At 35.8% G+C, this 72,089-nt stretch overlaps 8 protein-coding genes across 9 annotated transcripts; all 8 read right to left on the minus strand.

The window, feature by feature from the left end:
• Window positions 1-7,608: 7,608 nt before the first annotated feature.
• LOC131858939 (UDP-glycosyltransferase 83A1-like) lies at window positions 7,609-9,107 on the minus strand. Its single transcript, XM_059212433.1, has 3 exons — window positions 8,624-9,107; window positions 8,085-8,524; window positions 7,609-7,917 (listed from the first exon to the last, which is right to left on the minus strand). Exons 1-3 carry the CDS (start codon window positions 9,105-9,107, stop codon window positions 7,609-7,611), a joined length of 1,233 nt encoding a protein of 410 aa, XP_059068416.1.
• A 5,804-nt stretch (window positions 9,108-14,911) lies between these two features.
• Window positions 14,912-16,230, minus strand: LOC131858940 (UDP-glycosyltransferase 74E1-like). Its single transcript, XM_059212434.1, has 2 exons — window positions 16,138-16,230; window positions 14,912-15,826 (listed from the first exon to the last, which is right to left on the minus strand). Exons 1-2 carry the CDS (start codon window positions 16,228-16,230, stop codon window positions 14,912-14,914), a joined length of 1,008 nt encoding a protein of 335 aa, XP_059068417.1.
• A 25,591-nt stretch (window positions 16,231-41,821) lies between these two features.
• Window positions 41,822-44,725, minus strand: LOC131859585 (UDP-glycosyltransferase 74E1-like). Of its 2 annotated transcripts, XM_059213517.1 has the most exons (3): window positions 44,636-44,725; window positions 43,143-44,163; window positions 41,822-43,043 (listed from the first exon to the last, which is right to left on the minus strand). In XM_059213517.1, exon 3 carries the CDS (start codon window positions 42,949-42,951, stop codon window positions 42,127-42,129), a length of 825 nt encoding a protein of 274 aa, XP_059069500.1. In that variant the 5' UTR covers window positions 42,952-43,043; window positions 43,143-44,163; window positions 44,636-44,725; the 3' UTR covers window positions 41,822-42,126. The 2 variants fall into 2 exon arrangements, with proteins under 2 accessions (XP_059069500.1, XP_059069499.1); XM_059213516.1 differs by having other exon boundaries at window positions 43,143-44,716.
• Window positions 43,132-43,626, minus strand: LOC131858941 (UDP-glycosyltransferase 85A2-like). The gene has a single exon (XM_059212435.1). It carries the CDS (start codon window positions 43,624-43,626, stop codon window positions 43,132-43,134), a length of 495 nt encoding a protein of 164 aa, XP_059068418.1.
• A 4,098-nt stretch (window positions 44,726-48,823) lies between the features above and the next one.
• Window positions 48,824-50,677, minus strand: LOC131859586 (UDP-glycosyltransferase 83A1-like). Its single transcript, XM_059213518.1, has 2 exons — window positions 50,124-50,677; window positions 48,824-50,023 (listed from the first exon to the last, which is right to left on the minus strand). Exons 1-2 carry the CDS (start codon window positions 50,608-50,610, stop codon window positions 49,110-49,112), a joined length of 1,401 nt encoding a protein of 466 aa, XP_059069501.1. The 5' UTR covers window positions 50,611-50,677; the 3' UTR covers window positions 48,824-49,109.
• Window positions 50,678-53,847: 3,170 nt separating this feature from the next.
• LOC131048230 (UDP-glycosyltransferase 83A1-like) lies at window positions 53,848-55,344 on the minus strand. The gene is made up of 3 exons (XM_059212436.1): window positions 54,861-55,344; window positions 54,572-54,761; window positions 53,848-54,400 (listed from the first exon to the last, which is right to left on the minus strand). Exons 1-3 carry the CDS (start codon window positions 55,342-55,344, stop codon window positions 53,848-53,850), a joined length of 1,227 nt encoding a protein of 408 aa, XP_059068419.1.
• Window positions 55,345-60,717: 5,373 nt separating this feature from the next.
• LOC131858942 (UDP-glycosyltransferase 85A2-like) lies at window positions 60,718-61,756 on the minus strand. Its single transcript, XM_059212437.1, has 2 exons — window positions 61,273-61,756; window positions 60,718-61,172 (listed from the first exon to the last, which is right to left on the minus strand). The coding sequence occupies exons 1-2, from the start codon at window positions 61,754-61,756 to the stop codon at window positions 60,718-60,720; spliced, it is 939 nt and encodes a 312-aa protein (XP_059068420.1).
• A 3,902-nt stretch (window positions 61,757-65,658) lies between these two features.
• Window positions 65,659-67,154, minus strand: LOC131858943 (UDP-glycosyltransferase 83A1-like). Its single transcript, XM_059212438.1, has 3 exons — window positions 66,671-67,154; window positions 66,073-66,570; window positions 65,659-65,918 (listed from the first exon to the last, which is right to left on the minus strand). Exons 1-3 carry the CDS (start codon window positions 67,152-67,154, stop codon window positions 65,659-65,661), a joined length of 1,242 nt encoding a protein of 413 aa, XP_059068421.1.
• Window positions 67,155-72,089: the final 4,935 nt, after the last annotated feature.

Below are 72,089 nucleotides of genomic sequence, written 5' to 3' on the forward strand. Positions count from 1 at the left end.
ACCCCGATACAAGCATCACTAGACATTAGCGAGCCAAGCACTATGAGAGAAGATCATCTTGATATGTAGATCAATGAATAAAGAACTAGTATTGAGGAATGATAGCCCCTAGAACGAAGTCAAGCTAGACACGATGGTAAAATAATTAACATCGGTTTACTAACAAAACAATACAATGCCCTATCACACGATTATTATTATGGAATCCAGTTAAGTTTTGAAAAGGCACGAATAAGGAAAGGAAGAGATAAAACGATTTCAAGAGACAAGAGACGTGTGTCTTGTGACACTTCCTTAGCATATATAATAAGCACCCAATACATGTTGGAGGAGGGTGGTAGATCTAATTCTGATCCTCTTCAAATCTGTTCTGTGAAAAGCCGATTACCAAACCATAGTCCGTGTGCAAACCTAAAGAAACAAACATAGATTGTATTAAGGGAGGGCAGAGATTAAGGAATATACTTTAGATACAGCAACGTCCTAAAGAACATATAAGGCACTATCTTATTTATAGTCATTCTAAACATGATAATGCGTCGTATGTAATCAAATATAAATTTCATACACAACATCATCTTGAAGGATAAACCAAGGACATTATATACAGTATTTTTGTATGCAATACATATCTATTGTCATGGGGCTAGCTTTACCCATGTGGCACCAACGATCTTTTAGGTACTTGTCTGTGAGATCCAAGCACTTCCAAGAACTCGGACTACGCTTGTAAGCACTCCCAAGCTCCAGAACTTGCATACACACACACTTGCACAACACGTACAAACTTGCACAATAGAATCCTTACACAATGAACACAATGTTGGGGCAATAAGATAGCTTTATTGATCTGAAGAAATGGCCCCTGGCCCGGTCTACAAACAATTCCAACTATGTCATTGGTCACTACCCCGAGTACTTCCCAAGCACCTGATTACAAGTTCCTGCCCCTGGATCTGCGTCCACTCTTGAAACACTAGTACAGATACCACTGCACCTCGCCCCTGGCTGTAGCTTCTCACGTATACTCCAAATCCACAAAGACCCTGTCTCCTTCGAAACTCAACCTGGCACACCATTGACTCTCTCGTGAGCCTGCGATGACTTACCCAATACACGACCCAGGCCCCCTACCTGAACGAGGACTCCAAGTCTCACTACTTCTCCGCTGCTGCTTCTACTTCACCCCTGCTCTGCAATCGCTCTGAACACCTTTGCTCATTGGAATGTTGTTTTGGTCCTCCTTGGATTTCTCCACCATGAACCTTCACCTGGGAAAGTAAAGCACACTGTAGAAACATTCTCTCATGAACGACAGGGTACTCTGCTTCCCCCTATATAAGTTTTTCGTCCAGTTCTCACACAACTGTAGCTTGGCATTAACCATTTGTCAATCACCACAACTTCCACCTGCTGAGAATCGGAAGGGACTTATCACCCCAGAAGCCTACTGATCTCCCCGAGACAGTAGCCCCTTACATCCTCCCCCACTTAAAATAGGCGATGTCCTGGACGTCAGCAATACAGTCTCAGACTCGTGTTGTAGAGGCCCCCAACTTGTTTACACTTAGAAGGGGAGGCTGGAGTTCTGTTCCAAGAACTCCAAAACCTTGGCTTCATATTTCTAGAGGTTCTCAGCCTTCTCCTAAGTCACCTCTTCTCGGGACTGACCCTGCCAATGAACTAAGAACTCTCTCCACTTCTTGTTTCCAAATCCTCACTCCTTTACAGCGATCACTTCCTCCATATCTAGTCCCGACCTGACCTTGACAAATGCTAGTCCTCGGGTTGGTATGTTCCTGCTATTGTCCTCTTTATCCTGACGATACAGACAGAGTTGGCTGACATGGAAAACATTGTGGACTTTAAGATGCGCTGGCAACTTCATCTTGTATGCAACTTTCCCAATCCGCCCTGCGATTGTGAATGGTCTGTCAAATCTACGACCAAGTGATGCACTCAACCCCTTGGGTGCCTTAAACTGAACTAGGTCTATCTTGAGAAAGACCTTGTCACCAACTTTGAACTCCACATTGCTCCTCCTTGAGTCTACATAATGCTTCGTTCTTTCTGCGGCCTTGACCAAGTTATGCCTCGCATGATCCACTCGATCTTTCCACTCCTTCAACCTATCTTTTGCATCCGGACAATCCCAGACATATCCACTCAAAACCGTATGAGGAGTCAGTGGCTATTGTCCTATAGCCAATTCAAAAGGTGAATAGTGACTCGATGCACTCTTCTACATGTTGTAGCTAAACTACACCGGGTCCAACAACTTTGGCCAGTTGGATTGGTCTGACCAAACAAAGTGCCTAAGATAGTCCTCCAAAATCCCATTGATCCTCTCGGTCTGACCATCTATCTCCGGGTGATGACTCGTTGACATGAGCAGTTTTGTCCCAATTAGCTTGAACATCTCCTTCGAGAAATTGTTGGTAAAGCGAGCATCCCTATGACTAATGATACTCAGTGGAGCACCCCAATACTTCACAGCATTTCTGAAGAAGTAGTCGGTAACATCCTCGGCTTTGCATGGTGCCTCATACAGCACAAAAAAAACATACTTCGAGAACCTATCAACCACGACCATGATACTACTATACCCATCCACTTTTGGCAACTCTGTGATGAAGTCCATACTCACGCTTGCCCACGGTCTCACTGGTACGAGTAAGGGCTGCAACAATCCTCCCGAAGGCTTTGTTACCGCCTTGTCTTGTTGACATATGAGACAGCTCTTGACATACTCATCCACATCTTTCCTCATGTTCTGCCAGTAGAAGCCTCTCTCAACCAATGCAAGGGTTCTTCTTTGTCCTGGATGACCTGCCCACAGACTATCATGACATTCATTGAGAACTTCCCTCCTCACATTCTTCCACTTCGGAAGGTAAACTCGATCCTGGGTGAACAACAACAACCCATCCTTGATGCTGAATTTCCGAGTCCTACCCTACTTTTCCTATTTGTACAGCTCCGCTGCCTGTAGATCCATCAGATAACCCTCCTTGATAGACTCCAACACCTCGCTAGATAGTTCCACTTGGCTAGCCCCGGGCTGTGCCTCCTGGTCCCCTTCAATAGTAGTTAACTGTCCCTTCCTTCTTAGAGAATTTGCTACAACATTCTTCTTTCCTGGGTTGTAGAGAATCTCAAAATCAAACTCTACTAAGAACTCTTGCCACCTGGCTTGCTTTGGAGTTAGCTTCACCCAAGTCTTAAAATACGTTGAGGAAACATGTTCTATCTTCACCACAAACTGCGTTCCCAAGAGATAGCGCCTCCAAGTTTGAAGATAATGAACGATCCCGGTCATTTCCTTCTCATGGGTAGGGTAATTCCTCTCCCTATCCTACAACTTTCTCGACTCATAAGCCACTGGATGTCCATCTTGCATCAACACCCCTCCGACTGCAAAGTCTGAAGCATCGCTTTGAACCTCGAATGGCCTCGTGAAATCAGGTAATGCCAACACTGGCGTCGACGTGAGTCTCTCCTTGCGTGTCTCAAAGGTCGTCTGACACTTGTCTGACCACTTCCACTTTCGGTCCTTCTTTAGAAGCTCTGTTAAGGGTGCAACACACCTAGAAAACCCTTCAACAAACCTCTTGTAGTAATTCGCCAAACCAAGAAATGACCTCACTTCATGAATATTTTGCAAGGGTTCCCAATCCCATATTGCTCTTAGTTTCTTTGGATCTGGACGAATGAAACCTTTTCCAATAATATGCCCCAAGAAGTGCACCTCTTCCTGAGCAAATGCACATTTCTCCTTCTTGACAAAAATTTTGTTCTCCCGGAGCAATTGAAATACTTCTGCCAAGTGTTGCTTGTGCTCCTCCATGTTCTTGTTGTAAACTAGTATATCATCCAGATACACCACCACAGACTTATCCAACAGAGGTTGGAACACATCGTTCATGAGTGTACAAAATGTTGTGGGTACATTGCATAGCCCAAACGACATCATCATGAACTCGTATGACCCATACCTGGTCACACATGCAACCTTCTCGTCGTCTCCCACTGCAATCCTCACTTGATAGTAGCCCTGCTTAAGATCAAGCTTTCTGAAGACCTTTGCCCTAGACAATCGGTCAAAACAATGAGCAATAAGAGGAAGGGGATACTCATTTTTGATGGTCAACTTCTTCAGGGCCCTGAAATCAATACATAACCTCAATGTTCCATCTTTCTTCTTCTGGAACAACACGGGCACCCCATACGAAGAATGGGATGGCTTGATGTAACCCGCCTCAAGCAGCTCCTCCAACTGCCTCTTCAATTCTACCATCTCTGGACCAAATAACCTATATGGAGCCTGTGTTGGTGGCTTCGCCCCTGGTACCATTTCAATCTTGTGATCTACAGTTCTCCTCTCTGGGAGTTGAGCGGGTAGCTTGACTGGCATTGTGTCCTCAAACTCCAGAATGACTTCCTCTACTTTAGGTGGAATGGGTGTCTCCTACACATCCTCAAGTTCATCCCAACCTCCAAGTAGCCTTGCTAGAAACATTGGTTCCTTACCATGGTTCTTGGTTGCCTTTTTCATTCCCAATGCTGAAATCATCGGAGCCTTCCCAGACCGTTGCTTCTCTGTCATCTTCACCAAGCATGTCTGCTTCGGATCTAAAAACACCAAAGAATCCAAGTGAGGTATCACCGCAACCTTGCCAATCTTCAAGAACTCCTGACCCAAAATCAACTCAAAATCATCCATTTCGATCACTATCAAATCCATGTGACCCTGCCACAAGCCGACTTTCAGTGGTATGTCCCAGACAATACCATGTATCTTTTTGAATGGGGAATTCACCGCCTTGAAAGAGCATGCATTAGCTTGCACCTTCAACCCCAAATCTCGAGCTCTCTTGGCTGAGATAAAGTTGTGAGTGGCTTGTATATACATCATAGCCACTGTGTACTTCCCACTCATCTGGGCCTCCACGTAACACAATTTGTTTCAGTTCTCAAGTTCGACAGTCGTAGCCCTAGGCTGCTCGGTGGTATTGACTCACCCAAACACTGGATCACACCCATCACTGCAATCTGACCATCTTGGTCTACTACCATCTATGTAGAGTTCAACCTCTGCCACTATGGACATTCTCTCGCACAATGCTATGAACCTCCATAGATGAAACACCCACGCCCTCTCCTGTCATTCTTTGACTCGACGTCTTTTGAACCTTTGCTAGAACCTTTACCATTTGAGGACTTTCATGTCCCACTCTGTTTTTCTGCTAGAGGAGTCCTCCTTTCCCTTAGACTTTCCATCATCCTTGGGTTGGAACTGCTTCTTGTCTTTTCTCGGCGGATTGGATCCACCCGCAGCACTTGATGCCTTCAGCAAATCCTTGTAGTCAACCAGTCAATCTGTGACTGAAATGGCATCCTCGACATTTGGAACCTTCAGCTTCTGAAGATCGTTCTGAGCCCACGGTGCCAGACCTTTCAAGAAGTGATACAACTTAAGGTCTTGATCCATATTTGGAAATTCCAACATAAGTACCCGGAAAGGTTTGATGTAATCTTGGATTTTCCCTGTTTGCCTTAGGTCTGAAAGCTATTTGAAGGAGGTCCAACCTGCATTCTCTGGATTGAATTGCTCCTTGAGTGCGTCCTGCACCTCATTCCATGTGTCTACCTTGACTATCGGCCTACCAGCCTCCATGTCCTGAAGTCTGGCCCTCCACCAAAGCTTAGCTGCTTCATTGAGGAATCATGTGGTCGTCTCCACCTTTTCTTCATCCGTCAATCCCCTCATGGATTTCAGGTACCTTCCCATGTCAAAGAAGAAATTCTCCATGATCTTATCATCTCGATCACCCTCATATATTTTAGGTGGTGTCACTCTTGCTCCCTTGGTAATCCCTTCTTGAGAAACACAACTCTTGACAAACTCGATCTCTAGGAGAGCCTTCTTCAACTCGCCTTCAAGCCTAACTCGTTCTTGTTGTTCCTGTCCATATAGGATTTGGAGATCCTTGATATCTCCTTCAGCTAAGTCCAATCGTCCTTCTACAGTCTCCATGCACCTTGGCAACACCTCATCTTCCAAAGACTCCAAACGGTTGGTCACCTCAACAAGCCTTTCCTTTGTCTTGGACCTCTCAGTGACGTGAGCATGGGGTGAGCCCTGCTCTCCTTCTGACTCCCTGTCAGCGTCCCCACCCTTGGCCATAACTGCTGAAAAACTTAACCCTCTTAGTGTGCTAGCATGGGGGTATCAAAAACCTTGTGCTCTCAACTATCATGGGGCTAGATTTACCCGTGCAGCACCGACGATCTTTTAGGTACTTGTCTGTGAGATCCAAGCACTTCCAAGAACTCAAACTATGCCTGTAAGCACTCCCAAGCTCTAGAACCTCCACACACACACTTGCACAACACGTACAAACTTGCACAGCGAAATAGCTTTATTGATTTGAAGAAATGGCCCCTAGCCCTGTCTACAAACAATTCCAACTATGTTGTTGGTCACTACCCCGAGTACTTCCCAAGCACCCGATTACAAGTTCTCACCCCTGGATCTGCATCCACTCTTGAAACACCGGTACAGATACCACTGCACCTCGCCCCTGGCTGTAGCTTCTCACGTAGACTCCAAATCCAGAAAGACTCTGTCTCCTTTGGAACTCAACCTGGCACACCACTGACTCTCTCGTGAGCCCACGACGACTTACCCTGTACACAACCCAGGCCCCCTCCCTGAACGGGGACTCCAAGTCTCACTACTTCTCTGCTACTGCTTCTACTTCACCTCTGTTTTGCAATCGCTTTGAACACCTTTGCTCATTGGAATGCTATTTTGGTCCTCCTTGGATTTCTCCACCATGAACCTTCGCCTGGGAAAGTAAAGCACACTGTAGAAACGTTCTCTCGTGAATGGCGGGGTACTCTGCTTCCCCCTATATAAGTTTTTCATCCAGTTCTCACACAACTGTAGCTTGGCATTAACCATTTGTCAATCACCACAACTTCCACCTGCTGAGAATCGGAAGGGACTTATCACCCCAGAAGCCTACTGATCTGCCCGAGACAGCAACCCTTTACATCTATATTCAGACTATGTACATCTGATTACAACGCGTTTCATAATTTAGTTATCTTAGAACAATTATAATCTCATTAAATTGCATAAGAGAGAAAGTTTTAAAGACATTACAAATTATTGAATTGAATTAAAAAGAATACACAATTTAACAAATTTGAAATTGAAAATTTCTCAATGCTTTGTCTTTACATTATATTATTAACAAAATATAAAAAATTTAAATTATATTACTAACATTCTTTATAGAAAACTCAAGCCAACAACAATACCAAAGACACATCTATAATACAATAGCATCATCATAATTGATGAAAGATCGTAGCATTAACACCTTTCACCACCTTTCACTATCTAGATGAAGAGTTAGCCAAATGAAAACATGATTACTACCTAAGTAAGGCCCATTTCTTAACAAAATAGCCTTTAGCACAACATTGTTTGATTTTAAAACAGATTGCTGAACAAGAAAGAATGTGTTGTAACCACATAGATGACCCAAGGGACGACCTGATCAGAAAGCAAACAAAACAATCGATCCAGAAAGCAAGTTATTCATTCGGTGGTCGCTTCATGGCCGTGACAAATAGATTAAAGTTATTCCACGAGGAGCCCCCCTCCTCGATTACATCCCTAGCAATTATCTTCAACTTTCTGGACTCCTCTCTTATCTCCAGGCCTTGTTTCGATTCCAGCAAAATCTCTACACTTTTCACAAACTCCCCCTTCTCTAGAATTCCTTGACTATTCGCATTTAATGGCAAACCCAATTTCCACGCATCCACAACATACATGCGGTTAAGAAACTGGTCTGCGACATAAGGCCAACAAAGCATGGGCACGCCCATGGTGATGCTTTCCTGCACAGAGTTCCACCCACAGTGAGTCACAAAACAGGCTATGGAAGGATGACATAACACCTCTAACTGTGGCGCCCACGAAACTATGTAACCCCTATCTCTTACTCGCTCCAAGAAATCAGCGGGTAAAACAGGTTTGCTTCCTCTCATTATAGATTGGAGCGCACAACCCACAGAAATGGCCTCTGGGTGGCCTCGACTCCCAGAGCAAGTTCTTCCACTTGCTTTTCGCTCAGAACTGTAGAACTTCCGAAAGATATGTAGATCACAGAGCGGGCACACTGTTTATCTAACCATTGTAAGCATTCCGTCTCATCTTTCCAGAAACTTGGTTGGACCTTAGTGCTCGTCGTGCATTTGAGAAACTCAGGAGCAATTAGAGGGCCTATTGGATACACGCCCACTTCTTTGGACAATGTTTCGACTACTGGAGCTTCAATCTCTAAGAAAGAATTGAAGAGCATCCATTTAGTGTGCTTGATTTCCTCTGCCATGCGAATCCCTTTCCGAAACATGTATTCGCCTGCCCAGTACCGATGAAGCTCTCCAGGATGCAGCGGCGGCATGGAGGGAAGATATTGAATTGTTTTATCTTCCTTCGGAATTCCTTCACACAAAACTCACAAAGATGAAAAAGGTTTTTAAATATCGTTTGCATCATGAAATAAAAAGTAAAATCGATTGACAGGGTATGATTATATGTTACCATCTGAAGGAAGGATGCCATGCGAGACCCAATTGGCAGTAATGTGGAGAATGGCGAAGAGTGAAACGTAACCAGTGTGAAAAAAGGCGAGGGAAACTTTATGGAGCATGGCTACCGGCTGTAAGCCAAAGCACATCCAGACGTTCGCAATTATACAGGTGACCTTGTTTTCTTCTTCCTTGGCGTTTATTTCCTGAACAACTTGATCGATTACAGAAGGCCCCATGCCCTTTTCCAACAACTCCATAGCGTTTGCAAGACGTTCTGGAGTATCCATAGCTGGGAATTGGAAGGGAACGGATATCATTCTGATGTTATCACGCAAGGAATTTAGAGTGTTGGCTTTGAGCATACGGTTATGATTGCTGTCGGAGTTGAGGAAAGTGACAAGGAATCCATGAGAGACGAGCTTCCAGGCGAGCTGCATCATGGGATTAATGTGACCTTGTGCAGGAAAAGGAACGAGAAGCGCGTGAGGAGCCATGGCTGAGATTAGCTCCTTACGCCTCTCCAGAGCAGCACAGATTTAAGATTATTCTTAGTAAAGACGCCAAAATATAATGGGTAAAACATCGTTTTGAGAAGGGACCCTCGCCTGACAACTTTTGTCTGTTAGGCAATATCATATAGGGATTGTATTTATCTAGCTTTCCGGATCTCCAGTATCATGCATAGTGAAAATCGCGTTACGCCGAGGGCGGGCCTTAAACAGCACATTCCGTTCCCGTGAGGGTTTAAATATATAGATTAAATATCTAATTTAAAATTTGGAAGGTCTATTCAAGATTTCTTGTTCATTTAACATTGTCTGCTTATTATTTTAATAGTTATATTTTATGATAAAAGTATTCTAATATAGTTGTATAGCTATCAGATATAGTACGGATTGAATGTCTTAGGGTTTTTTAATTCCACTTCTTAGTATAATCATTATATTTTCTCTTTATTTTATGGAATATGTTTGGATTTTTAGATATGATAATTAGGTTTTGAAGATATAACATAAGCACTATAGGAGAGTCACAAATGTTGTTACTATCAAATACTAAATGCTCATAGGATGTGAAGTATGGGGAGGATGAACACTATGAATGTTGTCATTCAAATGATTCTTTTACTAGAAGTACCCTTCTTTGCAAGTATTCTTAGTTTACATTTATCAAACATAGTTGAATGCTCTGAAATCCCTTACATGCCCCTTGTCTAAGAGGAGAATCTCTCACTCTATTTGTAATATCATTTATTCAATCTCACTAATTAGAGCTATTAATATACTCTTTGGTATTATTATAATGCAACTATGAAGATTAAGAGATGAGTTCATAACATCGCTATCTAGAAATACCTAAAAAGGAATGATATTTCCTACTATACTTGGTGGCATATGATAGAAATCATTACCACCAAAAAGACTATTAGAGGGAGCTAATTACAAATCCAAACCATACAATATCCAAGGACCAAGATTAAGGAGACAAGGGGGTAAGTAATCTAAACAAGTTTCATATTTTCCTCTCTCACAACCAAAGAGAAGTGAAGCCAAAAATAACCAATGGTGAAGAATAAGCATCTAAAAGAATAGATAGCTCTAAAGAACAAAAGAATGAAACTATAGAAGAAACTATATAAATCAACTTCAAATAAAGATAACAAGAGAAGTAACACAAGAGATAAGAAAACCTCCAACATTTAATAGAGACAACCATAAATAAATAAAAGGAACATCCAAAAAGAAAAGAACTTCTTTACTCGCCCTTCAAATTTTCCAATAAAAAGAAGAATCCAAGTTGAATATCATCAATCAAACGAAGCAATGTATAAAAGTAATGCTTGAGAAAATCTAATAAAAAGGAGGAAACAATGGACTCACAAGATTTTGGTATTTTTCAAGGTACTAAATAGGATAATTGGAATCAGCATAAACCCAAACAAGAGAGGAAATATCTTCAATAATTGCCTTATCAAACTCAAAAAAAGATTGAATTGATGGAAAAAGAGACTCTATTAGAGTATTGATTTTTTTCAAGTGCTTGCTAGAATATCTAAATATTGCAAAGGATCCAAAATATTAGAAAAGGTAAGATGAAAAAGGGCATGAAATCAAGACACAAGTACCTATCTAAAGGACACTCTCTCATCAAAATATTTAAATCATCAAACTAGAACAAAATAGACATAACATAATTCTTGATAACTGAAGCCAACTCCATATTGTTATCCAAAATACATTCAAGGAATTCGAAAATCATCAAAAATAATGAAAGAGTACTAATCAGAGTGATAGTAATCATTGTAATAGAAAAAGTAACCATCATAGAAAATAAAATCACTCTTGTTTTATAAAATTTTGATTTCATAAGTAAAAAGGAAATTTATCAAATCCTCTCCCAATATAGGTTATTCACTAAAATATATTTGGATGCTTGAATTGGAAACCCAATCCACCAACTAATTTCCTTAGAAATTGCACTGATTCTAACACTTGACAATTATCCAAAATCTCAAGATCTTTTTCATGAAGTTAATTGAGGCTCCAATGTTCTACTTTATAATATTTTAAACTCTTAATGATAAAATTAGGATCTCCTTCAATATTATTGTTTGAGAATTGATTAGGAAACCAATTTGTAGATCAAGAATCACATACCTTTCATTTTAGTCACATTATTAATACTGTATATAATAAATTGTGTACCCATGAAAATGAACATACATTTAACAATGGCCTCTGCACTAACAAGAAAATATTATTAACTATCCCCTTTGTATAATATTGATGGTGAGCTCTGTTAGGGTTTCCAGCAGTGGCACTGATGCAAGCAATTTGAAGGATGGAGGCGAGAAAGATGTGGATGGTGAGGATGGAGTATGTAGTCTAGCCAAGTTTGTTGAGCTTTGGGTCTTCATCCTCTTCTCTATAGTTTTGGAGTGGGCTTTGGTTGTGTCTCCTATCATGTTGAAAACTTTGTTTGGCCTTTGTTTGAAGGCTTTTGGACCTTCCCCTAGTGCCTTTCGTGAGGTATTTTCCCTATTGCAAGCGATTTTTCCTTCATGTGGCAATTGAATATGCTTGGAGGTTGTTGTTTGTGCCCCATTCTTGGATGTCTCACTGGCTGATCCTTCTACTTTTTGGAAGGGACTCATCCTTGTGGTGGTCCCTCCTTTTAACCGATAGTGAGTTTCATGTGGTGCCCCTAATATTTATTGGCCTTTCTCTACCTTCTTGCATTGGGCTAAGGTTGGGAGGCCTTGTGTCCTCTACCTTTGGGCGAGTTCCCTATTTCTCCTATGGTGTATTTTTTTCCCCTATTTTGGGGTTTGTCTCAGTGAGCTCATCTATTCAAACTCTTTCTCTTCTTTAAGTGCTTCAATTTTGCCCCCTCCTAGGGTTTCGTCTCTGGTGGCTTATGGTGTTTTCTACTTAGAAGGTGTTTATGCCCCTTTGGCTATGTTTGAGGTGGGTCCTCGGTTTATCTCCTTCTAGTTGAGATTTTGGGCATTCATTGGAGTTGCAGGTCTCCATGGTTTGGGTGTTTCCACCTCTATGAGACTAATTTTCAAGGCTTATATCCTTTTAGGTATGGTTCCTAGTAGTGATGTTAGTTCTATTCTCCTCGACGGCCCTATGGAGGTGGGTTTAGCTAAGGATTTCCTCCATGTTGCTTCCATCGTTGGTTTAGAAGATTTTTCTATGTTCTTTTTCACTAGTATGCCTATTGAGGTGGTGGGTAGTAGCAAGGGATCTCGTTCTCTCCTACCTTTGCATGGTGGTCCCTTGGAGGGTTTGACTGAAGCAAGCCACTATAAAAGAAAAAATTCTCATTTTAATATGACTAGGTCTGGATCCAAACATGCGGAAGTACTTGGATGGAGACACTCTCTAACTATGTCTAACATTTCTCAGCTATCTAACATTTCTCAACTAATTTTTAGAGAGAGATATACAAAACCTCTTGATCCAAAATTTGGAACTTATTGTTGATTCAAAAACCATTCAATTGGATGCCCAATACACATGTCAACAAATTTCTCAAAATTACTTTTTAGCATAAAATTATTGAAAAATCTTTATATAAAAGTGACATTTACAATATTTAATATATTTTCAACTCATTTAATGAATAACCAATATAAAATTGATGTGATTTGTCAAAGGGTGTGGTTTTGAGCTCAATGGATAATGTTATATAGGATCTCCATCTTTCAAGAAAAGTGTCTATTTGATTCACTAGAAATGTATTTTTCCACATGTAATCTCTTCAAATAAAGAATTTTCACATGGATGGATTCATTAGGTCCCTTCTTGTTAATATCTTTGAACTTTAAATCTCTCCTAGATCCATAGTTGAACCCTTAAGTGATCAAATATTCTTCAATTACTTCAACGTATCATAGGATTTGGTACACAACTCCAAATTTATAAGAAATGTAGTATTTTTCCCATATAATAATTCAAAAGGGCTTCTACCTATATTCTTTTTAGAGTTAATTATGTCAATCTAGACTAGAACCTTAAATTTATCTACTCTACTATTATTTTGCTCTAAGGTCCTAATGATAATCTAATATCAAAGTTTTCTTATCATATTTAGTTTTTCCATTTCCTTGAGGGTGATAAGGAGATCAATAAGTAATGTTGATCCCATGTTTTTTGGAATATAATTCTTTCATATGCTCTAAAACACATAACATTACTAGAAATGATTATTTGAGGCACCCTAAACCTAGGAGTAACATCAGTTAGTAAGAAATGCATTATAAGTTTTGCATTATTTTTCTTTGTAGTAATTCATATAACACGTTTGATAAAATAATTTTGGCTACAAGTATTCATTTTAAAATATTGCTAGGTTTATTAGTGATTTTTTGTAATAAAATCAATGGCCTACTATTGGAATGGACCCTTAGTTCAAGTTATTTTTAGTCAAGTATTTATATATTTCATATTTCTTGTAAACCTTTGGCATCTATTACACCTTACCATCTTGGTCACATATTTAAACAAAGTGGTGCACACATATCCTACTCCCAAAACTAATGGCTAGTATCCTTGGCCATAAAAATATCTTTCTCATGCTAGTAATAGTGCTTGTTTTAGAGCATCTTTGATTACTAAAAAGTATTGTGTATACTTCATTGGCTATTCAAATGGCATGTGCCAATGCTAGGAGGAAGCTAAAGATAGTTCCTTTGAGCTTGAAAGGGTGAAAGAAGAGCCTCTGAAAGGTTAAATTATGGAAAGTATTCACATGCAATGTACCCTAGTCCCTAGTGATAGGTATAACGTTATTTCACAAATGATCTGATTGAATCAAGGAATGTTATTTAAGATCTAATCAAGATTCAATCACAAGGTAAGAGGTACAATTTGTCAAAAGAATACAAAAGAAGTAATACTATTTTAGTTAAGATATTTTAGCGCATACATTTTTCACAACATTTTTTCTTATCAAATTTTAAGATAATTCTCATAACTAATTTCTTTCTAATAATACATTTAATTTTCTTAATAATTTGAATTATTAATGTTTAATTCCCAAACCCTATACTTTTATCCCTATAAGTTTTTTTAGGTTTAATTTTTTTGAGTGCATTATCTTAATTTTTATATCTCATTATCTACTTCTATTAGTTTTTCCTATAGATGCTTTATAAGAATATCTTTCTTGACATTTTTTGGTTCATTATTTAACCTTTTTTAGCAACCATATTCACCATTGCTTTCACTCTAACATTCCCTTTATAGATCTAATTGCTATATTTTATTATAATATTTTTAGAAAATGGATGATTGATCATATTATAATTTGGTAATTTGGTGAATTCTATATTTCTACATCTTGTATAATTTTTTTCGGCTTTTTTTTTTTTTTTTTTAAATTATATTATCAACACTCTACATACAAAACTCAACCCAACAGCAATGCTGAAACACATTTATATTTTTAATTGATAAAATAAAAACATGAACTTTGATGAAAATACATAGCATTTACACCCTTCACTTTCTACATGAAGAGTTGGCAAAATGAAAACATGGTTACTAAGTAAGGTCCATTTTTAACAAAATAGCCTTTATCACATCATTTTTCTTGTATTCTATGATAGGTTGCTGAACAAGAGTGTCTTGTAACAACATGGATGACATAACCTATGTGGAAGTACGACACAAGGGACACCTTATCACCTATGTGGGAGTACGACACGAGACACCTTAACAGGATAAAAGTATTGCTTCATGCAAGAAAAGGAGCCAAGTGAAACAAAACAATCGCTTCAGAAAGCAATTCATTCATTTTGTTGTCGCTTCATGGCTGTGACAAATAGATTAAAGTTATTCCATGAGGAGCCCCCGTCCTTGATTGCATCCCGAGCAATTATCTTCAATTTTCTCGCTTCCTCTCTGATCTCCACGCCTTGTTCCGATTCCAGTAAAATCTCTACACCTTTCACAAACTCCCCCTGCTCTATAATTCTTTGGCTATTCGCATGCAATGGCAGACACAATTTCCACACATCCACAACATACGTGCGGTTAACAAACTGGTCTGCATGGTAAGGCCAACAAAGCATGGACACGCCCATGGTGATGCTTTCCTGCACGGAATTCCATCCACAGTGAGTCACAAAACAAGCTATGGAGGGATGAGATAACACCTCTAATTGTGGCACCCATGAAACTATGCAACCCCTATCTCTCACTCGCTCCAAGAAACCAGCAGGTAAAATAGCTTTGCTTGCTTTCACTAGATCAGAACGTACAATCCATAGAAACGGTCTCTGTGTGGCCTCCACTCCCAGAGCAAGTTCTTCCAATTGCTTTTCACTCAGAACTACCAAACTTCGAAAAGATATGTAGATCACAGAGTGAGCACACTGTTTATCTAACCACTGTAAGCATTCTGTGTCATTTTTCCAGAAGCTTGGAAGGACCTTCGTGACCGTCCTGCTATGGAAAAACTCAGGAGGAATTAGAGGACCTATTGGATAAATGCCCACATCTTTGGACAACGTTTTGTCTACTGGAGCTTCAATCTCTAAGAAAGAATTGAAGAGGACCCATTTGATGTGCTTGACATCCTCTGCCATGCGAATCCCTTTCCGAATCATGTATTTCCGCTGCCCACGACCACGGAAGATCTCCAGAACGCAGCGCCGGCATGGAGGGGAGATATTTTGTTTTTTTATTTTTCTTTGGAATTCCTTCACATAAAACCCACAAAGATAAAGAGGTTTATAAATATCGTTCGCATCATGAAATAAATAATAAAATCGATTGAAAGAGTAATGATTAAATGTTACCATCAGAATGAAGGATGCCAAGCGAGACCAGATGGGCACTAAAGTAGCGAATGGCAAAGAGTGAAACAAGAGCTATGTGAAAAGCGGCGAGAGGAAGGTTATGGAGCGTGGCTACCGGTTGTAAGCCAAAGCACATCCAGACGTCTGCAAATATACAGGTGATCTTGTTTTCTTCTTCCCTGGCGTTTATTTCCTGAATGACTATCAATTACGGAAGGCCCCGTGTCCTTTGCCAACGCCTCAATTCCATTTTCAACGCCTTCCAGAGTATCCATAGGTGGAAATTCAAAGGGAACGGATATCATTCGGATGTTATCAAAGAAGGAATTTGGAGTGTTGGCTGTGAGTATGCGGTTATGGTTGGTGTGGGAGTTGAGGAAAGTGAGGAGGAATCCATGGGAGACGAGCTTCCAAAGTTGCATCATAGGATTAATGTGACCCTGAAAAGGAAAAGGGATGAGAAGAGTGTTTGTTAGTTTGTTAGCTTGGACAGCTGTTTGTCTATTTGCTGAATAATTAGTAAATAATTGTTTGCTAACAAATGTAGTTAGAGTTCAAACAATTCTAATTAATTATTTGACTCTTTTTAGAAACTTCTAGCAACCAATTTGGTTAGGGTTGTTTAGTTGTTTTTAATCTGAGCCATTGAGTGAGAATTAATCTCGGCTGTTGGTTTTCCAATGAAAGTAGTATATAAGGGGGTTAGGGGGCATTTGGAAAACGATGAATGAATGAATGAATTGTGTGAAGAATTTGTAGTGTTAGCAAGTAGTCTTGTAGTGTTAGCAAGGGCGCAATGATAGTGTTAGGATAGTAGCGGGGTGGAATCTCAGCAGAAGAAATTGGGAGGTCGTCGAAGCTCTGCCAATAACAGGCAAACAGTATTTGTATCTCTTGATTTGTTGTAGTTAATATATATTCCTCATCTGCAGTACTGGTTTTCCCTTTGGGGTTTTTCCAAGGACAATTGTTCAAAAATATTGTGTTCATTGTGTTGCGCATTCATATGAGTTTGTGAAATTACAGTTGTGTCATTTTCCAGTATTTTTTACTTAAATAATCTATCAAAGATAGGAGGATAATAATCAGTAATTGTAATAGATTTTTCACATGGTATCAGAGCTAAGTTAAGGGTAGAAGAGATTTACCCTAGGCAAAGGAAACTAAGGGTTTATAAAACCTAGTTTAACCTCTTTAGAATTTTTATTTGCTTTAACCTTTGAGATGGCCTCAGTTGGTTTAAGAGATCAAGACAGATTGGATGGAGCCTCTAATTTTGGTGTCTGGAAAGCCTCTAATTTTGGTGTCTGGAAAGCCAGAATTTCTTTATTGCTAGAAGAGAATGGTATCAAGGAATATGTTACCACTGTTGTGACTATACCTACAGATGCAACACGGCTTGCAGCATACAAGAAGGATGATTCCAAGGCGAGGAGGCTAATCCTTGATGGTGTCAAGGACCATATTATTCCACATATTGCTGAGTTAGATACTACAAAGAAGATGTGGGATGTCATTCTAAATCTGTACCAGAATGCTACCACTAATCAGAAGCTGATTCTCAGAGAAAAGCTGAGGAATACCCGAATGAATAAGGGAGAAGACGTGACGAGTTACCTCACCAGACTCAGACTTGTCAAGGATGAGTTAGCAGCTATTGGAGATAAACCAAGTGATGATGAGCTAGTACGAATAGCCCTAAATGGGTTTTCTAAGCAGTGGGATGTCTTTGTTCAAGTTGTGATTGGATGAGACACCTTACCAAGTTGGGATCGACTTTGGAGTGACTTCACTCAGGAGGAGCTTAGACTAAGCCTTGTCAATGGAGCCAACAATAAGAGTCATAAAAGTGAGGCAGAACAGGAGAACATTGCCCTAGCGGGTAAAGGAAAAGCAAAGAAGGGGTCCAGCAAAGGATCAAATCCTCAAAGTGAGAAGAAGAAGAAAGACTTGTTGAAGATCAAGTGCTACGGCTGTCACGAGTTTGGCCACTATGTCAACGATAGCCCAGAAAGGAAGAAGAATGACAAGAAAGGCAAGAAGCAAGTTGCAGCTTCAGCAAGTGCAGATGAGCTCTCGAATAGAATGGAAGATGAGTTTGCACTCATAGCGTGTATGGTTAGCTCAACCTCACAGAGTGTTTGGTACATAGATAGTGGGGCGTCATTTCATATGACAGGAGTTAGAGAATACTTCTCCAGTTATAAGGAGGAGAGCACCAGAATCCAGATCTCTATGGGAAACATGTCCAAACTCAACTCAGTTGGGAAAGGGACTGTTCAGTTTCAGAGGGAGAATGGTAAGATGATTCCTCTTCATGATGTGTTGCATGTTCCAGGCTTAGGGATGAATTTGATTTCTATATCTATCCTTCGGGACAAAGGGTACAATGTACTCTTTAGAGGGGCAAATGTATTGATTAAGCATAAGGATTGGAAATCACCCATAGCTATTGGAGTTAGGAGTGGTCGACTTTATAGGTTGCAGTTTGATACTCCTAAGGTACTCATGAGCAACAGTAATCCTAGAGATCTTGGAGAGCTATGGCATAGGAGGATGGGCCATATACATCATGGAGCACTTAAATTGCTTCATGAGATTGTGACAGGTGTTCCAGAGGTGAGCACAGAGCATGACGATGTATGTAAGGGATGTGTGTTGGGGAAGTTTGTGAAAGCAACTTTTCCAAGGAGTGACACTAGATCCAAGGGTGTTCTTGATCTAGTACATTCAGATGTATGTGGACCAATGTTGACGAAATCTCTCAGAGGGTATGAGTACTTTAGTACTTTTATTGATGATTTCTCCAGCAAGACCTGGATATACTTCTTGAAGACCAAGGATGAGGTTTTCAGTCGCTTCCAAGAGTTCAAGGCTCTTGTGGAGAACTTGACAGGAAGGAAGATAAAGGTTCTTCGGTCAGACAATGGAGGCGAGTACAAAGGGAATGAATTCCAAGAGTTTTGTACCAGGGAAGGAATCAAAAGAGAGTGGACTATTCCTTACAACCCACAACAGAATGGGGTTGCTGAGAGGAAGAATCGATCCATATCGGAGGTAGCAAGGGCTATGCTACATGATCAGGACCTACCCCATTACTTATGGGCAGAAGCATGTAGTACGGCAGTATACATACAAAACAGGGTTCCACATAAGGTGCTAGGGAAGATGACACCAGAGGAAGCATTCACTGGGAAGAAGCCAGATGTTAGTCACTTCAGGATCTTTGGGAGTTTGGCATATTGTCACATTCCAAAGGATACATGTACCAAGTTAGATCAAACTGTAGAAAGAGGGTACTTTGTGGGGTATAGTGAAACCTCAAAGGCATATCAGATATTCATTCCAGGGACCAGGCGGATTATTGTTCGATGTGATGTCAAGTTCATGGAGGACAAGGCATTTAGAAGATCCAGAGATTTGCCAGCAGATGATCAGAGTGAGTAGCCAACACAAGCTCCAAGGATCACTCAATCGAATCAAGGTCAGCAAAGCTCTAGTACAGTTACTAGTACAAGCATAGGCTCAGGAGGTGAGAGTTCTTAGAGTATGGAGCAACAGGTGCAAGAAGAGATGCATCAAGAAGACATGGAGGTTGATATTTCATCTTCTACTATTGGCAACAACAATCGTAAGGTTCAGCAGACACAAAGAAATACTCAAGAGTTAGTGGGTACTCCTAGGATAATGGAAACAACCAGTCAAGTTTGATGACTATGTTGCATTAGTTAGTCAGTTGGTAGATAGTGAACCTTCTAGCTATCAGGAGGCTGCACAACATCAAGTGTGGCAAGATGCTATGGTTGAGGAGTATACTTCAATTATGCAGAATGATGTTTGGGAGGTAGTGCCTAGACCAACAGATAGGGCTGTGGTTGGATCACATTGGATCTATAAGATCAAGCACGGTGCAGATGGTAGCATTGAGAAATACAAGGAAAGGTTTGTGGCAAAAGGGTTCTCTCAGAAGGAGGGAATAGACTATGAGGAGACATTTGCTCCAGTTGCCAGGTATACTTCTATACGAGCTGTAATCTCAATTTCAACACAAATGGGATGGCAGATCCATCAAATGGATGTCAAGACAACGTTCCTCAATGGTGATTTGAAAGAGGAGGTATACATAGAACAACCAGAAGGCTCTGTAGCACACAACAAAGAGACCCACGTGTGTAGATTAAAGAGAGCTTTGTATGGACTCAAGCAGGCTCCCAGAGTGTGGTATGAGCACATTGATAGTTACTTGCAGGAAATGGGATTTCTGAAGAGTGACGCGGATGCTAATCTCTACTACTTGGTGGTTGGGGGTGAGATTTTCATTCTTGTTCTATATGTGGATGACTTGTTTCTAACAGGTTCACTAGGACTCATAGAAGAGTGCAAGAGGGACCTTGTAGCAGAGTTCGAGATGAAGGATTTGGGACTTATGCACTACTTTCCAGGCATGGAGGTATGGCAGACAAATGGAGAGATTTTCCTTGGACAAGGGAAATACTGCATTGAAATCTTGAAAAGGTTCAGGATGGAAGATTGCAAAGCCATGTCTACACCTATGATCATTAATTGGAGGAAGGTAGATACATCTAGGGAGAAGGATGTAGATCCCACATTATCCAGGTAGTTGATTGGTTCTCTCATGTATTTGGTCAACACCAGGCCAGATATATCTTTTGCAGTTAACTCTCTTAGTTAGTTCATGGTTGAACCAAAGGGAGTGCAATGGACAACGACAAAGCATGTGCTGCATTATTTGTGAGGTACAATCGAGTATGGGATTAGATATGTTCGAGGTGAAGGAATCAAGTTGATGGGCTATACTAACGCAGATTGGGTAGGCAGTACAACAGACAAGAGGAGCACTTTAGGGTGTTGTTGCAGTCTAGGATCAGGAGTTGTCTCTTGGTTCAGCAGGAAGTAGAAGTCTGTGGCTCTAAGTTCTGCAGAGTCAGAATACATAGCAGCTAGCATGGCGACATGTGAAGCTATATGCCTTCGGAAGTTGCTAGTAGCCTTGTTTGGTCAGAAGATGGAGACTATAGTGATACACTGCGACAATTAGAGTTGCATTAAGTTGACTGAGAATCCGGTGTTTCATGATAGGTCGAAACATATAGACATCAGGTATCACTTCATCAGAGATTGTGTATAGCGTGAAGTTGTTCAGCTACAGTTTATACCTACAAATCAATAGGTAGCAGACATTCTGACAAAGGCATTGGGGAAAGCAAAATTCATCTTCTTCAGAGAGAAGTTGGGTGTCATGCAGAACAACTTCCTCACTAAGAGGGAGTGTTAGTTTGTTAGTTTGTTAGCTTGGACAATTGTTTGTCCATTTGCTAAATAATTAGTAAATAATTGTTTGCTAACAAATATAGTTAGAGTTCAAACAATTCTTATTAATTATTTGACTCTTTTTAAAAACTTCTAGCAACCAATTTAGTTAGGGTTGTTTAGTTGTTTTTAATCTCAGCCATTGATTGAGAATTAATCTCGGCCGTTGGTTTTCCAAGGAGAGTAGTAAATAGGGGGTCAGGGGGCATTTGGAAAATGATGAATGAATGAATGAATTGTGTGAAGAACTTGCAGTGTTAGCAAGGGCATAGTGACAGCATTGGGATAGTAGTGGGGTGGGATCTCAGTAGGAGAAATTGGGAGGTCGTCGAAGCTCTGCCAGTAACAAGCAAGCAGTATTTGTATCTCTTGATTTGTTGTAGTTAATATATATTCCTCATTTGCAATACTGGTTTTCCCTTCGGGGTTTTCCAGGGACAATTGTCCAAAAATATTGTGTTCATTGTGTGTGCATTCATATGAGTTTGTGAAATTAGAGTTGTGTTATTTTCTAGTATTTGTTACTCAAATAATCTATCAAAGATAGGAGGATAATAATCAGTAATTGTAATAGATTTTTCACAAAGAGCGTGAGGAACCATAGCTTAGCTCTGTATCCCTCTCTAGAGCGACACAGATCTATTATGGTTCTTCTCAGCAAAGAAACCAAAATTTAATGGATAACTAAAGTTTTATATGTGGATGGTAAAAAATCTTCACTATGCACGATAAAGAAGAGTGAAAAGGCTAGATAAGTACAATCGCTATGCGATATCGACTAAAGATATTGCATTACGCATGATCACAGTTGCAGCAGCCCCAACGAGTTCATGTATATATTTGTTTTATTGAACTTTGCCTCTTGGCATGTGTATATATCAATGATCATTTTTATTTTTTTTAAATGGGTCTTATAAGATGAAAACTATAAATGTGTATATTTTTAAGTAAGCCTTATGAGGTTCCTAGTTTATGTTAGCATTTGGCATTATAACAGACAATGAAGGATTGTTGACATTTCAATAAAGGATATTGAGAAGGTTGTTGATGATTATGGATATAATTGATTAAGGATGTTTACTGTCTTGATATTATTATTTTGTCATTGATGTCAAGAAATTGATTTTCTAATTCAGTATAATGTTGCCATATCTTAAGAAATATGATTTGAAGAATATAAAGATGTCAGTAAAAGACATAGGAAAGAATATGATGAATAAGGTATTCAATGGGCAACTATTACCGAGTCAGACAATGATGAGATCATGATGTTTAGATTGTTTTAACATCATACATATGTTGTAAATTGTAAGGTTAATACTATACTATGTTACCAAGCAAAGAACCTAGTCGGTAAACCGTAAGGAACCTATTCGGTAAACCCTAAGGTTATCGCTATCGGTTAATGAAGGCGAAATGTCTACCGAGTGAAGTTTAGTATTTACCGCGTTGTAACCGAGCTGTAACATAATGCATTAAATGTTTACATGTGTTATTTAATGAAGGAAGCTAATGAGCTGGAACTGATTAAATGATTGGTATGCCGTAAATATAGTTTGTTAAGAATCTATGGCAATGGAAGATCGGCAGGAAGATCTACAGTTCAGATTGAACCGCAATACCCTAGCATAAGTTCCAAGAAATGTATGCAAGTTCCAAGGCAGGGTAAAACATTTTTAGATCGAAAGATGCATTGAACCTGGTCAAGTTTGAAGATCTGATGGCTATGATTGATCATGGGAAATGTGATCAAGGAGATTAAGCGCTTAGCTAATTGTTTATAAATAGGAAACTATTGATAAACAATGTATGTGGGCAAGTGTATGCATAGGGATACTACATAGTGATTACCGAGCACTAAAGCTTGAAGACCTGTTTTGAAAAATAAAGTATAGAAGCCCAGTAGATGGACAAGATTAGTTCTATGTCTAGATTGTATTGAACAAATAAGAAGCTGGTTTAGCATTTTAGATGTGAAGTTGCAGATAGATTTTTATTACTGTTATTTTGTGAAAGTGACAGAAAATCTCTTAACCGAGTGGACTTAACAGTCTTATTTGTAAAACCCTCTAACAAGGTGACATTCTGATTGAGTGTTTGAAATCCTTTAACAAGGTCACTTCTAACAAGGTGAAGATCCTAACAGATCTGAGGGAAATCCCTTAACTGGGTCACATCTAGCAATGTGTTTGTAATCTTTAACAAGATTTGCTTTTAACCAAGCATACTCTAGAAGAGTATATTTCTTAGTGGGTCCGAAATCCCACAGTGGTTTTTCCCTATTTGGGTTTCCACGTTAAATCTGGTGTTATGAGGTTTATGATGTTTATATGCTTTTGAGTTTGCATGTTTAACATTTTTGGTTATATTACTAAAGTATATGTTACTGAGGTTGAATCTGATGTTTTTATGGAAGATTAAGTTTGTATGATTCACCCCCCCCCCCTCTCATCTTGTTGGTTATGGGATCTATACTTACATTTAGTATCAGAACTATCAATTGGTATCAGAGCTTTGGACTCCAGAAGAAAGTTTAAAGGCACTTGAGTTGAAGATCCAAAGATGTATAAGAGGGATGCACCGAAGCTGAACAAGTCAAGTTTCTCTACATGGCAGAAAAGGATGAAGCTGCATCATCAGGAGTTGGAGAATATGTTGTATACTATTTGGAGAACAATTTTGTTACACTGAGCACCGATCCATTGACAATGGAAGAGATAAAGGCAAAGCAAGAACATATTCAAGCAATGATTGAAATAACATCTTCATTGACCAATTCAAAGTTTAATGACCTAGAAGGCTGCAATGATGCAAAGGCTATGTGGGATAAGCTCATATCTGTGTATGAAGGAGATGAACATGTTCAAAGAGAAAAAGTAGATAGTCTAAGAGGACAACTTGAATCTATGAGGATGAATGAAGGTGAGAAGATAACTCAGTACAGTACAAGACTAAAGGAGATTGACAATCAAATCAAAGGAGCAGGTGGAACTATTGAAGAAAAGGATATAACAAGTAAGTTGTTAAGAACCCTTCTACCAGCTTATGCAATGCGAGTCTCTGCAATCAATGAATTGAGATCTATACCTAATATGCCAATTTCTTTAGATGCTACTATTGGTAAGCTACATGCATTTGAGTTAAGTAACTTTGATAATAGTGGATCTTTGGTAAATAGAGTTGAATCTGCATTTAGTTCTTTTCATCTTGATGAATCTAATGATTACAATGAAATAAAGTATAAGTACTCTGAAAGAGATCACAGTGGAGCAAGTGAAAGATTTCATAAGAACATGGAAAAAGTACACAAACTGTATGAGGAAATCAGAAAGCAGGAAGAGTTTGAAGCACTATTAGCTAGAAGGTTACCTAGAGGCAAAGGTAAGTATAAAGGAAAACTACCTTTGAAATGTTTCAATTGTGATAAAATAGGACATATAGCTTCTAATTGTCTTGACAAAGATTGTACTAAAAAGAGAGATTACCGAGATGACAGACAGAAAGATAATCATTACAGAGGACACCGAGACTTCAAAAGAAGAGATAGAAAGACACGCTTAATAGCTGATGAGGAATCCAATGATGATAAATCAGATGAAACTGATACAGAGGAAGTAGTTTATGTGGCTATCAAAGATGGATCAGATGAAGAAAGGTATGAAGAAAAAGCCCTAATATCTCACATAAATACTAATGATTCTTGGATCATAGATAGTGGATGCTCACATCATATGATAGGAGATAAACACAAGTTTGTTATATTAGAAGATTATGATGGAGGCTATGTTAGATTTGGTAATGATGCACCATGTCCGGTGAAAGGTAAAGGATCTATAACACTTCTTGACAATGCTAAATGTAATGATGTTTATAGGGTTGAAGGTTTGAAATACAATTTGTTGAGTGTAGCACAGCTAAACAACACAGGTTACCGAATTGAATTTCAGAAAGGAATTGTCAAAGCTCATGACAAGAATGGAAAGTTAGCTGCTACCGGGACACAGAAAAAAGGTAACACATTGCACCTTGACTCAACTCGTAACAAGTGTTTGTATGCAAAGATAGATGATACCTAGTTATGGCATAAAAGGTTTTGTCATGTAAATTTTGATAATTTGATCAAAATAGGTAAGAAGCACCAAGTAAGAGGTCTACCGAGTCTTGAAAAACCTGAGAATGCTATGTGCCGAGGATGCCAGATGGGTAAGATGACAAGATCAAGCTTTACAAGTAAGTCTTACACTTCTAAGGGAATTTTAGATCTTGTGCACATTGATCTTTGTGGTCCTATGAAAGTTCAAAGTTATTATGGTGATAAATATTTCATATTATTTGTGGATGACTATTCAAGGATGATGTCAATAATGTTTTTAAAACAAAAGTCAGAAGCTTTTCAAATGTTTAAATGGTACAAGGAAAGAGTTGAAAATGAAACAGGAAGACAACTGAAATGTCTTAGATCAGATAGAGGAGGAGAGTTCACATCTGATGAATTCAACTTATTCTGCAATGATCATGGTATTAAAAGACAAGTCTCTGCACCGAGAAATCCACAACAGAATGGAATAGCTGAGAGAAGAAACAGATCGATTGTGGATTGTCCTAGAACATTGATGATTGAAAAGAAAGTGCCACAAACATTTTGGAGAGAAGCAATAAGCACAGCAGTTTACACCCTTAACCGAGTACAATTGAAGAAAGGTACTTTGAAGACACCATATGAAATCTGGTATGACAAGAAACCTAATTTAAATTATTTTAAAATCTTCGTAAGTAGATGCTATGTTCACAAAGATGATAGAAATGGCAAGTTTGATCAGAAAAGTGAAGAAGGAACATTTCTAGGTTATTCTTCTAGAAGCAAAGCATTTAAATGTCTGATCAAATCATCTAACAAAATAGTAGAAAGTGCAAATGTGAAAATTGATGAATTTGCAGAAAGAAATGATGAAGGAAATTCCAAGGAACCAGAAGACTATGATGAATTTGTCTATGTTCAACCGACAAGTCTTACCGAGAAGACTGTTGAAGAAAATGAAGAGAATATCTAGTTACCGAGTGATGAAGAAGATCATACAGAGCCTACCGAGCCTATATTAACCAAGTATGTCAGAAGACATCATGCACCAAGTCAGATTATAGGAGATAAGGATGATCCAGTGATGACAAGGAACAAACTGAGACAGAACACATGTTTGATATCTGAATTTGAACCGAGAATAGTGAAAGAGACACTTAATAGTGAAGATTGGATAAATGTTATGACAAAAGAGATTGATCAAATCAAGAAGAATGACACATGGACACTAATTCCAAGACCGAAGGACAAAAATGTAATCGGTACAAAGTGGATTTTTAGAAATAAGCTAAATGAAAAAGGAGAGGTCATTCGAAACAAAGCAAGACTAGTTTGCAAAGGTTATGCTCAAGAAGAAGGAATTGATTGTGGTGAAACTTTTGCACCTATTGCTAGACTTGAAGGAGTAAGAACATTGTTGGCATATGCTGCTTTCAAAAACTTCAAGGTATATCAAATAGATGTCAAATCTACATTTATGAATGGAATATTAGAAGAGGAAGTTTTTATTGAACAACCTGAAGGATTTGTTGAAGACAAGAATAAAGATCAGGTATGTAAATTGAACAAAGCTTTATATGGTTTGAAACAAGCACCTAGAGAATGGTATGAAAGATTGCACTCTTATTTGATTAAGATTGGTTTTATAAGGACAAGTGAGAACAACAATATGTACATGAAGAATGATGAAAATGGAATACTGATCTCAGCCATATTTGTTGATGATATTATATTTTGTGGAAATGACTCTTTATGCAAGAACTTTGGAAATGAAATGAGCAAAGAATTTGAGATGTCATTAATCGGTGAGATAAAGTATTTTATAGGTTTACAGATACTACAACTGAAAAATGAGATTTTTATTACTCAATCCAAGTACATAAAAGAAATCTTGAAGAAATTTGGAATGGATGATTCAAAACTAGTAAGTACTCCTATGACTACCAACTGTAAATTATCAAAGAATAATGAATCTGCATCTGTTGATGAGACACTTTACCGATCCATGATTGGAAAGCTACAATATGTTGTTCACAATAGACCAGATATAGCACATGCAGTAGGTATAGTTGCAAGATTCTCTGCAGATCCTAAGGAAACACACATGACAGCAAGCAAAAGAATTTTTAGATACTTGAAAGGCACTGAAGATTATGGCTTAGTATATCAGAAAGGAAATGATTTTGATTTAAAAGTTTATACTGATGCTGATTGGGTAGGCAACATTTATGACAAAAAAAGCACAAGTGGAGGAGATTTCTTTTTAGGAGAAAGTTTAGTGAGTTGGCTTAGCAAGAAACAAGGATGTGTTTCACAGTCAACAGCAGAAGCTAAATACGTTGCTGTGGCATTGAATTGTACCAACATTGCATGGATCAAACAATTGTTGGAAGGTATAAATGAGAAAGTTGCCAAGCAAGTAACTATATTCTGTGAAATACTAGTGCCATTAATATTTCAAAGAATCCTGTTATGCACTCTAAGACAAAGCACATCTCTATCAAATATCATTATCTTAGAGAAGAAGCTCAAAAGAAGAAAGTGGTGTTGGAGTATGTTAGCACAAAGGAACAAATAGCAGATGTCTTCACCAAACCACTACCAAGGCACACTTTTGAATATCTCAGAAGTAAGTTAGGGGTCCTACCCCTATCTTCTACTCACTGACCGAGTTCGGTGAAAGCATCAATCCGATGACTCCAACGAATATCTTTTAGGAGTTGATGTTGATTTACACACTTTAGGATGTTTTCTAAAGGTGTACAAGATACCATATAGGGAACAGAAATTGAAGACAAAATGCTTTGACCGAGACTCAATTGACACATTATAGCAGGAATTCACTTCATACATGAAGAAATTATGTTTTAGTTCTTTTTTTGGCATTGTTGTCAAAGGGGAAGAAAATTGAGAAAGGGGAGAAGACTGAAGATTGGAAAGAAGACTAAAAATAGGAGAAGTCTAAAGTATGGGGGAGAAAATCTATTGACAGCAAGAGAGCATTTCAGCATTTCAGAAAATCACAGCAATCTAAATCTTTTAAGGTCAAATCAATTGGTTTTGCCATCAATGCCAAAGGGGGAGATTGTTAGCATTTGGCATTATAACAGACAATGAAGGATTGTTGACATTTCAATAAAGGATATTGAGAAGGTTGTTGATGATTATGGATATAATTGATTAAGGATGTTTACTGTCTTGATATTATTATTTTGTCATTGATGTCAAAAAATTGATTTCCTAATTTAGTGTGGTGTTGCCATATCTTGAGAAATATGATTTGAAGAATATAAAGATGTCAGTAAAAGACACAGGAAAGAATATGATGAATAAGGGGATGAATAAGGTATTCAATGGGCAACTATTATCGAGTCAGACAATGATGAGATCATGATGTTTAGATTGTTTTAACATCATACATATGTTGTAAATTGTAAGGTTAATAATATAATATGTTACCAAGCAAAGAACCTAGTCGATAAACCCTAAGGTTATCGCTATCGGTTGATGAAGGTGGAATGTCTACCGAGTGAAGTTTAGTATTTATCGAGTTGTAACCGAGTTGTAACCGAGCTATAACAGAATGCATTAAATGTTTATATGCATTATTTAATGAAGGAAGCTGATGAGATGGAACTGATTAAATGATTGGTATGCCGTAAATATAGTTTGTTAAGAATCTATGGCAATGGAAGATCGGCAGGAAGATCTACAGTTTAGATTGAACCACAATACCCTAGCACAAGTTCCAAGAAATGTATGCAAGTTCCAAGGCAGGGTAAAACATTTTCAAATCGAAAGATGCATTGAACCTAGTCAAGTTTGAAGATCTGATGGCTATGATTGATCATGGGAAATGTGATCAAGGAGATTAAGCGGTTAGCTAATTGTTTATAAATAGGAAACTGTTGATAAACAATGTATGCAGGCAAGTGTATGCACAGGGATGCTACATAGTGATTACCGAGCACTGAAGCTTGAAGACCTGTTTTGAAAAACAGAGTATAGAAGCCCAGCAGATGGACAAGATTAGTTCTATGTCTAGATTGTATTGAACAAATAAGAATCTGCTTTAGCATTTTAGATGTGAAGTTGCAGATAGATTTTTATTAATGTTATTTTGTGAAAGTGACAGAAAATCTCTTAACCGAGTGGACTTAATAGTCTTATTTGCAAAACCCTCTAGCAAGGTGACATTCTGATTGAGTGTTTGAAATCCTTTAACAAGGTCACTTCTAACAAGGTGAAGATCCTAACAGATTCGAGGGAAATCCCTTAACTGGGTCACATCTAGCAATGTATTTGTAATCTTTAACAGGATTTGCTTTTAACCGAGCATACTCTAGAGAGTATATTTCTTAGTGGGTCTGAAATCCCACAGTGGTTTTTCCCTATTTGGGTTTCCACGTTAAATCTGGTGTTATGAGGTTTATGATGTTTATATGCTTTTGAGTTTGCATGTTTAACAGTTTTGGTTATATTACTAAATTATATGTTACCGAGGTTGAATCTGATGTTTTTATGGAAGATTAAGTTTGTATGATTCACCCCCCCTCTCATCTTGTTGGTTATTGGATTTGTACTTACATTTAGTATCAGAACTATCAGTTTAAAACTAACTTTCACTAGAATCCACATGTCTTCATAACCCATCCTTAATCATATTATTTACTTAACATACATGAACACATAGATTTGACACCAATATCCTACCTAGTTCCTATAAAGCCTAAAATTATTCAGTATATCTTGTTCGCTACAATACTTAGCTTCTATGGTAATCCCGATTCATTAAATCATAATGACATGTGACCTTTAGGCTATTCTTATTACGTCCAAAGACGTAACCTACAGTGATAGCACGGGGTGGAGCGCATGACCATGTTAAAAAAAAATGTTAACTTATATAAATTAAAAGCCGACCAAAAAAAAATTTAAAAGTCGATCATAAATTTTTTATTAAATATTATATCTTTTCGAATGGTCATAACTCTTCAAACTAATATAAATAGCAAGTACAAAACAAGAAATGAATGTATTGATTCAAAGTAAATTATTACGGCAAAAGGTGCAAATAAATAGCGAAGTTGTGTGTGAAAAAAAAAGGTAAGCTATTTTTACCTTATTTTCTTCTTTTGTAACATTAAAAAATTATCAAAGTGGTGCGTGAAAAAAAAGAAGTTATTTTTACTTTTTTTTTTCTTGTGTAGCATTAGAAAAATATTATTGTGACATTGTTTTTAGCATCTTAAACTCAGACACCAAAATATTACTAGCTAACCAAAATATTTATTTTTTAAAGTCACAAGTAAAAACCAACATTATCAATCCAAAATAACATTTAATAATATATTTTTGAGCAAATATCTATCTATAAGTCAACATTTTAAACAATTTTTTTCCAATTGAAAAAATAATTCAGCTACAACAATGTATTTTGATTGAAAAATACTTCTCATCCATCCTAACATTGTGCCAAAAATTCTTGCATGTAGAATGAAATTTCATTATGGTTACGTAAATGAAACTTTAGCTTCTACCACAAAACTGCATATATATACTTCTGGGACCCCTCACAAAACATGGATGAATAAAGGAAAATATATAACTTATAGTTTCAATAATAATTTATTTTTAAGTAAGCCTTATGAGGTTCCTAGTTTAAAACTAACTTTCATTAGAATCCACATGTCTTCATAGCCCATGCTTGAATCCCATTATTTACTTAACATACATAAACACATAGATTTGATACCAATATCCTACATAGTTCATATAAAGCCTAAAATAATATAGTATATCTTGTTCACTATAGTACTTAGCTTCTATGGTAATCATGATTCATTAAATCATAGCGACACATGACCCTTACGCTATTCTTATTATTTACAAGTTTATGTGTAAGCATTACCTAGATTAATATTATAATTTTTTCTAGTTAGAAATATATAATTAATCATGTATATGTTAAATACTAATGTTGTATTATATTAGCATATTTATATTAGTGTATGAAAGGGTGAAATTATATTAAATTTTAAACACATAAAACTAGACAAATAACCCATGCTTACCAAAATATTATATTTTATTTAAAGAGTTTTACCCTAATACATACTATGTTTTAAAAAAAATTTCTATAGTACTAGCTACCACCCCATTTTGGAAAATGTTTTAAAATATTCATTATATCATAGCCTACAAAAGTATTTTAAGAAATATCTTTCACTTTAATATTGTTTTCTATTAGCCAAAACACTATTTCATCATTTATCATCATATATCTCATAATTAACACACGTCTTTCCCTTCATGATGCCTAGTTTGTTTGTCCCTAAACCTAGTTTTCTTACTCTCATATCTCCCTTTTAGATATCCATCATCACAAAATCTCATTCTATCTCACAACATATTATTTTATCTCCCTAAAATTTGTATATTACCCTATTATTCCTTGTATTTCTTCACAAAAATTATTCCTCTACCTTATATTTTAGTAAATCTAACAATCAATTTTTTGATATTTCCCACCCATAATTACCTAGTTACATTATGGATTTACTCATCCTTATACCTAATCTTATATTCTATTTATTTACACATTTACTCTTACCTAGTTGCATCAATGTTATGCATTCCTCCACCTTCTTATGATTTGGTGTTGTAGTTCAATTATTTTGTGTTGTTGGTATTAGGTGATGCTATGTTGTGCATCCATAAGTATTGTGGAGTTTTGCATCATATTTTGAGTATGTTTGGTTGGATTTCGTTACTGGTTCTATCTTCTAGAGCTCACATGAATGTTTTTGGTATGTGTGGTAGCATGTGGAGTTGAAGGAGATGACTTGGGAGTAATAGGAAGGTGTGTCAATATAGTGTGATGCTTCACATGCCTTTTTTCCCTTCCGCATTGCTTTGGAGAATTATTTTGGTTTGAGTGTTAATAGTCTACACGTTACATCTAATTACATTGAACTAATTGATGTGTCTCTTTGTGTGGATGATATATAAGGAATGAGATCTTTTGGAGGAATGAATGAGTTGAATAAGAAGTTGTGTATGGCGTGTGGTGTAAGACCAAAGGCATACAATTGCAAATAAGTAGTAATGAAGTCAGTTATAATATTTTCATAACAATGAATGCCAATGGTAATCAACATTTCGATGTGTTGCAAGTACATTGTATCTTGCCCTAGGGTTGTACACCTTAGCCTACAACTCTAATTCAAAAGCAATGATCTTCCTTGCCCAAGAGACTAAAAAATTGTATTCAATTTCCATATAGTGAGATAGTTCTCACTGTGATTTTTCTCACATTGGGTTTTCCACATAAAACTCTTGGTGTTCTTGTGTGATTGATCTTTTTTTAAAGTTGTAACTTACTTTTACACATGTGATAAGTGGAATGAATGATTAATGAATGGTAAAATTTTAGTATATGTTTATTCACCCCCTAGCATCCAAAAGTGTTCAACATGTATGTTTCTTCATAGCTCTTTCCAAGCCTATTTTTTCCCTTATTACTATCAAACTACTATCATATGTCAATTTAGTAATTAGATCATGTATTGTGAACCTATGCACACCTGCTCTGTTCCACCCACTTCTTGGTGGACTAGGGTGCTCGACACCATAGTCTAGGTGGACTATGCACCTAGGTGCCATAGTAAAGGTGGACTAGGGATCTAAGTTCCCTAGTCCTAGTGGAATAGAGCAACTAGGTGCAATGGTCCTCCCTGTTGGTGTAATTATTTATTCATCTTGGATATTATTACACCTTACTTAAGTTTACTTAGGTACATGCATATCATAGTAGTTTGGGTATGAGACACTTGGGTGTTTGTGCCACATTGGGATAGTGTGTGTAGGATAATTTCCACCTTTTGTGGTCTTATCTTGTTGTTACATTCCACCTTCGGTGCATGATCCACCTCATGTGGAATATTATATTGTTTCTCCTACCTACCACACCTATTTCCTACCTACCCTTGTTTCTTATTGAGCCACATGTCATGTTTGTGTGCTCACATATCCATATAGCCTTGCCTATATAAGCAGGCTCACCTACATTGTATGTAACACTTGATGATCCAGTTGATCAGTATTTTCTTCTTGATAGAATATATTTTATTCCTATCATCTATTTTGTCTCTCTATTGTACTTTTCATTGAGCTCTTGATCTTGGCAAAATCTCACACTCCCAAATTTGAATCTATCGATGTGTCAGTTCTTGCCAATTATTTTTTTCTCTCAAAATTTTAATATGACTATTGGAGGTCAGCCTAATTTATGAAATATCTTGGGAATGCTATATAAGAGAATATTTACTAATTAATTCAAGCATTTTAATCACTCAAACATTTCAATCAACTCCTAGATCAAGTATTATGAGTAAATTTCTTCAAATTTAACCATTATAAAGTAGCAAGTTATAACAATATTCACACAAGTGAGCTTTTATGATTGAACTTATCTTGTTATGTTATTGCATCAACACTTGAGGGTCCTATCCAAATATTATCACATCATCATTAACAACATCAATCTTGAAAAATAATCTCGTGTATTCAACATTTCACTTCAAATTTTGCCTTTTCCCTACAATTGTAATCTTTTTTTTCCTAATCATCATTGTTGTAGGATTAATTCCAGCCTAAGGTTTGACTTAGGAAAACCTTTATACAACCCAACACCAATTTATTATCTCTTTTATAAATATGACTCAAATTTGATAGAGAAAAACTATATATTTAGGAAGTACAAACTAAGACGAAGAGATTTAGTCTTTGAAGGACCAAAAAACCCTAGACACTTTCCAATGTCTAAAGTGTTCGACACTTTTTTGATAAAACTTCAAGGGGTTAATCTAAGTGGATCCTGATTCAAAATTTATTTATAATATTTGCATTAGACACCTTCAAGACTAGGATGCCTAGCCACATAGTCCATCACTTTCAAGCTTAAATTCTAGGTGTAGGTTCCTTTCTAATCCTTGTTCTATATCTATTCTTATAGTTTTCTTATCTTTTTTTTTTATCTTTCTATTCATGCTAATTACTATAAATTATCCATCTTTAAACCTAGTACTTGCATTTCATCATTCTATCATATCCAAAAATCAAATCACAAGAGAAGGAATAATCAATCATTATGTCCAACTCTCCCAAGGGTTTGTAGTTGGCCCTATTAATCATTATTGAATGTATTGTTGATGACAAATATTTTTTTATTCCTAGATTAGATAATAAGACTAATGAATCTCATATACCTTCTCTAATGTACTAGGTTCGTGTCTATTTGTTCTCAATTTTGAGGCCATTTTTAGAAACTTGATACAATTCTCTAGTCAAGACCTCTTTTATATCCCAAATTTCAAGGAATAGGGTGCCCAATTCCCTTATCATGGTGGAATATGGTTTCTAATGCCACTGTCTAAGCAATTTGGCCCCAAACTTAAATTTTAATAGTGAGCTTTATAAATAGTGTGAAATTTCTCTATGATGTTACCCTTCCCTCCAAAAAAATTAAAAAGTATAAGTTGCACATAAATACAACTCCCACTCTCATTTCAAATTCCCATCAACATAAAGAATTAAAATTGAGGACATAATCAAGAATATTCAAGTCAATTGAGCAAAATTCTATAATCAAGCAATTAATATTTCAAGTTTCAACAATCATGATCAAGTTTTATGTGTTTCTCCATGATGAAGGCATGCATTATCGCCATTAAAGAATCATAAAGCCTTATTTGAGACTTAATGCCAAGAATTTTGAATCTAAGGTAACACTTATCAATTTGAGAATTTATATTAAGATTGTAGCCTCTACCCTTTTTTAGGACAAGATCTCTTTTTTATCAAACATTATTGTAGTGGAAGTAGAAACAACAACATAGGGTTTGACTTAAGGCAAGCCCTTATACAATACAAAAATTTTCACATTTACATATGAGTATATCTAGATACAACCATGAAGAGTTCTATAGGTGTGTAGAGTAGATAATGATAGATGATATCAAACATCAAACATGTAGAAAAACCTAGATGAGGGAACTCTCCAACTGTGTCTAACACTTTTCAAACACAACCTCTTGACCAAAATTTGGAACTTAGTGTCAAGATACAAACACCATTTGATTGGGATGCCCAACACACCAATCTTACATTTTTTGGTCCAAATTACAATTATAGATTCTTATTTAGCTTCTCTTTCTAGGTATGATCTATTGTTTGGTCTTCTATTATATATTTTACTATTTGTGTTGAAAGTTTTCAATTTCATATCATTTATACTAGTTCATTTATACAAAATTGATAACCTCAAATCAATTGCAACAATAGAATTATAAACCCCTTAGGTTCTTGTCTCCTATTAGGATTGTAACTAAACCTGGTTTATGTTTCTAATTAAATCCATGGAGATTTGAGGTCTTAGCTTACGTTCCCAGGCTAGCATCTCGTTTCCACACATTTCAACATGTTTCTCAAAAGTACTATTTAGTGTAAAACTCTTGAAAATTCTTTGTATAAAAGTGGACATTTATAATATTTAATATATTGTCTACTCATTTGGTGAAGAAACAATATAAAATTTATGTGATTTCTCAAAGGGTGTGGTTGTGAGTTCAATGGATAATGTTATAGAATCTCCATCTTTCAAGAAAGATATCTATTTGATTTCATAGAAATGTATCATTTCATACATTATCCCTTCGAATAATATTTTTTAGCATAGATAGATTCATTAGGCCCCTTCTAGTCAATCCCTTTGAACTTTAAATCCCTCCTAAATCCATGGTTAAACCTTTGAGTGATAAGATATTCTTCGATTTCATCAATGTATCATAAGATTTGGTACACAACTCTAAATTTATATAAGGAATGTAATATGTGTCCCATGTAATAATTCAAAAAGGGATTTTACCTATATTTTTTAAAGAATTAATTATACATCAATCTAGAGTAGAAACTTAATTTTTTCAATTCTCCTCTTGTTTTACTCTAGGGTCCTAATGACAATCTAGTATCAAGGTTTTCTTGTCAGAATTAGTTTTACATTGGCGTGAGAATGATAAGGAGATCAAAAGGTAATTACAATCCCTTTTTATTGGAATATAATGATTTCATCTGCTCTAAAACACATAAAATTACTAGAAATGATCGTTTGAGGCATCCTAAACCTAGGGATGACATTAGTTAGTAAGATATACATCATAGGTAAATGAAATTTTTTTCTTTATATGAATGGATGAATACAAATTTGATAAAATTATTTTGGCTAAAAATGTCCATTTTAAACTATTACTAATACTATATTTATTAGAGGATTTTTGTAATAAAAATGCCCTACTATTGAAATGGACCCTTAGTTGAAACTATTTTTAGTAAAGCACATATGTCTTTCATTTTTCTTGTTAACCTTTGACATGTATCACAACTTACCATCTTGGTCACATATTTGAACAAACAGATGCACACATATCCTACTCTCAAAACTAATGGCTAGTATCCTTGGCCATAAAATATATGTCTCGTGTTGATATTAGTTCTTGTTTTAGAGCCTCCTTGATTTATAGAAAGTATTGTGTGTCCTTTATTGGTTAGTCAAATTTTATGGGCCAATGTTATGACGAAGCTAAAGATGGTTCCTTTGAGCTTGAAAGGGAGAAATAAGAGCCTCTCAAAGGTTCAATTATGACAAGCATTCACATGTGCAATGTACCCTAGTTATAGGTGTAATGTTATTTCACAAATGTCCTAATTGAATCAAAGAATGATATTATGATCTAATCAAGAATCAATCTCAAGATAAGGGATACAATTTGTCAAGAAAACACATAAAAAGCAAAATTATTCTAGTTAAGATTTTTTAGCATGTATGTTTTTCACAACATTTTTCATATCAAATTTCAAGATAATTCTCATACTCAATTTATTTCTAATAATAAATTTAAATTTTTTAACAATTTCAATTATTAGTTTTAATTCTTAAACCCTATACTCTTATCAATATTTGATTATATTTCATTACATTATAAATTGGTCAACTTGATAATATCGATAAACCTAACATCCTCACACCATGTAGGATTTTTCCTTATAAATTAGAATTTTTTAGATTTAACTTTTATGATTACATGATCTTAATTTTTCTCTTTAGGGTTTTATTACTTTTTCCTATATATGATTTATAATAACATCTTTCTTGACATTTTTTGGTTCATTATTTGACCTTGCTCAAAAACCATATTCACCATCGTTTTCACCTCAAACATTCACTTTTTAAATCTAATTATACTTTATTCTAATTTTTTTAAATGAGTGATTTATCAAATTATAATTTAGTGAACTTTATATCTCTACATCTTGTATATTTTTTCCTTCAAAATTAGAGTACTTATAAAAAAAATTACATTATATTATTTTTTAGTTCTCATTATGGTTAGCTTTTGTCTATGCTTTATAAATTTATCTTTCTTAAGGGTTTGATTTGATTTATTGTATGAGCTTGATTTCACCAAGCATGCCCACCCTTGTTTTCACCTCTAGAGTGTCATTTTGCATGTAGTTTCTAGATTTATATTTTCATACAATATGAATGCTTTGTCCTTTTATTTCTTCTTATCACATTGCTTTGTTTGTGAGACAAGCTTCTTAGAACCCTAATCTTTCCTTTAGGAAAATGTATTTTTCTAAAAGGAGTTAGAATTGAATCTTGACAATATACCTTATTCCAATTCCATGTATGGATATAGAATCAAATTTACATAGTAGTTTAGTTTCAAAAATATGGACATTAGGTTTGCAAGAACAAATATCGAATTTGCAATTGTAAATTTAAACTTAATATTTGTGTAGTTATTATAAATATTCTAAGACACAGTCTAATTAATCCTAAAAATTTATTTGTAAAATAACTATTCTTAATGTCTTTAACATCGTTTTGTTATCTTTAAAATATCACTTTCAAATTACATTAATTTATACATTTAAAATAGTATTTATTATTTCTAATAATAATTACATATAATTTAATTATTTATTTTGTGCTCGGTGTAATTTAATTTTTTATTACTTTGCTCTCTCTTTTTTAATATTTTATTGTAGATACTTTACTTATTTTATTAAGTTGAATAATTTTATGTAAATTTAATATATTAACAACATTGAAATCTTATCGGTTGGTTGGAGTTGAATTTTGACTGGTCGTGTAGGGGCAACTAGGATGATGTGGGACGGGGTGGAGTGATTAGAGATTCATGTGGTAGCCTCATCCTTGCCTATGTGGCAAATCTTGGAATCCAAACTTCAAGCATGGATAAAGTGGTAGTTGTTTATCATGGGTTGAGCATGGCCGAGGAAAAGGGGCTCAAGCGTATAATTATTGAAGGTGACTCGAGCAATACCATTATGATGCTCAAAAGGGAAGCTAAACCAGAGTGGAAAGCTAACCCTCTTATCGCCAATAGTCACAATCTCCTTCCCTTACTAGGAATCATCAGGCTCTACTAGGTGAGACATGAAGGCAGTTGTGTGGCGGACAAGCTGGTGGGAATGGGTGTGTATGTTAATGATTTTAAAATTTGGTTCCACTTGCATGAAATCCCAATGGAGGCTTGTGCCATGATCTTGAAGGACTTGTTAGTTAATGATGTAGAATCCCAAATTGGCGTTTTTGTACTTGTCTTTCTCACCCTTTCCACTCCTTGCTTGTTAATTAGGTGGGATTTAAAAATTATTGATGGTACTTCCTACCACCACATTTCCTAGGCTTGTCACTTTCTCATCTTGGTTTTCTATTTTGCGATTATGGGGAGACGATTTGATTCAGACTTAACTTGACAGCTGATCCAAATTTAAAAATAATGGGGATATTTTGGACAAAATGATCAAGGGGAACCTAGATAATTGTGTTGAAAGGATGACTGGTCATGACCCTAAGAGCTTTATTAGTTTGGTTAATGATTGAGACAATGGGAACGTGAAGATTGGCAGTATTAATTTTGTGGTTTCTGCAAAGGCTATTGCGAAGGTGACAGAGCTGACCCTTGATGGTGTGTCCTTTCCCAAAAAACCAAAAGGGAATAACAAGGATGACTTGGATCGGTTTTTTCAACCAAGTGAAGGAGTTTCCAAGCTTAAAAGTGGCTACAACAAAAAGAATTTCCTCAAAATTTGGAAGGATGTCTCTGCTCATAATGAAGTACTTCACCTTGGACGGTAGAAAAAAAGGCTCCATACATAGATTTTTCCGATGCTAAATCACCTCCAATATGGGGTTAGAATGAAATTCCTTTTATGGATTATGTCTTCTTTGTCTCAATCTATTTGCAAAGCCATTGAAAGGGGTAATCCCCCACTCCACCAGGGTCTCATCTAGAGACTGTATAACTTCCACATGGCTTCATCCCCCTCTAGTGGAGTCCATTCTATTGTGGCTAGGTCTACCTATTATCCCAATCTAATTATTAACCTTATTGTTACACCCTCTAATTTTGGGGAACAGGTTATGCCTCACTCTGGTTCTAAAATGCCCAATAGGAAAAACCCTGCTAGAATGGCCAAATTTAAAGCCATTGCTGTCACCAAAAAGGATCAAGATGTGGGTGTCTAGTATGAGCTACAACAAGAAATGGTTAATGAGGTTGTTGATGATTTTGTCTCTGAATCTCAATCCTTGAAGGATTTAAACTCCTCGAATACTTTAGGATTGGAAGTTCGTCCCCTGCTAAAATTGGAGGAAACCCTAGCCCTCCCCCTCTTAACCCTCCCTTCCTTGATCACTCCAAATTTCAGGGTACTACTTCGACTATGAAAAAAATTGTGAAAGAATTGGACTAAGACATCCAAAGATAGGAAGAGTTGATAAAATGGCTCTTTGTGCAAATGAATGTGGCCATCAAGAAGATTAATTGATTGGAGTTGGTCGAGCCCGAGGCCAAGGCCAACACTTGGGCTAAAGAGTTGAATGAGGAAAGGGTATAGAAATCTGCCAATGATCTAATGGGTATTTTGGGGCAGTGGGAAATGATGGACGGAAAGATTTCTGACATGGACTCCAGGATCAAGAATGCAGGCAATAACTATGAGCTGGAAGAGATTAAGAAAACCCAGAAGGCCCTTAAAAATAAAATTGAGGATGTTAACAGTGCTTGCGAGGATGTAGTTAGTAAGCACAATGCCTCCCTATAGGCTATCCACAATGAGATGGAAAGAAGAAGGGGGGAAAAAAAAAGATGCATGGATTCCCTGGCCACGAGCTCTGACCCCATCACTTTGATGGTAAAGGCCACCCCTAACTCTATGCTAGTCTCCTCTAGTTTTGGGGTTGGATCAAGTAAAATGTCTCTTTTTCTGATAAAGTTCTTAGTTTGTGCCATAATTGGCAGGACAAGGGTAATCCCATGCAATAAACTATCACTTTGTGTCTATGTTGGGCTGTTGGTTTGTGTTTTACTGGTCCTAGTTCTTTTTTGTCTGCTGGATTTTTAGTTTGGTTGTTCATTCTCTATTTTCCTTGCTAGGTTTTTGTTGTTCTTTGGTGGGAAGTCTTTTTGTTGGTTGTGTATCCCTCATGCGCTCTTGGTGTTGCTTTACAGTTACATAATGGTACAAGCCTATCCCACTTTTATTATTCAAAACATTAAAATCCTAAAACTAGATGTGGTGATTAAATGGCCTTTATCACAGTTCAATTTGCCTATCTAGAATATTAATAGAATGGAGGCTATGGCTAAGGCTAGTGCAAGAGCGAACGAATGGGCAATGGAGGAGAAGGATGAACAGGTATGGGAACTTGCGAGCAATATGGCTGATAGATTAGAGAATTGGGATAAAGTTGAAGGAATGCTAAAAGACCTTGGCGAGAAGATGTCTCAAAGGAAAGTCGAGAGATCCTTAAGAATGAAATTGAGGAGATTTCAATGAGAAGCTTGGAGATGGTCCTAAAGAATTTGGCTTCCCTATAGGCTATTGAAGAGGAGATCGACCGTAGGAAAGCCAAGTGTAAGAGACATGCTATATCCCCCTCTACTTCGATGGAATCCCCTACCTCTATGGTTAAAGATACTCCAAATTCTAGTACTCTGAATTCTGCTAAGGACTCTAACAAAAAAATCACATTCTAATAAATTTTTAGGACTGTAAAGATTGTCAAGAGGGTAACGCCTCCACCCAGTTGACCATTTATTCCTATCTTTGGTGGTTGACTGGTTTTTTTGTGGTTTTTGTTTACTGGTTCATCTAGTGCTTGGTGGTTCCTTACTATTTTTTGGTGTTTTGTCTCTAGCTAGGTGTGCATTTCTCATGCACCCTAGGTGGCACTTTTTTTCTCCAGATATGTAATGGTACAAGCCTAACTCACTTTTAATTAACCAGATCATTAAAATCTTATTTAATTATATCAATCGAAAAAACTTTAAAATCCAATTATTGAATAAAATTAAAAAAATAAAGACTTCAAAAAATTGAAGTACAAAACTCCACACTCCACCAAACAACAACAATATTGTATTACTGAATGATACAATAACAACGTGAATTATGATCAAAGTAGATAGCATTTACACCCTTCACTTTCTAGGTCCGTTTTTAACAAAATAGCTTTTAACACATCACTTTTTTTTAATTTTATAGGAGATTGCTGAACTAGTAAGAATGTCTTGTAACAACATGGTTGACATAACCTATGTGGAAGTACGACACAAGGGACGACTTTATCAAGATAAAAGAATAGCTTTTTGCAGGATAAGTAGTCAAGTGAAACAAAACAATCGCTCCAGAAAGCAAGTCATTCATTTGGCTGTCGCTTCATAGCTGTGACAAATAGATTAAAGTTATTCCATGAGGAGCCCCCGTCCTTGACTGCATCCCTAGCAATTATCTTCAATTTTTTCGCTTCCTCTCTGATCTCCAGGCCTTGTTCCGATTCCTGCAAAATCTCCACACCTTTCACAATTTCCCCCTGCTTTATAATTCCTTGGCTATTCGCATTTAATGGCAGACCCAATTTCCACACATCTACAACATACGCGCGGTTAAGAAATTGGTCTGCAAAGTAAGGCCAACAAAGCATGGGCACGCCCATGGTGATGCTTTCCTGCACAGAGTTCCATCCACAGTGAGTTACAAAACAGGCTATGGAAGGATGAGATAACACCTCTAACTGTGGCGCCCACGAAACTATGCAACCTCTATCTCTCACTTGCTCCAAGAAACCAACAGGTAAATTAGCTTCGCTTCCTTTCATCAGATCGGAGCGCACAACCCACAGAAATGGTCTCTGGGTGGCCTCCAATCCCAGAGCAAGCTCTTCCAGTTGCTTTTCACTTAGAATTCCAGTACTTCCAAAGGATATGTAGATCACAGAGTGGGCACACTGTTTATCTAGCCATTGTAAGCAATCTGTGTCAGTCTTTCTGAAGCTTGGAAGAACCTTCGTGCTTGTCCTGCTATCGATCAGAAACTCAGGAGGAATTAGAGGACCTATTGGATAAACGCCCACTTCTTTCGACAACGTTTCGACTACTGGAGCTTCAATCTCTATGAAAGAATTGAAGAGGACCCATTTGATGTCCTTGATTTCTTCTCCCATGCGAATCCCTTTCCGGAACATGTATTCGCCTGCCTACAACCACGGAAGATCTCCAGAATGGAGCGCCGGCATGCAGGGAAGATATTTTGTTTTTTTATCTTCTTTTGGAATTCCTTCACATAAAACCCACAAAGATGAAAGAGGATTTTAAATATCGTTTGCATCATGAAATAAAAGGTAAAATCGATTGGAAGAGTATGATTATATGTTACCATCAGAATGAAGGATGCCAAGCGAGACCAGATGGGCACTAAAGTAGCGAATGGCGAAGAGTGAAACAAGAGCAGTGTGAAAAGCGGCGAGGGGAAGTTCATGGAGCGTGGCTACCGCCTGTAAGCCAAAGCACATCCAGACGTCTGCAATTATACAGGTGACCTTGTTTTCTTCTTCCCTGGCGTTTATTTCCTGAATCACTTTATCAATTACTGAAGGCCCCATGCCCTTTATTAACGACTCGATTCTATTTTCAATGCCTTCCAGACTATCCAATGGCGGGAATTCGAAGGGAACAGATATCATTCGGATGTTATCAAAGAAGGAATTTAGAGTGTTGGCTTTGTGTATGCGGTTATGAGTGCTGTCAGAGTTGAGGAAAGTGATGAGGAATCCATGGGAGACGAGCTTCCAGGCGAGCTGCATCATGGGATTAATGTGACCCTGTGCAGGAAGAGGAATGAGAAGAGCGTGGGGAGCCATAGCTTAGCTCTGTAGCCTTCTCCAGAGCGACACAGATCTATTATTCTTCTCAGCAAAGAAGACAAAGTAGAATGGATAACTAACGAGTTTTTCTTGTGGATGATAAAAAATCTTCATTATAAAAAATATAATGGATGAAGCATCATTTTGAGAAGGGACCCATGCCTGAAAACTTTTGTCTCTTAGTCGATATCATATAGCGATTGTACTTATCTAGCTTTCTGACTCTGCGTTAGTCATGGCCACATCCACCATAAAACACTGTGCTCAATAATGTTTAACTAAGCGTTTTTGGGTGCAACGGTTGTCCGATAGGTTTTGCTAAGTTCCGTGGAAGGAATTTATAAACAAAAAATCCAACAAATTCACCTGAAATAACTAAAACAATCATCTTCTTTCAGGAATACAAATCCAAAACATAGACATACAATTTCAGAATATAACTCTTTGGAGAATATAACTCGTCAACAGTTGCTCTGAGTTGATTCAGATCAAGCACCAAAATGTAATAGAGCTGAAATTTGCTCTTTGTGCTGGCTGTAATTCAAAGTCATCCAATCAGTATAAATCTATCTTACGAATCAAAAGATGGTAATGATGATAAGCCCATTTTCTGTTCTCATCAATGGAATTCTATGCAAGTTACAATTTGTAGGGATTCATTAGAAGATTGAACACACAAATCAGAGAAAAACTTTCATTGGAACAATTAGAAATTAGAATATAAGATGAGAGATATGGACTGTTTGTAGCCTCAAATGAAATCCTAGAAATGCTGGGACCATTTGCAAACATATTAGAAGAGTTAATTCTGCAGTTAAACAATTAATTTAACCAATTAAAAGCATCTTCTTTCAGCATCAATCATCATCAAATTTGTTTGAGTCTTTGCTTTGCTTTGATGCGTCAACAATTTGATGTTTACAAATTTGGCAGTTAACAGCAATCTGATGTTCATACCAAGTGAAGGCAGCCAAATACAGTATGAGATCAGATCAAAAAGTATTACCTGCTATGATCTGGAACTGTTACTATATATATTGACTGATTTCTTTTGCTGTGTAACTCATCCTATCTTCGCATTAGCCCAGCACAAATAGGGCGTGTAGACTCTATAGCCATTTGCATGAAAAAAAGTGAAGGTATGGGCGGGGCACGCGAGTGCTGCTCTATAATTCATGCAAAACGTGGCAGTACAGTCAAGGCACGTGGTCTGTTTTGCAGGTGAAAAGTGGAAGCAAAGTCAAGGCATGTGAGCTCATTCAATGCCCCTTCATAACAACACTTTCCCTCTAGAAGAGATGGATTACTTGTAAGATGGTGCTATGGATAGATATGGCAATCCAAAGATTCATAAGCTAGTACTTACATCAAAAAGAATTGTAAGGGTTACGCTGATAGTAAGATATAGACTAATTATTTGAGATGAAGAGGTTGTTGTCACAATATTATTAGAGAAGTAACTAGTCAAAAAAATACCATTTGCATATGTTATTAGACAAAATTACAAATCCTTTAAACTCCATTTGCAAACTTTAAGATATCTAATTCTTCATTCCCTCAAAATCTTGTAATATGTATTTGACATCAATCAATTCCAATTTAGATTGTAAATTCAATGAACTGATACCTTTTTCTTTTTTTTAAGGTGGCCATAATTCTACTAACATAATAGTAATGAATCACTTATATATTAACATTATGCTTCTCATAGCACCATATACATTCTACTTGTTTCAACCATAAAATCATTAACATATTACTACCACTCTCAAGAGAACACTAATAGTATTAACATAGATATTGTTGCTTGATCTAACTATGTAGTTAATATTCATGATTGAATATTAGTATTATTATTCATCAACCTTAATACAATAACCATATTAAAGCTCTTTTTGTGACATTAATAGTGTCACTTGATCTAATCATTATGACCACAATAATTTTAAAATTAATTTAGTAGCATTAACATTATATCTAGATTCCAAATATATTATTTGATAATGACATTCATGTTCGAGGTCATTGATAGTACTAATGTTATTACCTTGAGTCTGATATTTACATTCACCAACTCTTGTAACATTGCAATATTATTATTATATGCCATAACATGATAATATTATTTATTTTAATCATAAAATTACTCATATCATTTGTGTTTTATAACAATAACATCAATGTTCATTCCAATCATGATATTGCGAAATAACATTAATGTTTTTAAAAATCACAATAATATCACTATCTATTACATTACTAATTATAATTGTAACTATTACCCATATTATTGTTAATGACATAACTTAGTTAGTTGGAACAATTACCATTCCTGACACTCCTAGAATAACCTTAATTCTACTAATTATGCCACATATATGTGTATACCCAATGCCTTGTGTGGATACTCAATCTAAGTCGTCCATTAGGGTGGGGAAATCAATGGCTCAAGAAATAAAACATAAAATAGCCTAGACATGATTGGCAGTTCTATCCTCAAATATCAGGTTTATGTATCTGCAAAGTAGTCTCTTGACCCAAATGAAAATGAATTATCAGGGGCATCATTTTCACCATTGGGTTCATTTCCCTCAACAGATGATTATGAAATGACCACAAACAAGACAAGTGACAAGTGTGCAGATTCTTGCTAATACCAATAATTCATTTGATTTCAAAACTAACCCAGCTGCAGAGCACCCACCTTTTTTACGGCAATGGAGGGAAACGTCAGGCGTAAGATGTGAGGAGATTCTGATGTAAGTTCCCAACATAACAAGCCTAACGGCTAATAAGGGAGAATTTTATAGTTCAACGTAGAATGATGGTTGTGTATCACACTAGGAAAAAATTTTATATATAGATTTAGGATTTAATTTAATATTTTATTACTTTTTGGTTTAAAATATGTTTAATCTAATTTTTATTAGTTTGTGATTATGTTTTTCGATAGGATTGTAGGTATAATCACATTCTTTGTGTTTCTAAATTTTAAAATCGAGGGTTAGCAAATTTGAAATATAATCATTATTTATCAATATACGTATCAAAATTTGAATTTTTATGTGTAGAGTTGTGTATATAAAGATGTCATCTTGACACACTTTGTGCATCATCTTATAATAAAATAACAAAACATTAAAAGAATGAAGAGCTTTTTCCTTTAAATTGTGTGAATTATTCATCACTTATGATCTACTATCTCTATTGCAGCTTCTTCTCCAATGTGGATTGCTTTCATTTCTACGACAATTCAATCCTCTTGTATAGGATGCATTCCTTCTCATAGCCATCTTTCAATTCTTCTCTTTCTACATTATAATCTTCAATTTATTCCTCTTCTTCTAGGTAACACAAATCAACACCTCCATCAAAATTAGCTTTGTCCCATTCATTTATTTATGCTCTTGGAAGATCTCATTCAAATGTTTTTTATCCATTACTATTTTTTCAAACTATTCAAGGGATTTAATCTTTCCTACTCTAATGGTTCCACTCATTATTTAATCCTTGACTCAATGAAATTCCTCTCTAATAATGGCTCTTGCCCACAAGGTGAATAATTGTTCTCACCATTCTTTTTCACCTTCTTATAACTCTTCAACACCTTTGCTATAGATTTATCCTTCTTTTCTTGCTCATGGTTCCATAAATCACATTCCTCCACTAGACACCATAACTCTTTTAACTCAATCTCTAACTTTTGTAACTCCTTTTTTATTGTTTCTTTGTTAGCTTCTTTCTCTTCCTTTGTCTTACTCTTCCTTCCAATTTGGTTATCTTCTTTTTCACATCATGATATCATTCCATATTTGACTTTACAGCCAAAGTTCAAGCACATGGCTACACTTCCTCCTTGCTTCCTCTAAACTCTCACTTTTAGAACAAAGTGGTTCATCACAACACAACATAATTCATTTAGATCAGTGATACATATTTCTCACAAAAATTACATCTCCCTTGTTCTTCTTAAACATTAAATTTATGGTTTCTCTCGACATGGGATGTCTTCTAAGTTGTAGCAGCAACTTTGACACTCATGGGCCTCCTCTAAATTTATAATTAGTAATTTCTTCATTACTACATAGGCTAGTTGCATTTTGCAGTGTTCTACTTTGTTATGTTTTTTCTCCTTCCCCAACTATGTGGTTTTCCTCGGACTCCTCTAGCTCTAAACAACCTTATGCGTTCTCACATCACAAGAAACATTGAAGACCTTAAATTTCATACCATAGAGCATGTTGAGAATAGAAATCTTTGTAGATGAACTTGAAATGTAAATCTCAAACCAATGTCAAAGATGACACAATGAGCTACTACCTAATGCCAAAACCCATGTATTATGTCCTCCTTAATGGAATGCACAAATCTACTCACATTCCTCTTTCACAACCAATCTTTCATCATTTTCATAAACTGTGCAAATTGCCCTAATACCAAACTGATCCAAACACCCACCTTAGCACAAACCTCCAAATATGACTTTTCCAATACACACAAACATAAATTTAAGAAGCATTAAAGATTCTTTATTACTCACAACAAACAACTACAAAAGGAAACAAATAGATAATGTTATCCAAAAGGGTTAATTAACTAAAAATAAGAGAACTTAGAAAATAGCAAGAAAAATACAAGAGAAATATTTCTATTAACCAAGAAAATATTTTTCATACCTCAAAGCTCAATTCTTCTATCATCATCTTTCCCCCACGTTACAAATCTCTAGCCTAAATATCTCCTCTCATTACTCTCAAAGACACTTACTCTTAATCAAGCTCTAACTCTCTAATTATAGAATCCATGTTGCCACAATTTCTAATAGTCTAACCCACTAAAATCTTCTACTAAACATAGTAAAAACAATTAAAAGAATCTCCTCCTAAAAATTTAGTTGGTGATGAGCGCTTGAGTTTTAGGAGTCCATTTACATCACTTTTAAATATAGTTACTATATTTTTTTATTTTACAATATATCAATAGTTTATTACATTATAATTTTATGAATTTAATATTGCTACACCTTGTAAAATAATACCTTCAATATTAAAAATTAAAAATTTAATTTATTACTATTAATTAAATAAAAAATCTAAGTAATGAGTAAAACAAATTTTTAAAAAATTTCGAACCTTATCATTGAATTAACATTTTATTTTATATCATCAATGTCCATATACAAAACTCAATCCAATAAAACCAAAAACACATTTGTATTATCAATTAATACACCCTTCACTATCTACATGAAGAGTTTAGCAAAATTAAAACATGGTTAAGGTCTATTTTTAGCAAAATAGCTGTTAACACAACATTGTTTTGATTTTACCACAAGTTGCCAAACGAGAAAGAACGTTTTGTGACAGCATGGAAGACCTACCTTATGTGGAAGTTGGACACGAGACAAAATGAAACAAAACATATCCCTTTCTCCGGGATAACAAAAGAAGTGAAACAAAATAATGGCTCCAAAAAGAAAATCATTCATTCAGTTGTCGCTTCATGGCGGTAACAAATAGATTAAAATTATTCGATGAGGATCCCCCGTCCTTGACTGCATCCCTAGCAATTATCTTCAATTTTCTAGCTCCCTCTCTTATTTCAAGGCCTTGTTCCGATTCCAGCAAAATCTCTACGCCTTTAACAAACTCTTCCTGCTCTATCATTCCTTGGCTATTCGCATTCAATGGCAGACCCAATTTCCACACATCCACAACATACGTGCGGTTAAGAAACTGGTCTGCAAAATAAGGCCAACAAAGCATGGGCACGCCCATGGTGATGCTTTCCTGCACAGAGTTCCATCCACAGTGAGTCACAAAACAGGCTATGGAAGGATGAGATAACACCTCTAACTGTGGCGCCCACGAAACTATGCAACCTCTATCTCTCACTCGATCCAAGAAACCAGCAGGTAAAACAGCTTGGCTTCCTTTCATTAGATCGGAGCGCACAACCCACAGAAATGGTCTCCGTGTGGCCTCTACTCCCAGAGCGAGCTCTTCCAATTGTTTTTCACTCAGAACTGCCAAACTTCCAAAAGATATGTAGATCACAGAGTGTGCACACTGTTTATCTAACCACTGTAAGCATCCTGTATCATTTTTCCAGAAGCTTGGAAGAACCTTCGTGGTCGTCCTGCTATGGAGAAACTCGGGAGGAATTAGAGGGCCTATTGGATAAACGCCCACTTCTTTAGACAACGTTTCGACAACTGGAGCTTCAATCTCTAAGAAAGAATTGAAGAGGACCCATTTGATGGGCTTGATTTCTTCTCCCATGCGAATCCCTTTCCGGAACATGTATTCGCCTGCCCACAACCACGGAAGATCTCCAGAATGCAGCGCCGGCATGGAGGGGAGATATTTTGTTTTTTTATCTTCCTTTGGAATTCCTTCACATAAAACCCACAAAGATGAAAGAGGTTTTTAAATGTCGTTTCCATCATAAAAATAAATGCTAAAATCGATTGAAAGAGTATGATTGTATGTTACCATCAGAATGAAGGATGCCAAGCGAGAGCAGATGGGCACTAAAGTAGCGAATGGCGAAGAGTGAAACAAGAGCTGTGTGAAAAGCGGCGAGGGGAAGTTCATGGAGCGTGGCTACCGCCTGTAAGCCAAAGCACATCCAAACGTCTGCAATTATACAGGTGACCTTGTTTTCTTCTTCCCTGGCGTTTATTTCCTGAATGACTCTATCAATTACAGAAGGCCCCATGTCCTTTGCCAACGCCTCAATTCCATTTTCAATTCCTTCCGGATTATCCATTAGGGGGATTTCAACGGGAACGGATATCATTCGGATGTTATCATGAATGAAGGAATTTGGAGTGTTGGCTGTGAGTATGCGGTTATGATTTGTGTCGGAGTTGAGGAAAGTGAGGAGGAATCCATGGGAGACGAGCTTCCAGGCGAGCTGCATCATGGGATTAACGTGACCCTGTGCAGGAAGAGGAATGAGAAGAGCGTGGGGAGCCATAGCTTAGTTCTGTATCCCTCTCCAGACCGACACAAATCTATTATTCTTCTCAGCAAAGAAGCCAAAATAGAATGGATAACTAAAAAGTTTGTTTTGTGGATGACAGAAAATCTTCATTATAAAAAATATAATGGATTAAACATCATTTTGAGAAGGGACCCATGTGCCTGAAAACTTGTTTTTTAGTCGATATAGTATAGCCATTATAGTTATCTAGGTATATTTTAGTTTTTTAAAACTTTGCCTCTTGGTATTGTTAAAGGGAACAGCCAACCCACTATTTGATGTTGTAATAGGATAAACTCGAGGTGCTTTCCAAGTTACTATATCCTTTGCTATGTACAGATATGGCAATCGGAATATTTGAATGAAAAAGACAGATAAATAAGAAAGAATTTTGTAGTTCACCGTAAATGATAGTTGTTATATTCAGAGCAGAAAACTGTATATATATAGTTTTATGTTTATTTAATTTATTTTAGTTATTTTGATATATCTATTGATTCGAGATTTACTTTAATATTTTGTCATTTTTTTATTTAAAATATGTTTAGTCTAATTTTTATTAAATTGTGATTAATTTTTTGGTAGGATTGTAGGCATAATCACATCTTTTAAGTTTCTAAATTTAAAATAATCAAGGTTAGCAATTTTTAGATATGATCATTATTTATCAATGTAGGTATCAAAAATTTGAATTTATACATATAGAGTTGTGTAAGTAAAGATGTCATCCTAAGACACTTGTGCATCATCACATAAGAGAATAATAGAACATCAAAAGGACAAAGAACACTTCTCTTTTTTGCATGAATTAGCCATCATTTTTTATTTATAATTAACATTAGTGATCAATAATCATCATCCATCAACAATCATCAAAGATAAAACTAAATAATTTTTCTAACACAATCTTTCATCAATTTGCATCAATTTGCATCAAGCATTAGTATAGATTCAATGGCTAGCTCAACAACATACATTATCACATCACATCAATTTCACTGCCACTCTATAACTTTTTATCATTGTTGACTTAGTTTCAAGACTCAACCAATGTGCAAGTAAGTCTTAAACAAACCTTATATAGAAATCCCAATGTTGTTCCTTATTGCCACTTTTTTCTTTCTTTCTTTATATATTGTTGCATAAATAGAAGTTGTAAATGCTTGAAAATAATGATTATGGTGTTAAAAAATTAAAATTAAAAATGGATAGGTTGTACCTGTAAATAAGAATTGTTACACAATGTATCCCAAACACATAATTTAGCTATGATTGAATTTATTTTTTCTCTCTAATCTAGAATCTAATTTTAGATCTTAAATATGAGTATTCTATCATAGCATTACATCAATTAAATTTTAAATTATATTGATATAATTCAATTCAATTTCAATCTTAGTCCACTTTAGTTGACTTATATACCTTGAATATATTGACTTTTTTTAAAAACATTTCACTAAACACTAACTAAAATTTATTATGTAGATCTTTTAGTAGAGAATAACTTGAATTCAATTAAATATATTGTATCAATCATAAAATGATAGTGATACATAAATTATATAATAGTCTAGAGAAGATAAATTGAGTATAATTTAAAACCATAGCTAAATTGAAGAGATGTTTTTAAAAGATGGTAGAGCACAAATTGATAATCAAATCGAGAAATTATTAACAAAATTGTAAAACATAGAAATAATGCATCAAATTTTTTTTAGATAATAATTTGTTACATTGTAATGGCTTTTTAAAGCCTTGTTTTTTTCCTATAAAAACTACGTATAGGAATAAATTCTCAAAAACTAACCAACCTAATTTTATTAATTATTTAAGTCAACCAAAAATACGTAATATTCTCCAGCATCTCCCCTCCCCCTCACATTAATCTAAACAAAGGATAAAACATTCTATGGGTTGATCACAACAACCCTTCTGGAGACTTTGACCAAGCACCTTAACCTATCCTCCTTGCTCACCCAAAAAACACCAAACTAATCTCATTGATTAAAATCTTGTTTTATTGTAGAACTTGCAACCATTTGCACAACAAGAGAGAATATTAAGTGTTTCCAACCTTCTTGCACAGTGAGTCACCTTTCCTCCAAAAGTTCACATCTCCTCCAAGTGTGTCTAATGTCTCCTCTAGTGCTACCAATGATAAAACAACTCTCCTTTAAGAGTCTACATCTCCTTCAATTATATTGAATCCCTCCTCCAATGTTGTGGAAACAATACCTCCTCCAATGTACAAAACACCAACCAAATGTGAATATGCCAAGTGAACCCACAAGAAAATCTAACCCCCTTGGTCCTTGGAAGGATAAAAATAATGCAATCCCCACTTTTGTTTAGGGACATAAATGAGAAAAGGATGTGCTTCTCATGCATGGATCACCACTGAGTGAGAAGTAAGCTCGACATGATAACAAATCTCCTTCCTTCATTTTCGCCAACCTCCAATGATATCTTGTTATTCTTCTTCTCATGCATGGATCACCACTGAGCGAGAAGTAAGCTCGACATGATAACAAATCTCCTTCCTTCATTTTCGCCAACCTCCAATGATATCTTGTTATTCTTTATTCATTTGATGTCTTATTTGACTCTAAAATAAAACAAACACGTGAATCTTTAGAAACATAAATGACTCCAAGAATACAAACAACATTTGATATATGTGTGTTCATAATTACTATATTTTTTATTTTATAATATATGAATGATTTATTACATTTTAATTTGATAAACCTAATATTACTACATCTTGTAGGATGATGCTTTCAACATTAAACTCTTAAAATTTAATTTATTAGTTTTAATTATAAAAATAAAAAAATATAATTACCAAATAAAACTAAAAATTAAAATTTCTCCATATCTTATCATTGAATTATATTATTCATAAAATAATATTTTATTTTATATATTAATGTCCCTATACAACATCAATCCACCAAAAATTTAAAAAAAAACACATTTATATTAGTAATTAATACACCCTTCACTATCTACATGAAGAGTTTAGCAAAATGAAACCATGGTCAAGGTCTATTTTTAGCAAAATACCCTTTAACACAACATTGTTTTGATTTTACATCAGGTTGCTGAACAAGAAAGAACATTTTGTAACAGCATGGATGACATAACCTATGTGGAAAGTAGGACACAAGACGCAATGAAACAAAACAGATCCCTTTCTGCAGGATAACGAAAGAAATGAAACAAAGCAAGTCATTCATTCGGTTGTCGCTTCATGGCAGTGACAAATAGATTAAAGTTATTCGATGAGGAGCCCCCGTCCTTGACTGCATCCCTAGCAATTATCTTCAATTTTTTCGCTTCCTCTCTGATCTCCAGGCCTTGTTCCGATTCCAGCAAAATCTCCACACTTTTCACAAATTCCCCCTGCTCTATAATTCCTTGGCTATTCGCATTGAATGACAGGCCCAATTTCCACACGTCCACAACATACGTGCGGTTAAGAAATTGGTCTGAAAAATGAGGCCAACAAAGCAAGGGCACGCCCATGGTGATGCTTTCCTGTACAGAGTTCCATCCACAGTGAGTCACAAAACAGGCTATGGAAGGATGAGATAACACCTCTAACTGTGGCACCCACGAAACTAAGCAACCTCTATCTCTCACGCGCTCCAAGAAGCCAGCAGGTAAAATAGCTTTGCTTCCTTTCATTAGATCGGAGCGCACAACCCACAAAAATGATCTCCGTGTGGCCTCCACTCCCAGAGCAAGCTCTTCCAATTGCTTTTCGCTCAGACCTGCCAAACTTCCAAAAGATATGTAGATCACAGAGTGTGCACACTGTTTATCTAACCACTGTAAGCAATCTGTGTCATTCTTCCAGAAGCTTGGAAGGACCTTCGTGCTTGTCCTGCTATGGAGAAACTCAGGAGGAATTAGAGGACCTATTGGATAAACGCCCACTTATTTGGACAACGTTTCCACTACTGGAGCTTCAATCTCTGAGAAAGAATTGAAGAGGACCCATTTGATGTCCTTGATTTCTTCTCCCATGCGAATCCCTTTCCGAAACATGTATTCGCCTGCCCACAACCACGGAAGATCTCCAGAATGCAGCGCCGGCATGCAGGGAAGATATTTCATTCTTTTTTCTTCCTTTGCAATTCCTTCACATAAAACCCACAAAGATGAAAGAGGTTTTGAAATGTCATTTGCATCATCAAATGAAAACTAAAATCGATTGAAAGAGTATGATTATATGTTACCATCAGAATGAAGGATGCCAAGCGAGACAAGATGGGCACTAAAGTAGCGCATGGCGAAGAGTGAAACAGGAGAAGTGTGAAAAGCGGCGAGGGGAAGTTTATGGAGCGTGGCTACTGGTTGCAAGCCAAAGCACATCCAGACGTCTGCAATTATACAAGTGACCTTGTTTTCTTCTTCCCTGGCGTTTATTTCCTGAATGACTCTATCAATTACAGAAGGCCCCATGTCCTTTGCCAACGCCTCAATTCCATTTTCAATGCCTTTCAGAGTATCAATAGGCGGGATTTCAACGGGAACGGATATCATTCGGATGTTATCAAAGAAGGAATTTGGAGTGTTGGCTGTGAGGATGCGGTTATGATTGCTATCGGAGTTGAGGAAAGTGACGAAGAATTCATTAGAGACGAGCTTCCAGGCGAGCTGCATCATGGGATTAACGTGACCTTGTGCAGGAAGAGGAATGAGAAGAGCGTGGGGAGCCATAGCTTAGCTCTGTAGCCCTCTCTAGAGCGACACAGATCTATTATTCTTCTCAGCAAACAAGCCAAAATATAATGGTTTAAGTAAAAAAACTTTGTGAATGATAGAAAATCTTCACTATAAAAAATATAATGGATGAAACATCATTTTTGAGAAGGACCCATGCCTGAAAACTTTTGCCTCTTATTCAATATCGTATAGTTCGATCGCACGCATCTAGCTTTTCGACTCTTCGTTAAAGACATAGTGAATATTAGTTTTAACATTTTGATAACCAGCTAGTGCAGCGGCCCCACCGAGCTCAGCTATATATTAGTTTTCTTAAACTTTGCCTCTATGTATTGTTAAAGGGCATAGCCTAGCCAGTACAATAAATTCGACGTGTTTTCCAAGTTTCTATAGATATGGCAATCGGAATATTTGAATGCAAAATGACAGAAAAATAAGAGAATTTTATACTAATATAATATCACAGATAAGTGTATATAGTTTTATGTTTAATTATTTAATTTATTTTAGTTATTTTGATATATCTATTGATTTGAAATTCAATTGAATATTTTGTTTCTTTTATTTAAAATATATTTAGTCTAATTTTTATTAATTTATGATTGTAAGCATAATCACATCTTTTATGTTTCTAAATTTCAAATAATCAAGACTAGCTATTTTTAGATATGACTGTTATCTATCAATATGGGTATCAAAATTTAGAGAGAGAGAGAGAGAGATTTGTATGTATAAATATGTCATCCTAAGACATAATGGAATAACAAAACATCAAAAGCGCGAAAAAAACATTCCTCTTTTTGCATGAATTAGTCATCAATTGTAATTTATAATTAACATTAGCAATCAATAATAATCATCCATCAACAATCAACAATTGACATTAATCATCAAAATAACACTAAATAACTTTTCTAACACAATCCCTCATCAATTTGCATCCAATTTTAATATAGGTTCAATAGCTAGCTCAACAACATACATTATCACATCACATCAATTTCAGTGTTATTGTTAACTTAGACTTAACTAATATTGAAGGAAGTCTTAAAAAATAATTCTTATATAGAAAGCCCAATGATGCTCCTTAGAGTCATGCCTTTTTTTCTTTCTTTATATATCATTATACAAATAAGATTTGTAAGTGCTTGAAATTAGTTATTCTTATATTAAAATCATGAAAAAATATGGATATGATTGTATCTATTAACAAGATTGTTGACACAGTGTATCCTAAACACATAATTTAGTTATAATTTATCTCTTCTCTCGAATCTAGAATGTAATTTTAGATCTTAGATATGAGTACTCTATCACTGCATCACATCAATTGAAGTTAAAATTGTATTTATATATTTTAATTTTTATACAAATCATTTTTAATTTCAATCTTAGTCAACTTTAGTTTTTTTCACATACCTAGAATATATTGATTTTATTATTAAACATTTCACTAAACATTATTATAAAGGTCTTTTAGTTGAGAATAACTTTAACTCACTAAAGGATACTAAGTCATAAAATAATGCATAGAATGTATAATAGTCAGATAATTACTGAGTCAATTATAAAATAATACATAGATTTTATAATAATTGAATAATTCAAACTTGTTGAAGATTACCTTAATTTCTTTAGTATATTTAAAACATACTAATATGGAATAAAGTATACCCTATATATATACAGAGAAGGTAAATTAAGGAGATATTGTTAAAAATGGTAGAGAAATTTGATAATCAAATTAAGCCATTATTATAAAAACTATAAAACATAGAAACAATGTAGAAATTTTTTTTAGATAATAATTTGTTATATTCTCATGGCTTTCTATAGCCTTATTTTTTCCTATGAAAATTACCTATGGGAATAACTTTCAAAAAACTAACTAACCCAATTATATTAATTTTAATCAAACCAAGAATAATGTAATATTCTCCAACATTCCCTCACTTATTATATTAATCCAAATAAAGGTTGTGACATTGCATGGGTTGATCATAGAAACCCTTATAGAGACTTTGATGATGCACCTTCACCAATCCTCCTCACTCACCTAGGAAACACCAAACTGACCTCAACAGTGTATCTCCTGAATGTATAACCTACAACCATCTGCACAACATGAGATAGCATTAAGTGACCAACTTCCTTACACAATGAGACACCTTTCCCCAGAAATTGCACATCTTCTCCAAGTTTTTCTAATTCCTCCTCTAGTGTTGCACATGAGATAACAACTCTCCTCCAAGAACCTACATCTCCTTTGAGTGCATCAAATCCCTCCTCTAGTGTTTTCAAAACACTCTCTATCCTTTGATGCACAAAACACCAACCAAACATGAATACACCAAGTGAACCCACAAGAAAAGCCTAACCCACCTTGTTCTTTGAAGGGACAAAAATATTGTCAAGCTCCCTCTTTTGTTTAGGAACACAAATGAGAAAAGAATGTGTTTCTCATGCATGAATCACCCCTAAGTGAGAAGCTATCTTGGGATGATAAAAGGCCACATGCCTCCATTTTCTCCAACCTCCAATCATATATAATTACACTCTATTCATTTGATGTCTTATTTGGCTCCTCAATAACACAAGGATGTGAATCTTCAAAACATAAATGGCTCCAATATTACAAATAAAATTTGATATGTGTACTCATAATTAAAAGAAAAGAGTGGGTATCAAATTCAAATGACCTTCTAATGAAATCTCTATAAATTCTTTCCCTTCGAACGTAGCATTAAAGGAAGTACTACACTCTTTCAAAACCCAATTAACACAAAAAGCTATTCTTACAAACCATCTTTTCCATGTATAAAAATATTTTTACTCCCAATAATTTCTCTAAAATTTAGAGAATAAATTTGCAAATTATATGATTAAAAAATACTTCTACGCTCCTTTTTCGGTCTCCGAGATTGAATCATTCATGGAATGCTAGGTAATTTAATTGGATTAAATTTGCACCTTCCAATTCACCTCTAATTTTAATATTTTCCTTAACATTCCCTTATAAAATTTCTCTCGAATTCATGTTTAATCAAATTATAAAATGACTTAAGTAGCTATTATTTGGAACAACAATCAAAACCTATAAAATGACCTCCAACAACTAGAATGTTTCTTCTATTACTAGCACTATTTTGGCAAAGTGTTTCCTTTTATATGCTTTTATTGTCACACTTTTTCTTCTACTTCATTCAACAAATATCGCCAAACATTTACAATCTTCAAACTCATCTTACCTGTTTGGGACTGTGCTCTAATATTATGGACCCAAAATGCTACCCCAATGTGAAACCTTCAAATTTTCCTCTCCATGTGTGGATTTAATATTCATCTTAAATAGCACAATATCTCATATGGAGAGGCGTGGGTTTGGCATTACACCTGTTAAGTCCATTTCCCTGAATCTAAATAATTTAGATGCCCATCATACTAGATTCTACATTCCAACACCGAGCACAATGATAGCAGCTAGCAACCTTTACCATGGTTTTACACCCTTTTGATGCCTTCTATGCAACCTTAATAAACTTAATTTCTACCATAAATCTCCCTCTCAATTAATTCCTCAAGCTCGTCTAATGCTCATAATGAACAAGGACTGAACAACCTTAAGGATTATGTTGAAGATGAGGACCTAGATGTTGAAGGAGAACCTAAGGAACAACATGTTTGACAAAGGATCACTAAGGAGATGGAAGACCTTAGTGTGCGAGTTGAGAACTTGGAGACACCTCAGAATTGTCTAGGGTGTGAAAGAAATAGGGACTAGATAAGGAAGCTAGAGGGTAGTATACAAGACTTGATAAAGATTATCAATTCCTTATGCAAAATTGTGTTATGCAAGTTGTGACTATTTCTAAGAGGATTTAGAAGAGGAAGAAATGATAGGATTAAAGGATGTTGGAAGGTCAAAGGCACAAAATAACTGCAACTTTCTCTTGTGGGAGGAGAATATAAAGATATTTAAGATGGTTGGGGCTACCTTGTTTAGTGCTCTTATATTTTCTTGGGTTTTTCTTAGTTCTAGGTCCTCTGTTTCTTTATTTTGGTTGTGGTTCTTTCTCTTTAGATTGGTACATTTATATTTTCCCATGGTTATTTTGTTAAAACTCTTTGATTACGGGGGCTTGCTCTCCAAGCCTATTTTTTGGCTGAATGTTTTTTGAAGTGTTGAATTGTATGGGTTGGGGCCCTTCCCCACTTTACTTCACAAAAATATTTGCCTTATTTCTTAATTAAAAATATTGGTTTTAGTTAGAGGTGCACAACTCATATGGGAAGATTAATAAGTTAAAGTATATTTGATTTATAAATCAGGGATACAACAAAACAAATAAACATAGAATAGGAGTAAGACCACACAACATAAAGTAAAAATAAGATTTGAAGGAAACAAAACACTTCATCATAATCATAAAATAATTATGATTAAATAGAAGAACATAAAGGAACAAGAGTATGTACACACTTTAAGATCATATTACACCAAGAAAAAAAATCCTTTAAGTAGTGTCATTGAATGGGCAGTTTCATGAAATTTTTTATCCAATACTTAGAGATAGAAAGGACTTTACCTACATTGACCATCAATAATATAAGGGCCTAAACAAAAGGCATCAAAACTTATATGTTTTCTTGTAAGAGAAAATATCCCAAAAACTCATTTCTATGTTTTCTTTTAAGAGAAAATATGTCAAAAAACTCATTATTATTTCTGTATAACACTAAACATAATAATTAAACATGTATAACACTAAACATAATAACTAAACATGTAAATATTCTACATTAACTCTAGAAGGAGAATTTTATAGCAATTTATTTACAAAAAAATTAATATGATTATAACATATAAACAACACTTTAGAAGAGGAATAATGAAAGAGATAAATCAAAAGTTGACACGACAAAAATTCTCACTTGTCTTTCCCCCCAACCCCTCCCCCCCCAAAAAACACGCACACACACACACACCAACAAACACACTCACAAAAATTTAATAGGATTATAGTGAGATAGGTTCGGACCTATCCGGCTTTAATTAATCATAATGACAATTTAGAAGAGGAATAATAACAAAGATCGAATAGAAGTTGGTACATGAGAAAGAATCATCACCTGTTGACCGACACACACCAACAAACACACTCACACACACCTCAGGAAAAGTTTTTGAAAACAAGCTAGCCTCCAAAGAACTCCCAATATACTATTCAACAGCAATCAATGATTACAATACATCCCCTAACAAAAAAAAATTCAATAATATCCAACCTTTAAAAAATTAATAAAATAATATTAATGAATCCAACATTATATTATTAAAAAAAAAATTAAATTATAGTCTCTAACATTCTATATAAAAAACTCAATCCACAGAAATGGTCTCTGTGTGGCATCTAATCCCAGCGCAAGCTCTTCCACTTGCTTTTCACTCATAATTCCAGTACTTCCAAAGGATATGTAGATTACAGAGTGGGTACACTGTTTATCTAGCCATTGTAAGCATTCAGTCTCATGTTTCCGTAAGCTTGGCAGGACCTTCGTGCTCGCCGTACTATGGAGAAACTCAGGAGGAATTAGAGGGCCTATTGGATACACGCCCACTTCTTTGGACAACGTTTCGACTACTGGAGCTTCGATCTCTAAGAAAGAATTGAAGAGGATCCATTTAATGTGCCTGATTTCTTGTGCCATGCGAGTACCTTTACGAAAAAAGTATTCGCCTCCCCACAACCACGGAAGATCTCCAGAACGCAGCGGCGGCATGGAGGGAAGATATTTTGTTTTTTGATCTTGCTTTGGAATTCCTTCACAACAAAATCCACAAGGATGGAAAAGCTATTTAAATGTTGTTTGAATCATAAAAGAAAAACTAAAATCAATTAAAAGTGGATGATTATATATTACCATCGGATGAAACGACACCAAGTGAGACCATATGGCTAATGAAGTAGTGAATGGCGAAGATTGAAACGGGAGCAGTGTGGAAAACGGCGAGGGGAACTTTGTGAAGCGTGGCTAGCGGGTGTAAACCAAAGGACATCCAGGCGTCTGCAATTATACAGCTGAGCTTGTTTTCCTCTTCCCTGGCATTTATTTCCTGAATTACTCTATCAATAACAGAAGGCCCCATGCACTTTTCCACTGCGTCCATGCCATTTCCAACGCCTTCCAGAGTATCCATAACTGGGAATTCAAAGGGAACGGATATCATTCGGATGTTATCATGCAAAGAATTTGGAGCGTTGGCTTTGAGTATGCTGTTATGATTACTGTCAGAGTTGAGGAAAGTGAGGAAGAAACCATGGGAGACGAGCTTCCAGGCAAGTTGCATCATGGGATTAATGTGACCCTGTGCAGGAAAAGGAATGAGAAGCGCGTGAGGAACCATGGCTGAGCTTAGCTATACACCTGACTCGAGAGAAACACAGATGTAATATTCTTGTTAGCAAAGAAGCCAAAATATAATGGGTAAAACATCGTTTTGCGCAGAGATCCTCGCCTGATAACTTTTGTCTCTTCGACCATATCGTTTAGCGACTTTTCGCATCTAGCCTTTCGACTGTCTCGTAGCATGCATAGTGATTATTGCATTATGCCGATCAAATTTTATCTTTACGATAAAACGTTTCTTATGTATAGACAGCCGCGGCTATTCTAGCTTCAAAACAGATTTTTCATACAGTGTGTTAGTGACAGGTTAGTCAATCGCAGCCATTAAATGCAAAATCGACAGTGTAAAACGCATGACTAACACGCGTGTTAGTCAATCCATACTGTCTTTTTATGACCAGAATAGTCGCGTCCATGTATAGACATGACAATCAAAATGATTGAATATATATATGAGTTCCATATTTTAATATATAATTTTAATATTTTTTAATTATTTAAATATATTTATTAACTCAAGATTAATTTAATATTTTGTGGTGTCTATATTTTTTCTTCAAAATATGTCTAGTCTGATTTTTAATAGTATTTGATTATGTTTTTAATAGGATTGCACAAGTCATATTTCATATGTTTTTAAATTCTAAATTACCAATCTTAATAATTCTAAGATATGATTATTATGTTGTATTTATTAATTCGTTCTTTAATCTAATATTTTGTCATGTTTAGTTTCTTTGTTCAAAATATGTCTAGTCTAATTTCTCATAACATGTGATTATGTTTTTTATAAGATTGTACACACAATCACATCTCTTATGTTTTTAAAAAAGTTTAACCTTAATAATTCTAAAATGCAATTAAATATTATCAATAGTTTGAATTCATACGCATAGAATTCAAAACATTAAATTTGAAATTTTATTTCAAATGCTTGTGAAATAATTTGAATGAAAAAGTTGCTAACTTAAAGAATGAATTAACTAATGGAGAAGATATGAGAGGATAATTATGGATCAAGTTTAGTTTGTGTAAATAGATAATTAACTCATTTTACTTAAATAACAAACTATAATTTAATTAAATGATTAATTTTAATAGATAATTACTGATAATAAAAAATTAATAATAGTGGATTATTAATAATAATAGATCATTAATGATAATACCTAATTAATGATATGATTATAATTAATAAATAAATAATACAATAATAAGGAGAATTCTTTTAGTGTATGTTGCATTTTGCCCTTCATTAAGACGATATTTGAAGTGACATTATTTTAAAGAAAATAAAAGTAATTAAGAAGTAAAACATAGAAGCAATGTACAAAGCAATGATATGCCTCACTTGAGTAGGAAAAAAAATGACAATTTAGTTTGTGGAATGATTGATGCCTCCTCGAGATCTTATCCATTCAAAAATTATATGAGTGATTTCTTGAAATAAGAGATTTGAAAAATATGTCAAATGAAATTTCAAAAATGATGGAAGAAAATTAAAACTAAGAGATAGATGCAATAAATTTAATATGGTGATTAGTTGTGATGATTTGAGGAGAACAACCTTCATGTTATATAGCAATGTATATCAAACCAAGATGATATGTAGCTAATGCATGGACAAAATAAAGGAAAGGTCATTTGGGACATGGAAGACCATGTTGTTGTTGTGATGATATATTGTATGGACCATGATAAATGAAAATAAATAAAAATACAAAATATCAAGCAACCAAGCATGCACTACAATGCAAAGACAAACGTCATCTTTCCCCTAGTCAAGATGATAAAAAATTGATTAATTGATAATAATGATAATGTTATTGATGTGGGAAGGATAAGTCCAAAAATAATGTGAGGATTATGTTATTAATTTTGAGAACAATATGAGGACTGGGTTAATAGATTGCATGGATAAGGATTGTTGCATTTCTATGGACTACTTTTGAGATTTTATAGAATGTGGAGATTTTAGGATAGGTGGATTGAAAAGTTTGAGGAGTTTTGAGGAATATTTGAATTGCTTAGGATTGGAAGCTTGGAACTTGTCATGATACCATTACATATTTGACTTTACAGCCAGCTTAATCATCTCTTCCACATCATGATACCATTCAATATTTGAATTTACAACCAAAGTTCAAGTACACAGATACACCTTGCTTCATATCAACTCTCACTTCTACCATAAGGCAACTCATCACAACACTACATTATTTGTTTAGATAGGTGATAAACATTTCTCATAAAATTTGCATCTCCCTTGTTCTTCTTAAACATTGATTTTATGGTTTCTCTCAACATGGGATGTCTTCTAAATTGTGACAAAAACTTTGACACTTAGGGGCCTCGTCTAAATATGTAAATAGTCATTTTTCCCTTACTCCATAGGCTAATTACATTTTTCAAGGTTCTACTCTATTTTTTTTTCTCCTTCCCCATCCATTTGGCTATACTCAAACTCCTCTAACTCTATACAACTTTATGGGTTCTCATGTCACCAGAGATATTCAAGACCTTAAATTTCAAGTAATGGAGACTATTGAGAACAGCAACATCTATAGATAAACTTGAAATATAAAGCTTAAACCAATGACAAAGATTACATAATGAGTTGCTACCCAAGGCCAAAACCCATATATTATATCCTCCTCAATGGAATGAACAAAGCTGCTAACATTCCTCTTTTACAACCAATCTTTCATCATTTTCATAAATTATGCATTATATGTATAAAAAATAAAGGGATGGCTTCACAAGAAATGGAGAAACACGGAGAAAACAACTGCTATATAGAACAATGCCTCACATGCTCAAGATAAATTTGCTCTGATATCAAACTAATACAGACACCTAGCTCAGCAAAAACTTTTAAATCTAACTTTTCCAATACACAAAGACAGAAACTTGAGAAACATTCAAGATTCTTTATTATTACTCACAAAAAACAACTATAGAAGGAAATAGATAGATAATGTTATTAACAAGGGGTTAATTGAGTACAAATAAGATCACTTAGAAAATAGCAAAGAGAATACACAAGATATATTTCCATTAACCGAGAAAATATTTTCATCACTCAAAAGCCCAATTCTCCTATCTTCCTCCTTCCCTCAAGTTACAAATCTGCAACCTAATATATCCTTTCATTTCTCTCAAAGATAATTACTCCTCATCAGACTCTAACTCTCTATTTTTAGAATCCATGTTGTCACGATACCTAACAGTCTAACTCACTAAAATCTACTACTAAACATAATCAAAAGAACTAAATGTGTGCTGGCAGTCAGCTCCTAAGTTTAAAGAGTCATTTGCATCACTTTTAAATCTAATTATTATTTTTTTTTATTTTACAACATATGAATGATTTATTGCATTATAATTTGATGAATCTGATATTGCTACAACTTATAAGATTATGCTTTCAACATTAAAGTTTTAACATTTAATTTATTACTGATATTAAAAAAAATGGAAAATCGAATTACTGAATAAAATTGAAATTTAAAGTTTCTCCATGCCTTATCATTGAATTATATTATTTATAAAATAAAAACTTTTTATTTTATACCATCTATATCTATATACAATACTCAATCCAACAACAATATTAAAACACAATTGTATTATTAATTAATACACCCTGCACTATCTACCTGAAGAGTTTAGCAAAATGAAAACATGGTGAAGTTCTATTTCTAATAAAATAGACTTTAACACAACATTGTTTAGATTTTACAACAGGTTGCTGAACAAGAAAGAGCGTTTTTGGAACAGCATGGATGACATAACCTATTATGTGGAAGTAGGACACAAGAGACAAAATGAAACAAAACAGGGTCCCTCTCTGCACGATAATGAAAGACCTGAAACAAAACAATGGCTCCAAAAAGCAAGTCATTCATTCGGTTGTCGCTTCATGGCGGTGACAAATAGATTAAAATTATTCCATGAGGAACCCCCGTCCTTGACTAAATCCCTAGCAATTATCTTCAATTTTCTAGCTTCCTCTCTTATTTCAAGGCCTTGTTCCGATTCCAGCAAAATCTCTAAGCCTTTTACAAACTCTCCCTTCTCTATAATTCCTTCGCTATTCGCATTTAATGGTAAACCCAATTTCCACACATCAATAACATACGTGCGGTTAAGAAACTGGTCTGCAAAATAAGGCCAACAAAGCATGGGCACGCCAATGGTGATGCTTTCCTGCACAGAGTTCCATCCACAGTGAGTCACAAAACAGGCTATGGAAGGATGAGATAACACCTCTAACTGTGGGGCCCACGAAACTATGCAACCCCTATCTCTCACGCTCCAAGAAATCTGCAGGTAAAATAGCTTCGCTTCCTTTCATCAGATTGGGGCGCAAAACCCACAGAAATGGTCTCCGGCTTGCGTCCATTCCCATAGCAAGCTCTTCCACTTGCTTTTCACTCAGAACTGTAATACTTCCAAAAGATATGTATATCACAGAGTGGGCACAGTGTTTATCTAACCACTGTAAACATTCTGTGTCATTTTTCCAGAAGCTTGGGAGGACCTTCGTGCTTGTCCTGCTATGGAGAAACTCGGGAGGAATTAGAGGACCTATTGGATACACTCCCACTTCTTTGGACAACGTTTCGACTAATGGAACTTCGATCTCTAAGAATGAATTGAAGAGGACCCATTTGATGTGTTTGACTTCCTCTGCCATACGAATCCCTTTTCTAAACATGTATTCGCCTGCCCACAACCACGGAAGATCTCCCGAATGCAGCGCCGGCATGGAGGAATGAAATTTTACTGTTTTATCTTTCTTTGGAGTTCCTTCAACACAAAACCCACAAAGATGAAAAAAGTTTTAATTTGTCATTTACATCATGAAATAGAAACTAAAATAGATTGAAAGTGTATTATTATATGTTACCATCCGAAGCAAGGCTGCCAAGCGAGACCAGACTGGGACTAAAGTAGTAGATGGCGAAAAATGAAGCGAGAGCAGTGTGGAAAGCGGCGAGGGGAATTTTATGGAGCGTAGCCACCGACTGTAAGCCAAAGCACATCCAGGCGTCTGCAATTATACAGGTGAGCTTGTTTTCTTCATTTCTGGCATTTATTTCCCGAACTACTCTATCAATTACAGAAGGCCCCATGTCCTTTCCCAACGCCTCCATGCCATTTGCAATGCCTTCCAGAGTATCCATAATAGGGAATTCAAAGGGAACGGATATCATTCGGATGTTATCATGCAAAGAATTTGGAGTGTTGGCTTTGAGTATGCGGTTATGATTGCTGTCGGAGTTGAGGAAACTGACAAGGAATCCATGAGAGATGAGCTTCCAGGCGAGCTGCATCATGGGATTAATGTGACCCTGTAAAGGAAAAGCAACGAGAAGAGCGTGAGGAACCATGGCTGAGCTGAGCTCTACACCCCTCTCCAGAACAGCAAAGATGTAATAATCTTCTTAGCCAAAATATAATGGATGAAACATCATTTTGAGAAGGTACCCACGCCTGAAAACTTTTGTCTCTTACTCGATATCATATAGCTGTTGCATATATCGAACATTCCGCTTTTACCTTACCAGCATATTAAATACCTACAGTGTTCGAATGGACTTCACTGATTTTTTTGTTTAACGTTATGTATACAATATATGTCAAAACTTATAATAAGTCTGCTAAAAAAATATTATTGTTGTAATTGGAGTATAATACTGTAAATTGAGTTGGCATTAATGTTAAAAGGAAAAGAATTTTATTGAAACATGAGATGGAGCAGGTATATCTATAGGCCGGCATTATTAAAAAATAATTGGATTTTGTCATCGATTGAATTTGATGATCTCCCCTAGATTCTGTATTCTTTATTGTATTAAATCATAGGCGAGTAACGATAAATTGTTTATATTTTATAATTAGAACATATAATCCCAACATTAGAGTTTATGAATGCTCTCCAACCATTTATGGTAAGCATATATTTATTCCGTCATGAAAATGAACAATATTTGTCATCTTTACCAAATACAGAATTCTTACAATCAATAAATTACAATCCACCTTGTCTCTGAGATGATTAGGTAGTACTAAAGAATATAGGAACAAAGGAAATATAATTCATGATTATTAAATTTTGAAAATTGATATTAAATATACAGTTGGAGCAAGTTTCAAATGTGTTGCTTGTACTCTCCAGTTTCAAATTTTAAATCGAAGGAGTGTTAAATTAAAACAAGCAGAGAGAGAACATATAATAAACACAAAACAAAGAAAGAAAATAATACAACAAAAAACACAAGACACAAATTTATAGTGTTTCACCATAAAACTTATGTCCACTCTCAAGCAAGGAAAAACTCTTTATTAATTGTTATCCAATCTACATCATACATGGACTGCACACAACCGTTTATACTATCACACTCGGCTATGAGACCAAGAGTTGGGAAAATGTGAATGGTCATGTGACCATTGGGCTTCACATTCCCAACAATCTCCCTTGTGAAGGCCAATCGGTACAACCATGCAGTGTGACATCCCTGCTTCCATTTCTAAACTCCTAATACAACTAGCAAGCAAGATTTTAGCTTCACCAAACTTTGTTTGAGAACAATCTAGATTAATCTTCTCCAAATCAAATCAAAGTCAAAAACGTCTTCTCTTACTAATTTCTTAGACACAAACTCGCCCATCAAACCACAACCAGAAACACTTCTTTCAGAAGGTACAAAATAAACTCCTCCATCTAGAGAAGAAGCCTTGAACACATCATCTCCAACCTTGAACACTGAAACATCAAATGTTCCAAGATCAAAAATAAATATAGTTTCATTATATCCCCTTTGCTCAAATGCCTTGTAAACTTTCCCTATGCTTCTACTCACACATTTTCTTCAAGCATTTTGTCAAAAAATAATAGTCGCGCATCATGAATCCTTCTACCCTACACCAGTCCTACAACCATGGTTATCTAGGAAACAACATTTATGAAACTAAGAGGAACAACCCACTCTTCCAAAAACATGTTCCTTGACCGTTGCCTCAAGAACTGAGAGTCATTAGCTACTCCATAAGTTGGGCTACATACATCACTCCAACTCCCGTATGGAAATTGTTCCCAACCAGGGCTTTTTCCATAGGCCCACATGGCCAATAAAGTTGATATTAACATGTGACTTCTTGCACTCAAACTTAAGCGTAACTCGGTGAACAAGCCTCTGGAGAAGTCAGTGATCACTATTTTGTACTTCAGCTATATTACTCTCAACAGCATGAAGCTCTATAGCACTTTTCATTACGCTTATATGTTAATCATCTTGGCCCTCTTCTCTATACAAAACAAAATCCCGAAAATGATTGCTTTCTATGGCAGGTCTATTTATGGCAGTCTTGGCAGGAGAAGCCAATTTCCCCACATAAGTGCCCACACCCAAATCACTGACCACATGTAGCAATTCTTCCCTCTCATTCATGCCACCTTCCAACATGGCGAATATATTTTCTACAGCTTCCTCATAGTCAATAAATTTCTCAACTTGGACCTTCGTTTCTTCCAGGTTATTGTTGAGGCAAATGGAGCGAGAAAGCTCCTCACCACAGGAATGCTTCTCTAAAGAATTCACAAGCCAGTATGAGTCCAAATTTGCTTGGTTGAGTCCTGCCATGGTCGTCACCCTTGTTTCTCTTTGCATTGCCTCTCTTGGTGCAATAGGGGTTGCTATTCTTCTTCTTCTATTGGGCATTCTATTAGTAATATTGGGCATTAGATTCTCCCTTGTCTTCTTATTATGTTTTGTGGCTCTAATTATTTTCTCTTTAAATTCTTTGAACTCATCAAACACGTCTACCTTTCCAATTTATTCAACTTCTCTATCAAAATCATTGTCTTTAGCGATAGAAACATTCTCATTATCATTGCCAAGCCTCCTAGGGCCATAAATTTGTGCCTCCTTGGTAGTGCTCCAAATTGCATCCTCCTCATCTCAAGAGTCAAACTCCATAATGGATTCAATAGTAAATTCCCCAAGATGCACAAACACCTCCAAAAACATGGCGACCGTGAGATTCTAACCTTCTTGCTTCTCCTGGAATTTAAAGGATAAATAATTTGCTTCTACCTCGAATTCCATATCTATAACAGACTCACTCTCACTCTACCCTATGTGGTTTAATTTATGCTCTGTATCCTTTGGTTGAAGAGACAATTTATCAAAACCCTCATTACCAAATTTTGAACCGAATGGCCCACCCCAAGCTCTCTGCTCTAAATTCGTAAGTTCTACTCTAATTTTCTCAACTTCACGAGCCATTGAAATAAAATTCTTCCCCATTGCATCTTCCATAAATATCAATCTATCTATGAGAAATAGATTATCTTCCTTCAGCCTCACAATTTTATATAGTCCTCCTAGTTCTCAATCTCATCTTCCTCAAGTTCATCTTCATTTGCTTCAATGTCCTCTTCTTCAGTTGGATCCTCCTCATTTTTTCAGCCATCCCACCAATGTACATGACATATTCTTTAAATTTTTATAGGCACAACATCACTCTTTGTCAAATCTAAATTGTCAATAAATTCTTCAATAATAAGATCAGCCTCGTCATCTTCTTTCATCTCTACTCAATCACTCACCAAAATTTGATATCAATTATTAATTTAAAACAAGAAGAGAAAGAATATATAATTAACATAAATAGAGAGAAAATAATACAACAAAAACACAAAACATGAATTTATAGTGATTCGGCATAAAGGCTACATCCACTCTTAAGAAGAGAAAAACTCTTTATTAATTGTTATTCAATCTACATCATACATGGACTGCACACAGCCACTTATACAATCACATTCAACTGTGAAACCAAGAGTTGGGAAAATGTAAATAGTCATGTGACCTTTGGGATTCACATTCCCAAAAAGGAGAAGAGAAAGAAGGAAAAAGGGCAACTTGCAAGCTTGCATTATGCTCTATGTTTCCAACTAATCTCTATGCAGCATTTAGGATGTACATTTCACTGTATTTATTAATTAATTGAATCTACAGCCACTAACATGTATTGCATTATGTCGAGTAATGATTTCATCATATCTTAAATATTTTGTACTGACGCATGTAGGTATCACTGGTACACTTTAAGCATTGACTATTTAAGTGGTCAAGTCAAGAGTCGGTCATGTGAAGTCTTCTAATCCAAATTTTTTTTGTTCACTTAGCATTCCACATTTTTAATTTTTACATTTGTTGTTTCAGTTTCCATATTACAAAAGATAATAGTTGCATGGGGTCCAATTGTTAATATAGTACTTGTGGTTGTAACATCTAGTCTTCAAACATACTTATACTATATATTATCAATAATTAGTCCACGAGTAAATTAAAAACAACAAAATGTTAGTCAAGATAGACCCATAACATGAGAATTAATAAATGTTATATAAAAAACATAAATACATTCACAAACAAAAGAAATGAAATAAGTACAATTTTGTTTCATATAAAATGTCATAACTATCTATATAACTTTGTTATGTATAAAATAAAGTGATCATTTAAACAAGATATTGTTGTCATAGTGAAAAAAATACTATTTTATGTGTACAACTACCGGGATAACTATGTCTATGCATTTTGATTATTTCATATTAATATTTTATCCTATCATGGATATGAAAGGTGGCCACAATAAATAACTTGTACTTTCCAATGAAATGTGAAGGATTGTCAAAAATTCTTATGATCATTTAAAGTTGAATATAAGTTGCATTTTATATAATAATGTGTCATTTTTATAACAACAAATAGCTCTTTTGTAGGGTTGGAAAAAATGTTGAACGGGAGTAGCCAAAGGTGGGGGTGTGGCACTAGAGTTTTGGGAGGCCATTGTGTTGCAGGCGATGTTGCAGCTTACGACGGTGATGGAGATGACGAGGATGATGGATGGCGGTTGAAGTCTATTTTGGGTGGGGTTTACTGGGACTCTCCATTCCTTCCTCGCTCATGATTGTCGGCTCTACTCAGTTCCTCTTTGCATGGATTGACTGGATCTTCCTTAGGGCCTCTGCTACTAGGAAGGATGGTATGTGTGTGGGGTTTGTGGATGCGGATGGTGGTGAGGTTGTTTCAGGAGGATCTTCTCTCCCTCTTTGGCACTGGGACAAGTATTTGGAACATCGTAGCTCCGCTTTTCCCTTCTTCTCTAGGGCCTTCTATTCGATCTGTAGCTTGGGAGGCGGAAGAGGTATTGGGGGTAGTGTGGGGGCTCTTTTGGTGTGTGATGCAGATGTTTTTTCTTTTGGCCAAAGGTTTATGTGTTTGGTGTTGTTGAAGATGGTGCAGTTGTGG

The sequence above is a fragment of the Cryptomeria japonica genome, chromosome 10 (assembly GCF_030272615.1).
Source record: "Cryptomeria japonica chromosome 10, Sugi_1.0, whole genome shotgun sequence".
In the NCBI taxonomy this organism is placed as follows: domain Eukaryota; kingdom Viridiplantae; phylum Streptophyta; class Pinopsida; order Cupressales; family Cupressaceae; genus Cryptomeria; species Cryptomeria japonica.

Bases quoted from the DNA above. Each gene is read 5' to 3' on its own strand.
- LOC131048230 (XM_059212436.1), bottom strand. From the start codon at position 55,344: ATGGCTCCCCACGCTCTTCTCATTCCTCTTCCTGCACAAGGTCACGTT. The intron at 54,762-54,860 runs GTAACATATAAT...TTTTATGTGAAG, and splicing joins TGGCATCCTTCATTCTGATG to GAATTGCAAAGGAAGAAAAA. The intron at 54,401-54,571 runs GTTGTCCAAATA...ATCTTTTGGAAG, and splicing joins GAAGCTCCAGTAGTGGAAAC to TTTGGCAGGTCTGAGCGAAA.
- LOC131859585 (XM_059213517.1), bottom strand. From the start codon at position 42,951: ATGTTCCGGAAAGGGATTCGCATGGGAGAAGAAATCAAGGACATCAAA.
- LOC131858940 (XM_059212434.1), bottom strand. From the start codon at position 16,230: ATGATATCCGTTCCCTTTGAATTTCCACCTATGGATACTCTGGAAGGC. The intron at 15,827-16,137 runs GTAATTGATAGT...TTTTATGTGAAG, and splicing joins CAAAGGACACGGGGCCTTCC to GAATTCCAAAGAAAAATAAA.
- LOC131859586 (XM_059213518.1), bottom strand. From the start codon at position 50,610: ATGGCTCCCCACGCTCTTCTCATTCCTCTTCCTGCACAGGGTCACGTT. The intron at 50,024-50,123 runs GTAACATACAAT...TTTTATGTGAAG, and splicing joins TGGCATCCTTCATTCTGATG to GAATTCCAAAGGAAGATAAA.
- LOC131858943 (XM_059212438.1), bottom strand. From the start codon at position 67,154: ATGGTTCCTCACGCTCTTCTCGTTGCTTTTCCTTTACAGGGTCACATT. The intron at 66,571-66,670 runs GTAACATATAAT...TTTGTGTTGAAG, and splicing joins TGGCAGCCTTGCTTCGGATG to GAACTCCAAAGAAAGATAAA. The intron at 65,919-66,072 runs GTGAGAGATAGG...CTTATTTTGCAG, and splicing joins ACCTGCAGATTTCTTGGAGC to ACCAGTTTCTTAACCGCACG.
- LOC131858942 (XM_059212437.1), bottom strand. From the start codon at position 61,756: ATGGTTCCTCACGCGCTTCTCATTCCTTTTCCTGCACAGGGTCACATT. The intron at 61,173-61,272 runs GTAATATATAAT...TTTGTTGTGAAG, and splicing joins TGGTGTCGTTTCATCCGATG to GAATTCCAAAGCAAGATCAA.
- LOC131858941 (XM_059212435.1), bottom strand. From the start codon at position 43,626: ATGGCTCCCCACGCTCTTCTCATTCCTCTTCCTGCACAGGGTCACATT.
- LOC131858939 (XM_059212433.1), bottom strand. From the start codon at position 9,107: ATGGCTCCTCACGCGCTTCTCGTTCCTTTTCCTGCACAAGGTCACATT. The intron at 8,525-8,623 runs GTAACATATAAT...TTTTGTGTGAAG, and splicing joins TGGCATCCTTCCTTCAGATG to GAATTCCGAAGGAAGATAAA. The intron at 7,918-8,084 runs GTGCGCTCCAAT...AACTCTGTGCAG, and splicing joins AGAGGCCATTTCTGTGGGTT to GAAAGCATCACCATGGGCGT.